Below are 72089 nucleotides of genomic sequence, written 5' to 3'. Positions count from 1 at the left end.
CAAACTTTCTCTACTTTAAGTTACTTTTACCTCTCTAAAAAAATCTTTCCTTATTTTTGTTCTAATATGCCTTTTATGCCATCTACTGTAATAAACGTAACTCTGGCTTCTACAATTAATTGGGCACCCATAATGCTCGCCCCATCTTCCTTCTCTGACCACATATAAAATATTCTGTTTGGGCCAAAAAATTTTCATTTCCACTCTCATTTCTGTGTTTTGACTTTTTCTCATGTTTTAGACTTATAAGAAGTAGTGCCTGACCCTAAATTCCAATAAACGACTTAACGCATTCCCTTTTATGTCTAGTATTTCTTTCCTGTCACCGTTTATCTATCCCTTTCACATAACTGTTATTTTAGGACCGGAAGGATTTGCCCCCCCCCCCTTAATGACCAGGCCATTTTTTGCGATACGGTGCTGCGCCTTTTTAACTGACAATTGCGCGGTCGTGCGACTCTGCACCCTTACAAAACTGACGTCCTTTTTTTTCCCCATAAATAGAGATTTTTTTTTTTTGTGGTATTTGATCACCTCTGCGGTTATTATTATTTGCGCTATACACAAAAAAAGAGTGACAATTGTTTAAAAGAACAAAACAAAACAAAAAAAAAACAATATTTTTTACTTTTTGCTATAATAAATATCCCCCCCAAAATTAAAAAATTCTTCCTCAGTTTAGGCTGATGCATACTAGCTCATTATGCCTTTGTCTTACAGGTTTTTATTTTTTTATTTTTATTTTTTTTGCAGGTATACAACCGCTTTAACAATTCACCATTTGCATGTGTACACATAAGCAGTTATTAATTTAAGCAATTACATGCTAAGCTAACTTCTCAGCTTCACAAAATATTTTAAACAAATAAAGACGTTATCTTAAGGAGTAACTCTATACACCTACAATTAAAACATTATTTTACACTTTATTCTCTTTATAATTTGCCATTGCAGTGTTCTTAAGATTTTAAATCTGTCTGATCAGGTTCCTCAGGAGAGGAATTTTGGTACCATTAAATACATGTACAGTAAAACCTCGGTTTGAGAGTAACTTGGTTTGAGAGCGTTTTGCAAGACAAGCAAAATATTTTAATACATTTTGACTTGCTATACAAGCGATGTCTATATAAGAGTAGCGTCATGTCAAAACTGGAGTATAAAAAAGAAGAGAGGAGCCTCTAAGTGTAGCAATATGGTTACATTTAATGAAGTTACAACATTTAGCAATTTATTGCTACACTTAGAGGCGCTTCTCTTCTCTTTTATACCCTGTAAAAAAAAAAATGCTTTGATATACAAGTTATTTGGATTACAAGCATGTTTCTGGAACGAATTATGCTCACAATCCAAGGTTTTACTGCAATTTATTAGTGACGTCACGTTTCTCACAGAGCATTCAAATTAAACAGTGGATTGGGATTGTGCACAATAATATGAACCCATCACATTGCATAAGCTTACCAATAGTTATTGGAAGCCGCAAAGTCTTAAAGCGGAGTTCCACCCTGAAAATTTTTTTTTTCATAATCAGACTCCTCTAAACCTATAAAAAAAACATTTGGAGGAAAAAATTTTTTTGTACTTATCAGAATCGCCCTGTTGCTATGTAGTCCTCTTTATCTGCCACTTCCTGGTCCGCGGAGCTCTTCGTCTCTTCCTCCCTCGCCTGTGCTCCTGGGAAATGATGTGTCTATGTTTATCTACATTGCCATAACAACAGGGGGTGGGACCTTCCTCCGTCGCCGCCCGTTGTTATGGCAACTTTAGCAAAAATCGGCGCTACGGGCCACCAGTGAACCGCGCATGCACGAGGTCGAGAGGTGCATGCTGGGTAATGGACCTCTCCTAAGCTTATCCCGGAAGAGTCATGGATCGGGCTTCACATTCCCACAATCATGAAGGCAACGGCCACACCAGGAGGGACAAACTTGTGAGTGTTAAAATTATATCTTATGGTGCGTACACATGACCGGTTTTCCCGTCGGAATAAACTCTGAAGGTTTTTCCGACGGAGTTCTGACGGAATTCCGCTCAAGCATTCTTGCCTACACACGGTCACACCAAATTCCGACCCGTAAAAAACGCGCTGACGTACAACACGTACTACGGGACTAGAGAACGGAAGTGCAATAGCGAGTAGCCAATAGCTTCTGTCACGTACTTGCTTCAGAGCATGCGTCGTTTTTGGTACGTCGGAACAGCATACAGACGAGCGGTTTTCCCAATAGGATTTGGATTCGTCGGAATAATTTAGAACATGTTCTCTTTCTAAGTCCGTCAGAATTTTCTACGTAAAAAGTCCGATGGGGTCTACACACGATCGGAATAGACGATGAAAAGCTCTCGTCTGACTTTTTCTGTCGGACATTCCGCTCGTGTGTACACGGCATTAGCAATATCCATTATTAACAATGTATAATCATTTTTTTATTTAACCGCTTCAACCCCGGGAAAATTTTACCCCCTTCCTGACCAGAGCATTTTTTGAGATTCGGCACTGCGTCGCTTTAGCTGACAATCGCACGGTCGCACGACGTTGTACCCAAACAAAATTGACACCCTTTTTTTTCCCCACAAATAGAGCTTTCTTCTGGTGGTATTTGATCACCTCTGCGGTTTTTATTTTTTTCTATAATAAATATCCCCCAAAAATATATAAAAAAACGAATTTTTTCCTCAGTTTAGGCCGATATGTATTGTTCTACATATTTTTGGTAACAAAAAAAATCGCAATAAGCGTATATTGATTGGTTTGCGCAAAAGTTATAGCGTCTACAAAATGGGGGAGAGATTTGTGGCATTTTTATCATTCATTTTTTTTTTATTAGTAATGGCGGCGATTAGCGAACACTTTTGACACTATTTTAGGACCATTGACATTTATACAGCGATCGGTGCTATAAAAATGCACTGCTTACTGTGTAAATGTCACTGGCAAGTAAAAAGAACAAATGTAGCCAAAGTTCAGTAACCGGAACGGATAGTCAGCCAAGCCAGAAGTCAGGGATCAATGTAGTGGAACAGCAAGCAGGATCTGGAGCCAGAAGGGATGTCAGCAAAGCAAGTCTTCAACAGGAACGCAGGAGATAGTTTCTGTGATGCTGATCAAGGCGAAGGCAGAGCTTCTCTGGACTGGACGGCTTAAGTAGGCAGGACTGATGAGCAGGATATCATCAACAGCTGAGTAACTGTGAAGAGATAGGAGCTGGCAGCTGAGCTGCCAGCTCAGAGAAGGAAGGGCTGAGCCCAGCCCTGACACATTGGGAGGAATTTTTGGTATCATTGGGAGGAATGGTGCTCCATTGTTGAGGTCAGTTGGCAGAATAGTGTCTCATATCAATGGGAGGAATATGCCCCAAGGGCCAGATAACAGCAAGAAAAGGGCCGCATCTGAGAGACCCTCCCTTTACCTAAGGAATCCTTCATCGTGGAAGGAAAAAGAAAGTAACACATTATGCGAGCAGGCTTATGTATTTCTGAGAGCGCAACTACTACTCGCTGGTTAGGGTGGTCAACCAGCCAGGCATCTCTCTCAGACTTATAGTTGTCACACTCAAAAATACGCTATACTGACTGTGTCAAGCTGCCCACTGTCATTTGCAAGACCACGGGCAGGTGAACCTTTACTGAGGAAGGCTGTGCGTCTTGACAGTCCCTAGAAACGTATCAATAAAACTACCTAACAATTACTAGTTGCATTAATAAAATAAGCCCTTATCATTTTAAGGTTATTCACAATCATACATAAACACCTCCCTCTCAATTGTCTGGGTGTGTGGAAGGGAGTTCCCTATCCTACTTATGTCTCTATGTGACATATTCTTATTTGCTGAGGTTTCCTTAATCTCCACAAGCTCCAACCTTCATGGTTCCTGCACGGGCTCCAACCTTCATGGTTCCTGCACGGGCTCCAAGATTTATGGTTACTGCATGGGCTCCAAGCTTCATGGTTCCTGCACGGGTTCCAAGCTTCATGGTTCCTGCACAGGCTCCAAGCTTCATGGTTCCTGCACGGGCTTCAACCTTCATGGTTCCTGGAAGGGGTTCAAGCTTCATGATTTCTGCACAGGCTCCAAGCTTCATGGTTCCTGCACGGGCTCCAAGCTTCATGGTTCCTGCATGGTGCCAAGCTTTATGGTTCCTGCATGGGCTCCAAGCTTCATGGTTCCTGCACGGGCTCCAAGCTTCATGGTTCCTGCACAGGCTTCAAGCTTCAAGGTTTCTTCACGGGCTCCAAACTTCATGGTTCCTGCACGGGCTCCAAGCTTCATGGTTCCTGCATGGGGCTCCAAGCTTCATGGTTCCTGCACAGGCTCCAAGCTTTATGGTTCCTGCACGGGGTCCAAGCTTTATGGTTCCTGCACGGGCTCCAAGCTTTATGGTTCCTGCACAGGCTCCAAGCTTTTTGGTTCCTGCACAGGCTTTGAGCTTCATGGTTCCTGCACGGGCTCCAAGCTTTATGGTTCCTGCACGGGCTCCAACCTTCATGGTTCCTGCACGGGCTTCAAGATTTATGGTTACTGCATGGGCTCCAAGCTTCATGGTTCCTGCACGGGCTCCAAGCTTCATGGTTCCTGCACAGGCACCAAGCTTTATGGTTCCTGCACGGGCTCCAAGCTTCATGGTTCCTGCACAGGCTTCAAGCTTCAAGGTTCCTTCACGGGCTCCAAACTTCATGGTTCCTGCACGGGCTCCAAGCTTCATGGTTCCTGCACAGGCTCCAAGCTTTATGGTTCCTGCACGGGGTCCAAGCTTTATGGTTCCTGCACGGGCTCCAAGCTATATGGTTCCTGCACAGGCTCCAAGTTTTTTGGTTCCTGCACAGGCTTTGAGCTTCATGGTTCCTGCACGGGCTCCAAGCTTTATGGTTCCTGCACGGGCTCCAACCTTCATGGTTCCTGTACGGGCTTCAAGATTTATGGTTACTGCATGGGCTCCAAGCTTCATGGTTCCTGCACGGGCTCCAAGATTTATGGTTCCTGCACGGGCTCCAAGCTTCATGGTTCCTGCACGGGCTCCAAGCTTCATGGTTCCTGCACAGACTCCAAGCTTCATGGTTCCTGCACGGGCTTCAACCTTCATGGTTCCTGGAAGGGGTTCAAGCTTCATGGTTTCTGCACGGGCTCCAAGCTTCATGGTTCCTGCACAGGCTCCAAGCTTCATGGTTCCTGCATGGCGCCAAGCTTTATGGTTCCTGCACGGGCTCCAAGCTTCATGGTTCCTGCACGGGCTCCAAGATTTATGGTTCCTGCACGGGCTCCAAGCTTCATCGTTCCTGCACGGGCTCCAAGCTTCATGGTTCCTGCACAGGCTCCAAGCTTCATGGTTCCTGCACGGGCTTCAACCTTCATGGTTCCTGGAAGGGGTTCAAGCTTCATGATTTCTGCACGGGCTCCAAGCTTCATGGTTCCTGCACAGGCTCCAAGTTTTTTGGTTCCTGCACAGGCTTTGAGCTTCATGGTTCCTGCACGGGCTCCAAGCTTTATGGTTCCTGCACGGGCTCCAACCTTCATGGTTCCTGTACGGGCTTCAAGATTTATGGTTACTGCATGGGCTCCAAGCTTCATGGTTCCTGCACGGGCTCCAAGATTTATGGTTCCTGCACGGGCTCCAAGCTTCATGGTTCCTGCACGGGCTCCAAGCTTCATGGTTCCTGCACAGACTCCAAGCTTCATGGTTCCTGCACGGGCTTCAACCTTCATGGTTCCTGGAAGGGGTTCAAGCTTCATGGTTTCTGCACGGGCTCCAAGCTTCATGGTTCCTGCACAGGCTCCAAGCTTCATGGTTCCTGCATGGCGCCAAGCTTTATGGTTCCTGCACGGGCTCCAAGCTTCATGGTTCCTGCACGGGCTCCAAGATTTATGGTTCCTGCACGGGCTCCAAGCTTCATCGTTCCTGCACGGGCTCCAAGCTTCATGGTTCCTGCACAGGCTCCAAGCTTCATGGTTCCTGCACGGGCTTCAACCTTCATGGTTCCTGGAAGGGGTTCAAGCTTCATGATTTCTGCACGGGCTCCAAGCTTCATGGTTCCTGCACAGGCTCCAAGCTTCATGGTTCCTGCATGGTGCCAAGCTTTATGGTTCCTGCACGGGCTCCAAGCTTCATGGTTCCTGCACGGGCTCCAAGCTTCATGGTTCCTGCACAGGCTTCAAGCTTCAAGGTTCCTTTACGGGCTCCAAACTTCATGGTTCCTGCACAGGCTCCAAGCTTAATGGTTCCTGCACGGGGCTCCAAGCTTCATGGTTCCTGCACAGGCTCCAAGCTTTATGGTTCCTGCACGGGGTCCAAGCTTTATGGTTCCTGCACGGGCTCCAAGCTTTATGGTTCCTGCACAGGCTCTAAGCTTTATGGTTCCTGCACGGGCTTTGAGCTTCATGGTTCCTGCACGGGCTCCAAGCTTTATGGTTCCTGCACGGGCTCCAACCTTCATGGTTCCTGCACGGGCTCCAAGATTTATGGTTACTGCATGGGCTCCAAGCTTCATGGTTCCTGCACGGGCTCCAAGCTTCATGGTTCCTGCACAGGCTCCAAGCTTCATGGTTCCTGCACGGGCTTCAACCTTCATGGTTCCTGGAAGGGGTTCAAGTTTCATGGTTTCTGCACGGGCTCCAAGCTTCATGGTTCCTGCACGGGCTCCAAGCTTCATGGTTCCTGCACGGCGCCAAGCTTTATGGTTCCTGCACGGGCTCCAAGCTTCATGGTTCCTGCACAGGCTCCAAGCTTCATGGTTCCTGCATGGTGCCAAGCTTTATGGTTCCTGCACGGGCTCCAAGCTTCATGGTTCCTGCACGGGCTCCAAGCTTCATGGTTCCTGCACAGGCTTCAAGCTTCAAGGTTCCTTTACGGGCTCCAAACTTCATGGTTCCTGCACAGGCTCCAAGCTTCATGGTTCCTGCACGGGGCTCCAAGCTTCATGGTTCCTGCACAGGCTCCAAGCTTTATGGTTCCTGCACGGGGTCCAAGCTTTATGGTTCCTGCACGGGCTCCAAGCTTTATGGTTCCTGCACAGGCTCCAAGCTTTATGGTTCCTGCATGGGCTTTGAGCTTCATGGTTCCTGCACGGGCTCCAAGCTTTATGGTTCCTGCACGGGCTCCAACCTTCATGGTTCCTGCACGGGCTCCAAGATTTATGGTTACTGCATGGGCTCCAAGCTTCATGGTTCCTGCACGGGCTCCAAGCTTCATGGTTCCTGCACAGGCTCCAAGCTTCATGGTTCCTGCACGGGCTTCAACCTTCATGGTTCCTGGAAGGGGTTCAAGTTTCATGGTTTCTGCACGGGCTCTAAGCTTCATGGTTCCTGCACGGGCTCTAAGCTTCATGGTTCCTGCACGGCGCCAAGCTTTATGGTTCCTGCACGGGCTCCAAGCTTCATGGTTCCTGCACGGGCTCCAAGCTTCATGGTTCCTGCACAGGCTTCAAGCTTCCTGCATGGGCTCCAAACTTCATGGTTCCTGCATGGGATCCATGCTTCATGGTTCCTGCACGGGGCTCCAAGCTTCATGGTTCCTGCACAGGCTCCAAGCTTTATGGTTCCTGCACGGGGTCCAAGCTTTATGGTTCCTGCACGGACTCCAAGCTTTATGGTTCCTGCACAGGCTCCAAGCTTTATGGTTCCTGCACGGGCTTTGAGCTTCATGGTTCCTGCACGGGCTCCAAGCTTTATGGTTCCTGCACGGGCTCCAAGCTTTATGGTTCCTGCATGGGCTCCAAGCTTTATGGTTCCTGCACAGGCTCCAAGCTTTATGGTTCCTGCACGGGCTCCAAGCTTCATGGTTCCTGCATGGGCTCCAAGCTTTATGGTTCCTGCACGGCTCCCTGCTTTATGGTTCCTGCACGGGCTCCAAGCTTCATGATTCCTGCACAGGCTCCAAGCTCCAGTGCTTCTCTCAGCACTACCACAGCGCTTGAGACTCTTGTCAGAGAAGGGAGGGCAATCAGGTGCGACAATATGCACTAAAACAGCTTATCGCATGGACCCCAAAATGGCCACGTCCAACCCCACAAAAATACTAAATACTAAAAACACTGCTAAAATTACGGACAATTTGCATTTAAGCAGATTGCCGTGTAGTTCTTCGGAGCAACCGGAGAGGACATATGAACTGAAACAGCTGCCATTCGGATCTCTGTAAACTCTTAACCTACTTTTGGTGGTCCTATACTAGTGATCCTATTGGAGGATCAAAGAGGAAGATTTGAAAGGGTCTTGTAAAGAACCCCACCTTAATTATGTACTTACTTTGTGCTTTACTGTGATTTAACTTGGAGTGAGTTTTTAACGATTGCTTTTAGTTGGCCAGTCTCACATGTGGCAACATTGTTATTATTATAGAAAAGGTGATACAAAACGTGAGAACTAGAAAATATTTGTAGACAGCTTGGCGATACGCCCAGACTTTGTACATAAATATCATCATAAATACTGATAAATATGTCTGGGAACTAACTTTAAGATTTGTACAATACTACACACGCATATATCCTTTAAGAAATGTGTATTACTTACTAACAGGTGTAATTAACCACTTACAGACCACAAGATTTGGCTGCTTAATAACCAGGCCATTTTTTGCGATTCGGCGCTGTGTCGCTTTAACTGACAATTGCTCAGTCGTGCGATGTTGCACCCAAACAAAATTGACGTCCTTTTTTTCCCACAAATAGAGCTTTCTTTTGGTGGTTTTTGATCACCTCTGCGGTTTTTATTTTTTGCTTTATAAACAAAAAGAGCGACAATTTAAAAAAATAAATATATATTTTTTACTGTTTTCTATAATAAATATCCCCAAAATGTTTTTAAAAAATGAGTTTCTTCCTTAGTTTAGGCCAATATATATTCTTCTACATATTTTTGGTAAAAAAAATTGCAATAAGCGTATATTGATTGGTTTGCGTCTACAAACTATTGGAAAGATTTATGATATTTTTTATGGTATTTTTATTCTTTTTAATTTTTTTTTTACTGTGATTTTTAGCAGTACTGCGACATTGCGGCGGACAGATCGGACACTTTTGACAAATTTTTGGGACCACTGACATTTTATACAGCGATCACTGCTCCAAAAATGCACTGATTACTGTGTAAATGTCACTGACAGGGAAGGGGTTAACACTAGGGGGGCAATCAAGGGGTTAAATGTGTGCTCCCTTGGTGTGTTTTAACTGTGAGGGGATGGGACTGACTGGTGGAAGGAGACATATCGTTGTTCCTACTTAGTAGGAACAAACAATATGTCTCCTCTCTCCTGACAGAACAGGGAGTTGTGTGTTTACACACACAACTCCCTGTTCCTGCTCTCATGCACGCGATCGCGAGTGGCCAGCGGCGATCCCACCCGCCGGGCCACACGCATCGTGATTCTGCCCCTCGTGGGCTGTCCCTGTCCACATTTGTGTAATCTTGTTCCTTATGGCCTGTCTCCACCCACCTTTTCTGTAATCTTGCCTATCATAGGCTGTTCCTACCCAACTTTGTGTGATCTTGGCCCTCATGGGCTGTCCCCACCCAACTTTGGATGTTTCTTTCCACCTTTGTCTGACCATGCCCCTTATTGGCTGCCCCCACCCATCTTTTTGTAGTCTTGCCCATTGTCATTGGCTGTCTCTGCCCACCTTTCTTTGTTTCCACCCACCTTTGTACATACCAGAGTCTCTTGTTATATTCTTCATAATATAACATGAATTAAAGTCCGGCAGGTATGGTGGCACCTCCTCATAATGGGTACAGCAGATGTGCAGACCTGGGAGTGAAGAGATCTTATCAACAGAGTCTCTATGAGACAGAAAAGACTATCAGGTGGTTTGATGGTTCAACATTCACTAAAACACTGAGATATCAGTTTTGGGTGGAGAGGCCCTTTAATTGGGGAGTTCCATGGATCTTTAGAACCAGCAGACAATGGGAGATATGAAGGACACACGATTCAGATCTCTAGTAAACGAGAATTATGGAAAATATTTGCTGGAGGGGTCGAAGCCAGCTGGATCCGGATCAACTACAAAGTCTGAGCTGTTTATAAAAACTTTATTGGCAATGGCATGTGAGACGTTATAAAACAGACAAAGCCCCGGGGGAGTTTCCTCTTTTATCACTGTAGATCCTACAAAGATTGGAGAGTTTTTATAGGATACTTAACCCTTCACAGGAGACTACGGCTTCAACTGGAAGGTCAGATGTCAGCATCACTGAGCTCCATATACGAGAAGAAATAACAGATTTCCGCCATTGGATTCTCTTTTATTAACACATTACACCAATCAGCCATAATGTTATGATCATCCACCATAACTTGTCGATGCATGGACTCCATTAGATCTCTGAAGGTATGCTGTGGTATCTGGCACCAAGCTGTCAGTAGAAGATCCTTGAATTCATCAGACCAGGTCACCTTCTTCCAATGTTCCGTGGCCCAGTTCTGAGGCTCACGTGCCCATTATAGGTGCTTTTGGCTGTGTACACAGATCAGCATGGGCAGCCTGACCGGTCTGCCAATACACAGCCCCATACGCCGCAAACTGCGATGCTCTGTGTGTTCTGACACCTTTCTATGAGAACCAGCATTTACTTTTTTATCCATTTAAACTCCAGTAGCCCTTCTATTGGATGGGACTACACGCACCAGCCCCCATCACCCCCGCACCTCCATCAATTTGCCTTCCCTCCCCACCTCCATCAATGAGCCTTCCCTCCCCACCTCCATCAATGAGCCTTCCCTCCCCACCTCCATCAATAAGCCTTCCCTCCCCAACTCCATCAATGATCCTTCCCTACCCACCACCATCAATGAGCCTTCCCTCCCCACCTCCATCAATGAGACTTCCCTCCCCACCTCAATAAATGAGCCTTCCCTCCCCACCTCCATCAATGAGCCTTCCCTCCCCTCCTCCATCAATGAGCCTTCCCTCCCCACCTCCATCAATAAGCCCCGCCACCTCCATCAATGAGCCTCATCTCCCCACCTCCATCAATGAGCCCCTCCCTCCCCATCTCCATCAATGAACGTTCTCTTCCCACCTCCATCAATGAGCCTCATCTCCCCCACCTCGATCAATGAGCCCCTCCCTCCCCCACCTCGATCAATGAGCCTTCCTTCCCCACCTCCATCAATGAGCCTTCCCTCCCCACCTCCATCAATGAGCCTTCCCTCCCCACCTCCATCAATGAGCCCCCCCACCTCCATCAATGAGCCTTCCCTCCCCACCTCCATCAATGAGCCTCATCTCCCCACCTCCATCAATGAGCCCCTCCCTCCCCACCTCCATCAATGAACATTCTCTTCCCACCTCCATCAATGAGCCTCATCTCCCCCTTCTCCATCAATGAGCCTCTCCCTCCCCCACCTCCATCAATGAGCCTTCCTTGCCCCACCACCATCAATGAGCCTTCCCTCCCCACCTCCATCAATGAGCCTTCCCTCCCCACCTCCATCAAAGAGCCTTCCCTCCCCACCTCCATCAATGAACGTTCCCTCCCCCACCTCCATCAATAAGCCTCATCTCCCCACCTCCATCAACGAGCCCCTCCCTCCCCACCTCCATCAATGAGCCCCCCCACCTCCATCAATGAGCCTTCCCCTCCCCACCTCCATCAAAGAGCCTTCCCCTCCCCACCCCATCAATGAGCCCCCCACCTATATCAATGAGCCTTTCCTCAGCACCTCCATCAATGAGCCTTCCCTCCCCACCTCCATCAATGAGCCTTCCCCTCCCCACCTCCATCAATGAGCCCACCCATCTCTATCAATGAGCCTTCCTTCCCCACCTCCATCAACGAGCCTTCCCTCCCCACCTCCATCAATGAGCCTTCCCTCCCCACCTCCATCAATGAGCCTTCCCTCCCCACCTCCATCAATGAGCCTTCCCTCCCCCACCTCCATCACTGAGCCTTCCTTCCCCACCTCCATCAATGAACTTTCCCTCCCACCTCCATCAATAAGCCTCATCTCCCCACCTCCATCAATGAGCCGCCCCTCCCTCCCCCATCTCCATCAATGAGCCTTCCCTTCCCACCTCCATCAATGAACGTTCCCTCCCACCTCCATCAATAAGCCTCATCTCCCCACCTCCATCAATGAGCCACCCCTCCCTCCCCCATCTCCATCAATGAGCCTTCCCTCCCCACCTCCATCAATCAGCCTTCCCTCCCCACCTCCATCAATGAGCCCCCCCACCTCCATCAATGAGCCTTCCCCTCCCCACCTCCATCAATGAACCCCCCCCCACCTATATCAATGATCCTTTCCTCAGCACCTCCATCAATGAGCCTTCCCTCCCCACCTCCATCAATGAGCCTTCCCTCCCCACCTTCATCAATGAGCCTTCCCTCCCCCACCTCCATCAATGAGCCTTCCCTCCCCACCTCCATCAATGAGATTTCCCCTCCTCACCTCCATCAATGAGCCTTCCCCTCCCCACCTCCATCAATGAGTCTTCCCCTCTCCACCTCCATCAATGAGCCTTCCCTCCCCACCTCCATCAATGAGTCTTCCCTCCCCACCTCAATAAATGAGCCTTCCCTCCCCACCTCCATCAATGAGCCTTCCCTCCCCACCTCCATCAATGAGCCTTCCCTCCCCTCCTCCATCAATGAGCCTTCCTTCCCCACCTCCATCAATAAGCCCCGCCACCTCCATCAATGAGCCTTTCCTCCCCACCTCCATCAATGAGCCTTTCCTCCCCACCTCCATCAATGAGCCTTCCCTTCCCACCTCCATCAATGAGCCTTTATTCCCCACCTCTATTAATGAGCCTTCCCTCCCCACCTGCATCAATGAACCTTCCCTTCCCACCTCCATCAATGAGCCTTCCCTCCCCCACCTCCATCAATGAACATTCCCTCACATCTTCATCAATGAGCGTTCCCTCCCCACCTCCATCAATGACCCTGTGGCCAGTTCTCTGGTTCTCCTTCCTTGGACCACCTTTGGTTGGTCCCGACCACTACAGACCGGGAACATCCCACAAGAGCTGCAGTTTTGGAGTTGCTCTCACCCAGTCGTCTGCACACTATAATTTGGTCCTTGTCAAAGTCCCTCCAGTCCTTACACTTGTCCATTTTTTTCTGCTTTCAACACATCATCTTTGTGTTCAGTTAAGGGAGGAGAGCGCCAAGCCATAGGGATCAGTCGAGATACTGCCTTAAATGACATCCAACACGTTTCAGGATTTAGACAAAGATCCCCCTTCATCAGGGCTGAAGATTTATATAGCAGTGATCTGCATCTATATATATATTCCATATAAATATGTCTATTGGAAATTATTATATGTAATAAAAAAATATGATTTTGATGACTAGAAACATGTTTATAGGAATATGTATGATCATATATAAGAGATATAATAATTTCAGTATGTACAAGAGATGGAATCTGAAGGCTTTTCATAGTGCTTTTAAAAAGCCCAGCAGCCTTTCTCTTCCCCTCACTCTCCAATGTGCAGGCGGGGCTGCAGTCCGTTTGGAGAGAAGGCAGGGCTGGGACCCGGGAACCCATTGGCTGCATTATCATTGGCTTATTTTCAGGACCATGGAGAAGCAGAGAATACTGGCAATGATTGGGCGTTATCCCGGGGTGGAGGATTATCGCTGGGATGGTAATCACTTGGAATGCTGGAAATTATTTACTATGACTAGAGTGTTCCTCCGATGGGCTGGATGAGCGTTCATACATGTCCTACAAATACAGGGGTCAGGATAATATTTATTATTAGTGGTGTGTTCCTCTAAGGGGCGGAGTCAGTCATCTTCCAGCCATACATACATTATCAGCTGTAAAGGACGATGACCGGGGACAGACAGGAATTCTGAAGGTTAAATTCTAGAATGCAAAACAGTTCTTCACCGGCAGGTCAGTCACCGGACGGCCTGACTGCTGACTTTGGGTTGTTATCTATTTTTACTCTACATCTTTATTATACCACAAAGGGCCACAGGGGCCACAGTATGGGCCTGAGCTGCATCTGTGACTCTGAGGACAGCCAGGAGTTCAGATGAAGCATTTATATAGAGAGAGACGGCGGCCCTATTTATCAACAGGTAGCACCCACAGACATCAATGAATTAAAGTGTACCTGTCATCAGAGATGATTTTATACTTTTTCTTCCCTAGGCCAGCCACATTGAGCAACCCCCTCTCCACCTTCTCCTAGCAAATATTTTGGATGTTGCTACCCCTACCCACCCTCAACATATGCACACACAGTACACATACACCGCTGCACATAAAAAATAAGAACTAACCGTAGACACAGCGGATTAGATAACTGCATTAGAAAATTGAATGTTAATGAGGAAATGTGTCTCCAGAAACACAGCCAATTCCATACTGACCCAATGAGGAACATGTCTATGAAAATGAATCACTACCATACCCACTGAACCAGGAACATGTCCACAGAGACACAATCACTACCATACTGACCCAACCAGAAACATGTCTACAGAGACACAATCACAACCATACTGACCCAACCAGAAACATATCCGCAGAGACACAATCACTACCATACTGTCCCAACCAGAAACATGTCCGCAGAGACACAATCACTACCATACTGACCAAGCCAGAAACATGTCCACAGAGATACTATTACTACCATACTGACCCAACCAGAAACATGTCTGCAGAGACACAACCACTACCATACTGACCCAACCAGAAACATGTCCACAGAGACACAATCACTACCATACTGATCCAACCAGAAACATGTCCGCAGAGACACAATCATTACCATACTGACCCAACCAGAAACATGTCCACAGAGACACAATCACTACCATACTGACCCAACCAAAAACATGTCCACAGAGACACAATCACTAACATACTGACCCAACCAGAAACATGTCCACAGAGACACAATCACTAACATACTGACCAAACCAGAAACATGTCCACAGAGACACAATCACTAACATACTGACCCAACCAGAAACATGTCCGCAGAGACACAATCACTACCATACTGATCCAACCAGAAACATGTCCGCAGAGACACAATCACTAACATACTGACCCAACCAGAAACATGTCCGCAGAGACACAATCACTACCATACTGACCAAGCCAGAAACATGTCCACAGAGATACAACCACTACCATACTGATCCAACCAGAAACATGTCCGCAGAGACATAATCATTACCATACTGACCTAACCAAAAACATGTCCACAGAGACACAATCACTAACATACTGACCCAACCAGAAACATGTCCGCAGAGACACGATCACTAACATACTGACCCAACCAGAAACATGTCCACAGAGAAACTATCACTACCATACTGACCAAACCATAAACATGTCCACAGAGACACAATCACTATCACACTGACCAAACCAGAAACATGTCTGCAGAGACTCAATCACTAACATACTGACCCAACCAGAAACATGTCCACAGAGAAACAATCACTACCATACTGACCCAACCAGAAACATGTCCACAGAGAAACAATCACTACCATACTGACCAAACCAGAAACATGTCCACAGAGACATAATCACTACCATACTGACCAAACCAGAAACATGTCCGCAGAGACACAATCACTACCATACTGACCCAACCAGAAACATGTCCTTGGAAACACAACCAGTACCATACTGACCCAACCAGAAACATGTCTACAGAGACACAATCACTACCATACTGACCCAACCAGAAACATATCCGCAGAGACACAATCACTACCATACTGTCCCAACCAGAAACATGTCCGCAGAGACACAATCACTACCATACTGACCAAGCCAGAAACATGTCCACAGAGATACTATTACTACCATACTGACCCAACCAGAAACATGTCTGCAGAGACACAACCACTACCATACTGACCCAACCAGAAACATGTCCACAGAGACACAATCACTACCATACTGATCCAACCAGAAACATGTCCGCAGAGACACAATCATTACCATACTGACCCAACCAGAAACATGTCCACAGAGACACAATCACTACCATACTGACCCAACCAAAAACATGTCCACAGAGACACAATCACTAACATACTGACCCAACCAGAAACATGTCCACAGAGACACAATCACTAACATACTGACCAAACCAGAAACATGTCCACAGAGACACAATCACTAACATACTGACCCAACCAGAAACATGTCCGCAGAGACACAATCACTACCATACTGACCCAACCAGAAACATGTCCGCAGAGACACAATCACTAACATACTGACCCAACCAGAAACATGTCCGCAGAGACACAATCACTACCATACTGACCAAGCCAGAAACATGTCCACAGAGATACAACCACTACCATACTGATCCAACCAGAAACATGTCCGCAGAGACATAATCATTACCATACTGACCTAACCAAAAACATGTCCACAGAGACACAATCACTAACATACTGACCCAACCAGAAACATGTCCGCAGAGACACGATCACTAACATACTGACCCAACCAGAAACATGTCCACAGAGAAACTATCACTACCATACTGACCAAACCATAAACATGTCCACAGAGACACAATCACTATCACACTGACCAAACCAGAAACATGTCTGCAGAGACTCAATCACTAACATACTGACCCAACCAGAAACATGTCCACAGAGAAACAATCACTACCATACTGACCCAACCAGAAACATGTCCACAGAGAAACAATCACTACCATACTGACCAAACCAGAAACATGTCCACAGAGACATAATCACTACCATACTGACCAAACCAGAAACATGTCCGCAGAGACACAATCACTACCATACTGACCCAACCAGAAACATGTCCTTGGAAACACAACCAGTACCATACTGACCCAAGCAGAAACATGTCCACAGAGACACAATCTGTACTATACTGACCCAACTAGAAACATGTCTGCAGATACAGGAACAGTACCATACTGATCCAACCATCAATGTATCTAGATAGACACAATCAGGTGGTCCTATCACTGCCCACTGCCTACACATGAATTGTATTATTCCTCTCCCCAGCAATCTGGGCAGGATTGAGCTCTGAGTAACTGGAGGTGCTCAAGCTGTAGGTGGGCCAGAGTCAAGTACAATTGCACCTGGGCATGAGCAGGAGAATGGAGAACTGCCTGATGGGTTCTTTAAGCCTATAAGTAGCAGAGACCAACATGAACCTAAAGTAGCCTAGGCAGTTATGTCCCCTATGTCCATTGTCTAGGACATTGTTGCAAGGTTCCACGGACCAGTCCCGTGAAAAGGGGTCCCGGGTCACCACACCTCCCTTTACATCCAGTGTAACTATAAAGAACCTCTCTGCATCAGTGAAGGTTGTCCACTGCTGGGGAAGAGGTAAAGATGACCCCACTTACTACTTGACCAACTTGGAGTCTAACTAACTACCTGGTACAGTCTCCAAAGCAAAAGGCCATGTAGAGTCTTTGAAGAAAATAAATTACCATGTATAGTCACTAAAGTATAGGAAGTGCACTACAGAGTTTCTGAAGAAGGGAAAACCACCATGTAGAGTCTCTGAAGACAAAGAAACTGCCATGTAGAGTCTCTGAGGGAAAGAAACTGCCATGTAGACTTTCTGAGATAAAGAAACCACCATGTAGAATCTCTTAAGACAAGGAAACTGCCATGTAGAGTCTCTGAAGGAAAGAATCTGCCATGTAGAGTCTCCGGAGGAAATAAACTGCCATGTAGAGTCTCTGAAGGAAAGAAACTGTCATGTAGAGTCTCTGAAGAAGTGAAAGAATTATAGAATCTCTAAAGAAAAATAAATGGGCATGTAGAGTCTCTTAAGAAAAAGAAGCTGCCATGTAGAGTCTTTGGGGAAGAAGGAACTGACATGTAGAGTCACTGAAGAAAAGAAACCGCCATGTAGAGTATCCGAAGAAGAAAAAGTGCCTTATAGAATCTCTGAAGGAACTGTGTTCATTAACGGGACCTTCATTTTGTATTGTCATTGTATGGCCAAAGTCATTGACCCATTGTGGCCATATTAGGTCACTGATGTCACAAGCATCCCTTCCCCTTTGTGTATGTTCAGCTGTGGGGTGGGAATGTCCTGATCACAGCTGATTGATCCAGTAGTGATAGATGCATTCTGGGGTCTTGCGAACCCAAAGTTGAACCCAACCCAAACTCCTCACAAATCTTCACCTCGCTGTTTGTTATAGCTAACTTTTTCTATGAGGATACCATGTCTGACTCTTTGCTTGTTGATCTGATTTGCTAGCAGAGTTCTTAGAATGGTGATGCTCTTGATGATGTCGTCTTCTCTCCCAATCACAGTGGGTCAATTTTCATATCACATCGGGTCAATTATGTTTTGGAGTTTTGAACTCTGCATCAGCACCAGAAAACACTGTCAACGGTGCCAACGGGGTCTTAACATATCAATCGGCATTTCATCAATGCCGGTGGCCTTGTTGGTACCAAAGCTTTGTATTGCTTTCATTATCTTATAATTTGTTATCCCCATAGCCTGGTTTTGTGGGACATCCTTTCCAGGTCTTTCATCCTGTCTGGGTCTTCATCCTTCCTGGGTCTTCTATCCTTCCTGGTCTTCCATCCTTTCCAAGTCTTTCATTCTTCACAGGTCTACCATCCTTCCTGGGTCTTCCATTCTCCCCGAGTCTTCCCTCCTTCCCGGATCTTCTATCTTTCTCGACTTTACCATTCTTTCCAGGTCTTCCATTCTTTCCAGATTTTCCATCCTTCCCAAGACTTCCATCCTTCCTGGGACTTCCATCTTTCCCAGGTCTTCCATCCTTCCTGGTCTTCCATCCTTTCCAGATCTTCCATTCTTCCCAGGTCTTTCTTCCTTTCCAGGTTTTCCATCCTTCCCAAGTCTTTTATGCTTCCTGGGACTTCCATCCTTCCCGGGTCTTCCATCCTTTCCAGATCTTCCATTCTTCCCAGGTCTTTCTTCCTTTCCAGGTTTTCCATCCTTCCCAAGTCCTTTATGCTTCCTGGGACTTCCATCCTTCCCGGGTCTTCCATCCTTTCCAGATCTTCCATTCTTCCCAGGTCTTTCTTCCTTTCCAGGTTTTCCATCCTTCCCAAGTCCTTTATGCTTCCTGGGTCTTCTATCCTTCTCGGTTCTTCCATCCTTCCCGAGTCTTCCATCCATCCTGGGTCTTCTACTTCTATACAGAGAAGTGCTTCCATGTATTCTCTCCATCTTGCTCCCTGTGATCGATACTTTTCCTTCTTCATCTCCATTTCCATTGTTACATTTTGATCTTCCTGTTAGTTTCTTTCCTTCCATCTCCATCTTCCTTTGTTTCGTTTCTCTCTTCTGTAGATTTCATCACATCGATTGTTTATTTCCTTGTTTCACTTGTTGGCACATTCTTCAGATAATTCCAAACATTTCTTTAATCTTATTTTGATCTCTTTCTCTCATCACAGGAAGGATTTCTTTGGTGATTCAGTTCTTACTTCTCTTTTGGTCGGGACGACGACGTCGGCGGAGTTTCCAAGGCAATTTCCTGCCACGTCTTGCACATAGTCCGTTCTTGCTGATTCACGGTTTCTTCACATGTTTGTTTCTATTCTCAACACTCTCCGTCCTTCTCATCGAGTCTCTGCAGTTTTTTTCTTGTTCTGGTGGTTCTTACCTTTAATTTTGTTGTTATTGTGTGATCTCATCGTTTATGGACTCTGGGCATCACTTCACATTTTGCAGTTTCAAAACACAGGCATGGTCCACGGTTGTCACCATTAGGGTACCCGACCTGAGAGACGCCGCGCAGCCATCACCAGAGTACATGTAGATGGGAAGTAGACGCAAAGAGGCCACAGGAGTTTAGCAGCACTGAGATGTAACAAAGGATAACAAAAATAGGTGAACAAAGGATTTTACCACTTGCCGACTGCCTAACTGGGAAAATACGGCTTGATTTTATGATGGTAAACTGGAGTTATGGCTGCACTTAGATGCCAAAATCCCCCAGGAATATACATTTTCCTCAGCCGCTGCTCTTTCTGATAAAAGCGATCCGAGTGGCTGATTTGCCGCTGGATCACTTTTAGAAGCGGCAGGAAGGGTCTCGTGGTTCTCGGGCTTACCTGGCTCATAGGGAAGCCTGGGAACCGATTCGGGGCTGGCGGCGGCTGGCCATAGAGATTAGCAGAGGAAAGATGGCCCCCGCTCAACTCTATGACCTAGGAGGACTGGAACAACGTCATGACATCACTTCCAGTTCACTCCCGATGTAAACAAGGCCATTTTTTTTTTTTGGAAAGCATTAGAACAATTTGCATATTTTTTTTTTTTTATCTGATGCTCTCCATTGTCTTATGGACCCCAGATCTTTCCATAAAGAGGACCTGTCATGCTTTATTGTTATCACAAGGGATTTTTTATAATTCTTTTTTTTTTTTTGTTTTTTTTTTATTTTATATATTACAACATTTATATACGTTTACCTTCACATCACCTTCACTTCCATCCTATACACAGAAAACAAACAAAACAAACAAACAAAAAAAAATATAATTCTTGTGATAGCAATAAAAGTGAAAAAAAAGGAATTAAAAGGGACAGTGTAACAATAAAAAAAAATCAATGTTTTTTTTTTTTTTTTTTTTTTTATCTGATGCTCTCCATTGTCTTATTGACTGCAGATCTTTCCATAAAAAGGACCTGTCAAAAATTTTTTTTAATTCTTGTGATAGCAATAAAAGTGAAAAAAAAAGAATTAAAAGGGACAGTGTAAAAATAAAAAAAATATCAATGTGTTTTTTTTATTTTTTTTTTTATCTGAAGCTCTCCATTGTCTTATGGACCCCAGATCTTTCCATAAAGAGGACCTGTCATGCTTTATAGTTATCACAAGGGATTTTTTATAATTCTTTTTTTTATATATATATATATATTTTATATATTACAACATTTATGTACGTTTTACCTTCACGTCCATCCTATACACAGATGTAATAAAAACAAACAAAACAAACAAAGAAAATCATTATAATTCTTGTGATAGCAATAAAAGTGATAAAAAAAAAGAACGAAAAGGGACAGTGTAAAAATAAAAAAAATATCAATGTGTTTTTTTTATTTATTTTTTTATCTGAAGCTCTCCATTGTCTTATGGACCCCAGATCTTTCCATAAAGAGGACTTGTCATGCTTTATTGCTATCACAAGGGATTCTTTATAATACTTTATATATATATATATATATATATATATATATATATATATATATATATATATTTTATATATTACAACATTTATATACGTTTTACCTTCACGTCCATCCTATACACAGATGTACAAAACAAACAAAACAAACAAAGAAAAACATTATAATTCTTGTGATAGCAATAAAAGTGATAAAAAAAAAGAATGAAAAGGGATAGTGTAAAAATAAAAAAAATATCAATGTGTTTTTTTTTTTGTTTTTTTTTTTTTTTATCTGATGCTCTCCATTGTCTTATGGACCCCAGATCTTTCCATAAAGAGGACCTGTCATGCTTTATTGCTATCACAAGGGATTCTTTATAATTCTTTTTTTTTTTTTATATATATATATATATATTTTATATATTACAATATTTATATACGTTTTACCTTCACGTCCATCCTATACACAGATGTAATAAAAACAAACAAAACAAACAAAGAAAAACATTATAATTCTTGTAATAGCAATAAAAGTGATACAAAAAAGAATTAAAAGGGACAGTGTAAAATTAAAAAAAATAGCAATGTTTTTTTTTTTTTTTTTTTTCTATCTGATGCTCTCCATTGTCTTATTGACTGCAGATCTTTCCATAAAAAGGACCTGTCACGCTTTATTGTTATCACAAGGGGTTTTTTATAATTCTTTTTAAATTTATATATATATTACAACATTTATACACGTTTTATCTTCACGTCCATCCTATACACAGATATAATAAAAACAAACAAAACAAACAAAAAAACCCCATAATTCTTGTGATAGCAATAAAAGTGATAAAAAAAAAGAATGAAAAGGGACAGTGTAAAAAATTAAAAAATAAAATAAATAATAACATTTATTTTTTTTAAAGTGCCCCTGTCCCCCAATGCTCATGCTCAGTGGTGAACGCATACGTAGGTCACACCCTCATATATACACAGTGTCCGCACTACACATGTGCGGTATCACCACAAACGTATTAGCGAGAGCAATCATTCTAGCGCTGGACCTCCTCCGTAACTCTAAACTGGAAACCTGTAAAAAAAATTGAAAGTGTCACCTATGGAGATTTTTAAGTACCGTAGTTTGGCACCATTCCACAAGCGTGCGCAATTTTAAAGCGCGACATGTTAGGTATCTATTTACTCGGCGCAACATCATCTTTTATATTTTACCCAAAAATTCTGTTATATATTGTGTATTTTTTTTTTTATTATTCATTAAAGTGTATTTATTAAAAAAAAAAAAAGAATAGTATTTGAAAAACCGCTGCGCAAATATCTTTTGACATAAAAATTGCGACAACCGCCGTTTTATTCTATAGGGTTTTTGCTAAATAAATATATATATATAATGTTTGGGGGGTTTAAGTTATTTTCTAAGAAAGAAAATACAGATTTTTACTTGTAAACAAAAAGTGTATGTCCCATTTGGAGTTATATAAGCTGTCTGTAGACTCCACCCTGGGAGAGAACAAAGGCTTGCAATCCATTCATTGTCCAATAAAAGGGAAGATCTCCATTATCGGCCATCACCTTATCTCCTCCAATCTCCTCTCCCCACCTCGGATTATTGGAAGTCAATAATGCAGCTTTTCTGTGATGGGAATTTGGATTGGTGGGGCCGGGAAGGGGAGGAGAAGGTCTGACTTATAGACAGGGGGGGGGGGGGGGGGGCCTCGGGAATCTCTGACTGACGCTGCACACATAATGGCTTGGCTGACAATTAATGTTTTTTTTTTTTTTTTCATTCAGCTAATGAAAAAATAAATAAAAACATAAAAAAATAAACAAATATTTATTTAATTCGAATAAAAAGATAAACAAATGTTTATTACCTCCCTCGATCTCGCTGTGGCTTAAAAAAAATAGCCGACATATATGCCACGGAAAAAGCCACCGCAATCATGCTGGGTAAAGTTCCTCCACCGCAAACTCGCTCATCCGTGTCTTTATGGACCTTGCTTTGTGCACTGGTCCAAACCATTTGGTGGAGGGGGGATTATGGTGTGGGGGGGGAGGGGGGATTATGGTGTGGGGTTATTTTTCAGGGGTTGGGTTTGGCCCCTTAGTTCCAGTGAAGGGAACTCTTAAGGCGTCAGCATACCAAGACATTTTGGACAATTTCATGGTCCCAATGTTGTGGGAAAAGTTTGGGGAAGGCCCCTTCCTGTTCCAACATGACTGCCCACCAGTGCACAAAGCAAGGTCCATAAAGACGTGGAGGAGCGAGTTTGGGGTGGAGGAACTTGACTGGCCCGCACAGAGTCCTGACCTCAACCCGATAGAACACCTTTGGGATGAATTAGAGTGCGGACTGTGAGCCAGGCCTTCTCATCCAACATCAGTGCCTGACCTCACAAATGCTCTTCTGGAAGAATGGTCAAACATTCCCATAGACACCCTCCTAAACCTTGTGGACGGCCTTCCCAGAAGAGGTGAAGCTGTTATAGCTGCAAAGGGCGGAGCCAACTCAATATTGAACCCTACGGACTATTGCCCCGTACACACGGTCAGATTTTCCGATGGAAAATGTGTGATAGGACCTTGTTGTCGGAAATTCCGACTGTGTGTGGGCTCCATCGGACATTTTCCATCGGATTTTCCGACACACAAAGTTTGAGAGCAGGATATAAAATTTTCCGACCACAAAATCCGCTGTTGGAAATTCCGATCGTGTGTACACAAATCCGACGGACAAAGTGCCACGCATGCTCAGAATAAATAAAGAGATGAAAGCTATTGGCCACTGCCCCGTTTATAGTCCCGACGTACGTGTTTTACGTCACCGCGTTCAGAACGATCGGATTTTCCGACAACTTTGTGTGACCGTGTGTATGCAAGACAAGTTTGAGCCAACATCCTTCGGAAAAAACCCTAGGATTTTGTTGTCGGAATGTCCGATCAATGTCCGACCGTGTGTACGGGGCATAAGGCTGGGATGTCATTAAAGTTCATGTGCGTGTAAAGGCAGGTGTCCCAATACTTTTGGTGATATAGTGTATACATGTAAAGCGCTGCGTAAATTGACGGCGCTATATAAGTACCTGAAATAAATAAAGTAAAATAAACAAAATAATTTTTTTTTCCCGGAAAAAATTTGTTGTTGCTATTTGTTCTTTGAAAAAAAAAATGTGATTTTTTTTTTTTTTTCCTTTGCTCCCCGGCTGTTTCCAGATTGTGGGCAGGCTGGTATTGTGTCCAGCGATGTGCGGAGAACAATATTTACTGTTCCTGCCCACAGTGTGAAGTGATGAAAGGCGGGTCAGTTGTCTGTCACACAGTACAGTGAGGAGCGGCCATACGCTGGAGGGCGAGGAGGTGACACCCCACAGCCAGGAAGAGTCATCACTTCTCTCCCTTCATAATCAGAGGAGAGAGAAGAGGAGAGGAGAGGAGAGGAGATCACTTCTACAGACCGCATAACATACAAAGCAACACCTAGAAATATACATAGTATAGACACAAACATATTATATACCTACACATATACACAAAGGATAGACAAACACACATAGTAAACCTATACATATAGTATAGACCTATACATAGTAACATATACACACTATAAACATATACATAGTAACATATACACACTATAAACATATACATAGTAACATATACATATAATATAGGCATACACATAGTATAGAAATATATGTAGTATAAATCCTGTATTATAATAATAATAATAATAATAATAATAGACACACACATAGTATAGATATAAACATACTAAATATTTACACATAGTATAGACAGTTGCACACACACAGTACAGATAAGACAGTTGCACACACATAGTACAGATAAGACAGTTGCACACACAGTACAGGTAAGACAGTTGCACACACACAGTACAGATAAGACAGTTGCACACGCACACAGTACAGATAAGACAGTTGCACACGCACATAGTACAGATAAGACAGTTGCACACACATAGTACAGATAAGACAGTTGCACACACACATAGTACAGATAAGACAGTTGCACACACAGTACAGATAAGACAGTTGCACACATATAGTACAGATAAGACAGTTGCACACACAGTACAGATAAGACAGTTGCACACACACAGTACAGATAAGACATTTGCACACACACAGTACAGATAAGACAGTTGCACACACACAGTACAGATAAGACAGTTGCACACACACAGTACAGATAAGACAGTTGCACACACACAGTACAGATAAGACAGTTGCACACACACAGTACAGATAAGACAGTTGCACACACACAGTATGGATAAGACAGTTGCACACACATAGTACAGATAAGACAGTTGCACACACACAGTACAGATAAGACAGTTGCACACACACAGTACGGATAAGACAGTTGCACACATACAGTACAGATAAGACAGTTGCACACGCACATAGTACAGATAAGACAGTTGCACACACACAGTACAGATAAGACAGTTGCACACATACAGTACAGATAAGACAGTTGCACACGCACATAGTACAGATAAGACAGTTGCACACACATAGTACAGATAAGACAGTTGCACACACATAGTACAGATAAGACAGTTGCACACACATAGTACAGATAAGACAGTTGCACACACACAGTACAGATAAGACAGTTGCACACACATAGTACAGATAAGACAGTTGCACACACATAGTACAGATAAGACAGTTGCACACACATAGTACAGATAAGACAGTTGCACACACACACAGGAGACACAACCATCAACAGGAAAAATGAACAACATTGAGTCCTGCCAAGGCGGCCACCTTCTGGCCAACCACAAAATCGGGAAGAGCGGCGCACAGTCATCTCTGGACGCCGAACTGATCCAGAAACTCATCGCCGAGTGTCAGGAAGCCAAAAACTTCGCTTATTGTCCCTACAGCAAGTTCCGGGTGGGGGCGGCACTGCTGGGCAAGAACGGGAAGATCTACCGGGGTGAGTAAAACTCGGCTCCGCTGGGGTGGGGGCGGCCAAATATAGACGGATTTTATTGGGGCGTGATGAGAATTTTGGAATTCTTTGATATAACAGTAAAACCTCGGATTGTGAGCGTAAATAGTTCCGGAAACATGTTCGTAATCCAAGACACTTGTATATCAAAGCGAATTTCCCCATAAGAAATAATAGAAACTCAGATGATTCGTTTGACGATCATTTATTTATAAATCCTTCAGTTTATAGTCCATATAAAGAGATTATAGCGATGTGATCGGTTGTGTGACCATAAGGCCCCTTTCACACTTATACGACGCCGACTTCAAAGTATTCCCTGCGCTACTTTGGTCCAACTTCCATACGATTTCTACTCCATAGACCTCAATGGTAAACCCTCAAGTAGCACGCAAATCGTACCTGAATAATAGAGACACAATTCCAGCACTACTTTGTAAGCACGAGCTGAGAAGGGTTAATGCCAAAGTTGTGGCAAAGTCGTACAAAGTAGTACTGCTCCCAAATCGTGGTAAAATCGCGGCAAAATAGTGGCCGCGAAATCACGGTAAAATCGCGCGACTTTGAAGTTGTATAAGTGTGAAAGGGGCCTTAAATGTCCTTCTACAAATGGAATCCTCCACAAGGGGATTAGAAGAAAAATCCAGCAGGAGGTCCGGAGTATAAAAGAGAAGAGAGACGAAGTGTAGCAATATGTTGCTAAATGTTGGACCTTCATTAAATGTAACAATATTGCTACACTTAGAGGAGGCGCCCTCTCTTCTCTTTTTTTACTCAGTTGTGACGCTACTTGTATATCAAGACAAGTGCAAGTAGGGATGTATTTTATTGGGATTTTATGTGATAGACCAACACAAAGTGTCACATAATTGTGAAGTGGAAGGAAAATGATAAATGATACAAATAAATATGTGAAAAGTGTGTGTGTGGGGGGGGGGGGCATTTGTATTCAGCCCCCTTTACTCTGATACCCCTAACTAAAATCTATTGGAACCAATTGCCCTCAGAAGTCACCTAATTAGTAAATAGAGTCCACCTGTGTGTCATTTAATCTCAGTATAAATACAGCTGTTCTGTGAAGCCCTCAGAGGTTTGTTAGAGAATCTTAGTGAACAAACAGCATCACGAAGGCCGAGGAACACACCAGACAGGTCAGGGATAAAGTTGTGGAGAAGTATAAAGCAGGGTTAGGTTATAAAAAAATCTCCCAAGCTTTGAACATCTCACGGAGCTCTGTTCAATCCATCATCGGAAAATGGAAAGAGTATGGCACAACTGCAAACCTACCAAGACATGGCCGTCCACCTAAACTGACCGGCCGGGCAAGGAGAGCATTCATCAGAGAAGAGCCAAGAGGTCCATGGTAACTCTGGAGGAGCTGCAGAGATCCACAGCTCAGGTGGGAGAATCTGTCCACAGGACAACTATTAGTCGTGTTCTCCACAAATCTGCCCTTTATGGAAGAGTGACAAGAAGAAAGACATTGGTGAAAGAAAGTCATAAGAAGTCCTGTTTGTAGTTTGTGAGAAGCCATGTGGAGGACACAGCAAACATGTGGAAGAAGGTGATCTGGTCAGATGAGACTAAAATTCAACTTTATGGCCTAAAAGTAAAACTCTATGTGTGGGGAAAACTAACACTGCACATCACCCTGAACACACCATCCCCACCGTGAAACATGGTGGTGGCAGCATCATGTGGTGGGGATGGTTTTCTTCAGCAGGGACAGGGAAGCTGGTCAGAGTTGATGGGAAGATGGATGGAGACAAATACAGGACAATCTTAGAAGAAAACCTGTTAGAGTCTACAAAAGACTTGAGACTGGGGCGGAGGTTCCCCTTCCAGCAGGACAACGACCCGAAACATCCAGCCAGAGCTACAATGGAATGGTTTAGATCAAAGCATATTCATGTGTTAGAATGACCCAGTCACAGTCCAGACCTAAATCACATTGAGAATCTGTGGAAAGACTTGAAAATTGCTGTTCACAGACGCTCTCCATCCAATCTGACAGAGCTTGAGATATTTTACAAAGAAGAATGGGCAGAAATGTCCTCTCTAGATGTGCAAAGCTGGTAGAGACATCCCCAAAAAGACTTGTAGAGAAAGGGGGTTCTACAAAGTATTGACTCCGGGGGGCGCCATACAAATGTCCCCCTCCCCCCACACACATTTCACATATTTATTTGTATCATTTATCATTTTCCTTCCACTTCACAATTATGTGACACTTTGTGTTGGTCTATCACATAAAATCCCAATAAAATACATTTATGTTTTTGGTTGTAACATGACAAAATGTGGGAAATTTCAAGGGGTATGAATACTTTTTCCAGGCGCTGTAGCTTTTGGTAGATCTAAGACAATTGTATGGCCAGCAGCCAAGCTTTCTAAGATTCAGCAGGCCTCTCGCAGTGCTCCCTGACACGTCTGTTTTTTTTGTACAGGTTGCAATGTAGAGAACGCCTGCTACACTCTGGGGATCTGTGCCGAGCGCAACGCCATCCAGAGAGCCGTGGCTGAAGGCTGCAAGGAATTCATCGCCATTGCCGTCACCAGGTAATCCGCCCCACATCTCTTCATCTGCATGGGAAGCTGATGTTTATTTTTATTTGGATGTAGCAGGGAGGAGACCACCTGTCTATGGACTTTGTCCTGGTGTCACCGGTACAGGAAGTGAGGGGGAATCTAACATTCGGAGTTGTCACCAGAACACCAACTTCCTGTTGTGTCTATGAGACAGGAAGTGAAGGAGAATCCCCACCAATAAGACCCAAAAATAAGACCCAAACGTTCCCTATCCGGCTCTAAAGACAGAACTATTCCTGATCTCCGGAGGATGGGATTGTCCGTATGGATCCCATTGTAGACGATCCGTCACCTTCCTCTATATTCTGGGGGAACAATGTAAGACGCGGAGTACAGGAACCGGATCGGGATCATAGAGAGATCCCCGGAATCTTCTCCGCAGGGATCCAATTCTATCCAAATTCACAACAAACAGTAACAATGTAACACGAGGATGCGGGAGATCTCCATGTGTGATATCTTGTATGAGTATCGATCGTATCTGTATAATATTCATAGGCTGACATGAGAAGTATTGATCGTATCTGTATAGTATTTATTGGCTGACATAGGGAGTATTGATCGTATCTGTATAGTATTTATTGGCTGACATAGGGAGTATTGATCGTATCTGTATAGTATTAATTGGCTGACATGGGAAGTATTGATCGTATCTGTATAGTATTAATTGGCTGACATGGGGAGTATTGATCGTATCTGTATAGTATTAATTGGCTGACATGGGGAGTATTGATCGTATCTGTATAATATTCATTGGCTGACATGAGAAGTATTGATCGTATCTGTAAAGCATTCATTGGCTGACATGGGGAGTATTGATCGTATCTTTATAGCATTTATTGGCTGACATGGGGAGTATTGATCGTATCTGTATAGTATTCATTGGCTGACATGGGGAGTATTGATCGTATCTGTATAGTATTAATTGGCTGATATGGGGAGTATTGATCTTCTCTGTAAAGCATTCATTGGTTGACATGGGGAGTATTGATCGTATCTGTATAGTATTAATTGGCTGATATGGGGAGTATTGATCTTATCTGTAAAGCATTCATTGGTTGACATGGGGAGTATTGATCGTATCTGTATAGTATTCATTGACTGACATGAGGAGTATTGATCGTATCTGTATAGTATTAATTGGCTAACATGGGGAGTATTGATCGTATCTGTATAATATTCAGTGGCTGACATGAGGAGTATTGATCGTATCTGTATAGTATTCATTGGCTGACATGAGAAGTATTGATCGTATCTGTATAGCATTCATTGGCTGACATGAGAAGTATTGATCGTATCTGTATAGTATTCATTGGCTGACATGAGAAGTATTGATCGTATCTGTATAGCATTCATTGGCTGACATGAGAAGTATTGATCGTATCTGTATAGCATTCATTGGCTGACATGAGAAGTATTGATCGTATCTGTATAGCATTCATTGGTTGACATGGGGAGTATTGATCGTATCTGTATAGTATTAATTGGCTGATATGGGGAGTATTGATCTTCTCTGTAAAGCATTCATTGGTTGACATGGGGAGTATTGATCGTATCTGTATAGTATTCATTGACTGACATGAGGAGTATTGATCGTATCTGTATAGTATTAATTGGTTAACATGGGGAGTATTGATCGTATCTGTATAATATTCAGTGGCTGACATGGGAAGTATTGATCGTATCTGTATAGTATTCATTGGCTGACATGAGAAGTATTGATCGTATCTGTATAGCATTCATTGGCTGACATGAGAAGTATTGATCGTATCTGTATAGTATTCATTGGCTGACATGAGAAGTATTGATCGTATCTGTATAGCATTCATTGGCTGACATGGGGAGTATTGATCGTATCTGTATAGTAATTATTGGCTGACATCAGGGGGTATTGATGATTATGGTGATGGACACTGCTGCACTGTCAGAGGACCTCCTGGCTCAAGAGGCAGTCAACGTATGAGAGCGACAAACACGAAAGTCTGGAGACAGGTTGCTTCAAATCATTTCCATTTTACTGTTCCAATTGGCATAAGGAACTGACGCATTTTGGGGTCCTAAATCCCCCCTCCGACCTCCCCTTTAGTCTTCCCCAGGTGTACCGGCTCCTCCCCTTGACTGCAAATACAGCCCACTTAGGAGCGCCCACTCCTCCAGGGTGACACCCACCCATTATTTCGATATTTGCATAACTCCTCCCAAGAGCCCGCCCACTGCTTGCATCGGGACTGAGTGCTGCGGAGAGAAGTACTGAGTCTTCAGAAGACGGATGGCTCAGGTCAGCGGGTGGCGCCCTCATCATTATCATTACCAGACTTCGGAGGAAGTGACTCAACCTGGAGGATTTCTCAGCAGACGTTAAGTAATGGCGTTGGCCGCGCCCCGTGTTCCCCGTACAAGACACTCTGTGTTTGTATGTCAGATCGCACGTACCGTGTTAATGCGTCACCAACCTGTAAAACGCTCCGTTGTGCAATTATTAAGTAACTTCCAGATGTGTGGTCACGCGCCGCGCTGACTGCTGGTGAGCGTTCTCCTTCATGGTTTAATTTAACGAGAACCTGTCACCATTTTTATGTTAATAAATTACTTGTTTCAACCTTTTTTCCTTATTTTGTTACATCTCAGTGCTGCTGATCTCCCGCAACCTCTTTGCAGCCACTTCCCAGCTACATGCACTCCAGTGATGGCTGCCCGGCATTTCTCAGGATGGGTTTCCTGATGGTGACAACAGTGGGCCGTATCTGTGTAATGTGTATTGAAACTGCTTAGTTTCCAACAGCAGCCCATGTGACAGGGTGACAACGCAGGAGCACGGTGGGGAGACATCAATGGAGTGTTGTCACCCTAAAACAGGAAACACCTAAATAGGGACCTTAATGGCAGGATCACCCGGGGAACAGGGGACCATTTCTGTGTATTGTGTGTTGAAAAGGCAGTCTGTAGTCTCCATCAGAAGCCCTTGTGACAGGGTGACAACACAGGAGCACAATTGGGAGACAGGGACAGAGCGTTGTCACTCAATAACAGGAAGTGCCTGAACAAGAATCGTCATGGCACGATCCCCGGGGACAACGGTGGACCATGTCTGTGTAATGTGTGTTGAAATGGCCCCTTGTAGCCTCCAACAACAGTCTGGGTGACAATGAAGGAGCACGGTAGGGAGACATTTGATGGAGTGTTGTCACCCTAAAACAGGAAACACCTAAATAAGGAATTTAATGGCAGGATCACCAGGGACAGCAGTGGATCATTTCTGTGTATTGTGTGTTGAAAAGGCAGTCTGCAGTCGCCATCAGAAGCCTGTGTGACAGGGTGACAACGCAGGAGCACGATTGGGAGGCAGGGGAGGAGCGTTGTCACCCTATAACAGGAAGTGCCTGAGCAAGGACCATCATGGCAGGATCACCGGGGACAGCAGGTGACCATTTCTGTGTATTGTGTGTTGAAAAGGCAGTCTGTAGTCTCCATCAGAAGCCCTTGTGACAGGGTGACAACACAGGAGCACAATTGGGAGACAGAGTGTTGTCACCCAATAACAGGAAGTGCCTGAACAAGAATCATCATGGCAGGATCCCCGGGGCCAACGGTGGACCATGTCTGTGTAATGTGTGTGGAAATGGCCCCTTTTAGCTTCCAACAATAACAGCCTGGGTGACAACGCAGGAGCGCAATTAGGAGACAGGGACAGAGTGTTGTCACCCTATAACAGGAAGTCCCCGAGCAAGGACCATCGTAGCGGGATCACCGGGATCAACAATGGATCATGTCTGTGTATTGTGTGTTGAAAAGGCAGCTTGCAGTCGCCATCAGAAGCCCGTGTGACAGGGTGACAACGCAGGAGCACAATTTGAAGGTGGGGCGGAGTGTTGTCACCCTATAACAGGAAGTGCCTGAGCAAGGACCATCGTGGCAGGATCACCGGGGACAACAGTGGCTCGTGCCTGTGTAATGTGCGTTGAACTGGTCGCCTCCACCAGAAGCCCGCGGGTCAACGCAGAAACAAAAGATCATTTTTGATTGGCTGCCACTGGTCACATGTCATTCAGTTTTTAGCCTTTACCTTTATATATTTTGGACTGCTGATGTGGGGGAAGGGGCAGGGGGGAGGGGGTCCACTCGTAGCAGGAGGTAGCGCAGTGGGTGGAGCCCGCAGAGGTGTGCGGTCGGAGGCACCCTTTAGCTTGTTTCTCGGTCACCTCCGTTCATCGGCTGTAAATCATTCCGTAAAAATTGTAAACTGAAAAAAGAAAAAAAAGCTGACAACATGCGATTAATGGTTACCGCGGACGGGGGGCCCGCCGACCGCACACAGCGCCCGAGTCACCGCGGTTATCCATTAACTGGCTGATCCTGATTTCAGAGGTTATATAACTGACAGTAGGAGCTCTGCCTATCCGGCGCACAAATCACCCAACCGGCACCGCGAACGCCAAATATTCACCTATAAGAGATTATACGCACCCAACCTGTGGCCCCAGGGCCAAATGCGGCCCTTGGTGTTTGCAGTCTGGCCCTCGGGCCCCAGCAGTCAGAGGGGGGGGGGGGTGATTTGTAGAGGGGTCTTCCATAGTGTCCTCCTGTAACCCATCCCCCGCTCTCTGACCATTTCCTCCTGTCAGTCAGCAGACTGTGTGTCCTGTACCATTACGTATAAAGAATATTATATGTGGCCCTTTGGTGAAGCCAGGGGCCACAAATCCAGCCCCCTATAGGTGAATGTATGGTAATCTGGCAACTAATAATCCCAGAGGAAGCAGCAACAGAATCCAGCTCCTCGTCAGATAAAGAAGGGCTTATCTGCAATATATTAGAGAACACAAGAGGGCGCCTCTGATGGCAGCAGCAGAAAATGTATTGATTAAAAAATAATATTTCCACTCACAAAAAAAAACAAAAAAAACATGTAAGTGAAAATGAAGAAAAAGAGGGTTTGGGACTTTAAATGAGGAAGATCTGGCATGGCTAAAAGATGAGTCAATGTAACAAGACGTGTTTTATTCATTAAAAAACATGACATAGTAATATGAATATATAATAAATAGGCAGAACAATCACATATTATTGACCAGATATTCATAAAAACAATCAGAGCAACTTGGAGATGACATATTGAGGTACAATTGAGGTCCATAATAAAGAATTACTTTAAAAGCAGCATTGTGGGGTAGCATTGGGAGTGGATAAAGTAAAACCATTAAAAAAGAAAATGGTGCATCACAAGCGAGCTACCACATCATCAGGGGCGAGCTACCACATCATCGGGGGAGAGCTACCACATCATCAGGGGGCGACCTACCACATCATCAGGGGCGAGCTACCACATCTTCAGGAGCGAGCTACCACATCTTCAGGAGCGAGCTACCACATCATCGGGGGAGAGCTACCACATCATCAGGGGCGAGCTACCACATCATCAGGGGGCGAGCTACCACATCATCAGGGGCGAGCTACCACATCTTCAGGAGCGAGCTACCACGTCATCAGGGGCGACCTACCACATCATCGGGGCGAGCTGCCACGTCATCAGGGGCAAGCTACCACATCATCAGGGGCGAGCTACCACATCATCAGGGGAGAGCTACCACATCATCAGGGGAGAGCTACCACATCATCAGGGGCGAGCTACCACATCTTCAGGAGCGAGCTACCACATCTTCAGGAGCGAGCTACCACATCATCGGGGGAGAGCTACCACATCATCAGGGGCGAGCTACCACATCATCAGGGGCGAGCTACCACATCTTCAGGAGCGAGCTACCACATCTTCAGGAGCGAGCTACCACATCATCGGGGGAGAGCTACCACATCATCAGGGGCGAGCTACCACATCATCAGGGGGCGAGCTACCACATCATCAGGGGCGAGCTACCACATCATCAGGGGAGAGCTACCACATCATCAGGGGCGAGCTACCACATCTTCAGGAGCGAGCTACCACGTCATCAGGGGCGACCTACCACATCATCGGGGCGAGCTGCCACGTCATCAGGGGCAAGCTACCACATCATCAGGGGCGAGCTACCACATCATCAGGGGCGAGCTACCACTTCATCAGGGGCGAGCTACCACTTCATCAGGGGCGAGCTACCACATCATCAGGGGAGAGCTACCACATCATCAGGGGAGAGCTACCACGTCATCAGGGGCGAGCTACCACTTCATCAGGGGCGAGCTACCACATCATCAGGGGAGAGCTACCACATCATCAGGGGAGAGCTACCACATCATCAGGGGAGAGCTACCACGTCATCAGGGGCGAGCTACCACTTCATCAGGGGCGAGCTACCACATCATCAGGGGCGAGCTACCACTTCATCAGGGGCGAGCTACCACTTCATCAGGGGCGAGCTACCACATCATCAGGGGAGAGCTACCACATCATCAGGGGCGAGCTACCACATCATCAGGGGGCGAGCTACCACATCATCAGGGGAGAGCTACCACATCATCGGGGCGAGCTACCACATCATCAGGGGGCGAGCTACCACATCATCAGGGGCGACCTACCACATCATCGGGGCGAGCTGCCACGTCATGAGGAGCGAGCTACCACGTCACCAGGGAAGAAGCTACCACGTCATCAGGGACAAGCTACCACGTCATCAGGGGCGAGCTACCACATCATCAGGGGCGAGCTACCACATCATCAGGGGCGAGCTACCACATCATCAGGGACGAGCTACCACGTCATCAGGGGGCGAGCTACCACTTCATCAGGGGCGAGCTACCACATCATCAGGGGAGAGCTACCACATCATCAGGGGTGAGCTACCACTTCATCAGGGGCGAGCTACCACATCATCGGGGCGAGCTGCCACGTCATGAGGAGCGAGCTACCACGTCACCAGGGAAGAAGCTACCACGTCATCAGGGACAAGCTACCACGTCATCAGGGGCGAGCTACCACATCATCAGGGGCGAGCTACCACATCATCAGGGGCGAGCTACCACTTCATCAGGGGCGAGCTACCACATCATCGGGGCGAGCTGCCACGTCATGAGGAGCGAGCTACCACGTCACCAGGGAAGAAGCTACCACGTCATCAGGGACAAGCTACCACGTCATCAGGGGCGAGCTACCACATCATCAGGGGCGAGCTACCACATCATCAGGGACGAGCTACCACGTCATCAGGGGAGAGCTACCACATCTTCAGGAGTGAGCTACCACGTCATCAGGGGCGACCTACCACATCATCAGGGCGAGCTGCCACGTCATGAGGAGCGAGCTACCACGTCACCAGGGACAAGCTACCACGTCATCAGGGACAAGCTACCACATCATCAGGGGCGAGTGCGCCAATGTCTGTAAGAAAACATAAATAAATGATATGGTCCAAAGTTACACCCAAACACGAGGGAGACTAAGTACTTACATGTCAATGAAGTCCAGACCATGTGAACATGAGAAGTGGTGCGTGCTTGAGATGTTCATTCCGGGAGCGGAGGAAGGGCACGCAGGAGAGCCGGACATCATGATCCCCGGAGAAAAGGAAACAAGAGATCAAAAAGAAAATAATTTGGGCTCCAATGCTGTAAAAGTGAATAAATCAGGGAGACGATGAATATATGAAGGTGTTTTATATCATTGAAAAGTATTGAACAGTAAATGGAGCCCAACACCAAGATAACAAATACATTGGATCCACTTTGTACAATTTTTGGCCGAGTTTCCTCAACTCATTCCGTGTGCAAAATCTTTCCAATGTATGAAGATGATTATAAAACCTTCTAAATGTGTGATCTGTAATTCTATACATTATACAGGGGGGGTCTACATCATCTCATTATATATACAGGGGGGGGTCTACATCATTGTGTTTTCTGTGTGTTCCGTGTTTTCTGTGTGTTCCGGTGACAGTAAATGTAATACAACATAACGCCTGCGTCTTGCACATGAAGTGCGCGGTCCGGTGTCGGGTCCTCCTGGACTGACCTGTTTGTGTCTTTTCAGTGACGTGGAAAAGGAGTTCATCAGCCCCTGTGGAGCCTGCCGACAAGTCATGAGAGAGGTACACCGACCATCCTCCCCGTCTGCTGAACTCCAACACTTAGAGGGGGAAAAACATAACAATGCATAAAATACACAAAAGCTATAAACAGAAATGGACATAATAATGGGGGAGATTTACTGCAACTGGTGCAGCTGTGCATGGCGGCCAATCAGCTTCTAACTTCAGCTTCTTCTATTAAACTTTGACAATAAAACCTGGAAGCCGATTGGTTTCTATGCAGAGCTGCACCAGATTTTGCACTCCACAGGTTTAGTAAATAACCCCCAAAGTAACATTGTTTATAAACATTGATCAGACGGGAGACAGAGAGATACAAAGTAATATTGTTTATAAACATTGATCAGACGGGAGATAGAGAGATACAAAGTAACATTGTTTATAAACGTTGATCAGACGGGAGATAGAGAGATACAAAGTAACATTGTTTATAAACGTTGATCAGACAGGAGATAGAGAGATACAAAGTAACATTGTTTATAAACATTGATCAGACGGGAGATAGAGAGATACAAAGTAACATTGTTTATAAACATTGATCAGACGGGAGACAGAGAGATACAAAGTAACATTGTTTATAAACGTTGATCAGACGGGAGATAGAGAGATACAAAGTAACATTGTTTATAAACATTGATCAGAGGGGAGATGGAGAGATACAAAGTAACATTGTTTATAAACATTGATCAGACGGTAGACAGAGAGACACAAAGTAACATTGTTTATAAACATTGATCAGATGGGAGATAGAGAGAAAAACAATTAAGCTTTGACAATATAACCTGGAAGCTGATTGGTTTCTATGGGGGGGGGGGGGGGAGCTGCTTTCACCTATACTGGATCTGGAAGACAAATACTGCACTAACCCTCAAATTGCTCCTAACCTTAGAGCCATCCATAGATGCAGTAATATTCTTTCCTGCACGCCATGGGTAACAGGGCAGAAAATTGCCAGAGTCCCCCATCAACACTGAATCCCTCCCGCACAGCCACTGTGTTCCGGCGGGCGAGGAAGCCGTCCCTGCCGGGAGAACACAGTCATTATTGCTAGCGACTATACCAGCTGCTAGCAATAACCGCATGTAAAATCCGGCAGGCTGGTTGTACCTAAGTTGATCGACCAGTCAATCGTTTCCTGATGAACCGGCCGAGATTTGAACCATCTATGGCTTGCTTAACACTAACCCTAACACTGATCCTAACCCCAACACTGATCCTAACCCCAACACTGATCCTAACCCCAACACTGATCCTAACCCTGACTCTGCGGCCTCGTGTTGCACATGCTCACCGCTCTCCTCCTTGTTCTTCCTCCAGTTCGGGACGGAGTTGGAAATCTTCCTCACCAAGCCGAGCGGCTCGTACCTGCTGACCTCCCTCCACCAGATGCTGCCGATGTCCTTCGGGCCGGAGAACCTGAAGAATTAGGACTTAGGAATAATAATCACCGTCATGTATATTGTGATTGTATATTCTCTTATTTATTGGACGCGATGATGTCACAGAAGGCGCGGGATGTCTTCCCATTGATTGCTCTGAAATACATTGTATCTTTCACAGACAAGATGAGATCAGATGGATTATTAACTAACCCAAATCAACCAATCAGAACTCAGGGTGTATTTAAAGTGTATCTAAACCCGCCTCAACCAACCAATCAAAACTCAGGATGTATTTAAAGTGTATTTAAACCAAAATCAACCAACCAATCAGAACTCAGGGTGTATTTAAAGTGTATTTAAACCAAAATCAACCAACCAACCAATCAGAACTCAGGGTGTATTTAAAGTGTATCTAAACCCGCCTCAACCAACCAATCAAAACTCAGGATGTATTTAAAGTGTATTTAAACCAAAATCAACCAACCAATCAGAACTCAGGGTGTATTTAAAGTGTTTCTAAACCCAAATCAATTAACCAATCAGAACTCAGGATGCATTTAAAGTGTTTCTAAACCCGGACACAGTGATGTCATATATTGCGGCGCACCGCTCCTCAGATGTGGTGGCTGCATTCATTTTCTTTTTTTAGATTTTTTACCCCCTTTATTTTCACCCGGCGATCCCGCCACTTCCTGTCCTGGGGTGACAACACTCACTGTACTGTATGGAGGAGCGGCGTTGTCACTGCAGGACAGGACTACAGAACACCTTCTCCTGTTCTCCATAATACGGAGGGGGAGGGGGGGTTCTGTAGTCCATAGAAATAGCTGGGAACAATGTAACTGATAAGCACAGGAAGTTATCAAGTCCCCCAGGTTTCTGGCAGGATCACCAGACACTTATCAGGCAGATATAACAAAATGCATGAAGAGCCAAAATATTTTTTTCTCCACTGTGGTGTTTTGCGAATCGCATGCTTCACCGCAGCGCACATTGATACGTGTTGTGATTCATTATTGAGGCACCCCCAATACACGGAGGCTGCACAGATCCAACGCACATGCGTGGCGGCAGCACGCCGTAACGGACTTCCATGCGTTGTGGTGTGCCGGGTTACCAAAAAATGGCGCATTTGGCGTTTCGCTGCCCATTCATCTAAATGGAACGCCTTAATGTAACACACACAAAGAATTGCGGGGGGGGCACAGCGTGCGGCTCAGCGATCAGGCACCTTTTTCATGGAGTCTGTCTTAAACAGTCAGCAGCACGTTTATATATATATATATATATATATATATATATATATATATATATATATATATATGTATGATAATCGCAGTGGGCGGGGTTAGAACCCGGGAACGCCCTGGCTGCATTTTCACTCCCTGAAGATTCCAGCCGATGCGGAGATCGTTCTGCAGGGCAGGAGTGACAGTTGCTCAGCAGAAGTTGTCTGAGGACCAGTTCAAACCGCATGCAGTCCAGTGCGTTTTTTTTTTTTTTCTGCATCCAAAACGCATGGAAAGTAGGTTATATGGTTTCCAATGGCAGAGTTCACACCCAGTGCGGTCAGTTCCCGTTCCAGAAAAAAAAAAAAAAGTAGAAAATGCTGCATTTTTCCTGCACTGGAACATGGTAAAAACGCATCAAAAATGCACCGGCATGGACTGGAACGCATCAAAAACACACCGGACCCCAGTACAGTGAAAAAAAAAAAAAAATAGGAAAAAGAAGAAAAAAAAAATCACCTGGAGGGCCGGTTCACACCACAAAAACGCACTTCAGATCTGTTCCGGATGCGTTTCTGCATGCGTGTTTTTTAAGCATTCTGGTGCGTTTTTGATGCGTTTCCGGATGCATTCCAGGTGCTTTTTTTTCTTTTTTCCTGTTTTTTCCCACTCTATTAGGTTCCAGTACGTTTTTGATGCATTTTTTGGTGCGTTTTTGATGCAGTCCGGTGCTTTTCCCTCCCCTCTTTTTTCTTAACCTTTAGGGCCAGTTCACACCACATGCAGTCCAGTGCATTTTTTTTCTGCATCAAAAGTGCATGGAAAGTAGGTTGTATGGTTTTCATTGGCAGAGTTCACACCAGTGCGCTCCAGTTCCAGAAAAAAAAAGTATTACATGCTGCATTTTTTTCTGCACTGGACTGTACTGGAACGCTGTAAAATGCATCAAAAACCGCACTGTAACGCACCGGAACGCACCTGAATGCACCAAAAAACGCACTGCAACACACTTGTCCTTATTTAAGGTTAAGAAAAAAGGGGGGAAAAAGCACTGGACTGCATCAAAAACGCACCAAAAACACATCAAAAACGCGCATGCGGAAAGCCAACCTGGACTGCGTTTCTATGGTGTGAACTGGCCCTAAATAGGGACATGTGTGTTCCAATGTGTTTTTGATGTGTTTCCAGATGCATTCCAAGTGCTTTTTTTTTCTTCTTTTTCTCTATTTTTTTTCCCACTATACTAGGGTCCAGTGCGTTTTTGATGCATTTTTGGTGCGTTTTTGATGCATTTTTGGTGCGTTTTTTATGCAGTCCTGTGCATCCCCCCCCCCTCCTCTTTTTTCTTATCCTTAAATGGGGATATGTGTGTTCCAGTGCCTTTAGGTGCATTCTGGTGCGTTTTTGATGCGTTTTACAGCGTTCCAGCGCAGTCCATTTCAGGAAAAATGCAGCACGTTCCGCTTTTTTTTTTCTGGAACGGACCGCACTGGTGTGAACTACGCCATTGGAAACCATATAACCTACTATCCATGCGTTTTTGATGCAGAACAAAAACGCACTGGACTGCATGTGGTGTGAACTGGCCTCGGAATGCATCCGGAAACGCATCAAAAACGCATCAGAATGCACCAAAAACATGTTAAAAACGCACTTGCAGAAACGCGTCGGGAATAGATTTGGAGTGCGTTTTTTGTGGCTGCGCAGGGGGTGCCGGATACAACTCCCGCCATTCTTCTGTCTGCAGGGATGCAAATTGGCATATTCGGCTTTCCATGTCATTCAGGTCCCACTATGGGTGCGGCGATTGTGGGGAGGACATTAGAGTGTGAGCTCTTCTGGCGAGAAAGGGTTCCGCAGAATCCATTGAATTTATATTAAAACAAATAAATAAATGAGATTAGGGAAAAAGGATTTTAAAGGAAAAGCACTTTCATGTGACCGAAGAGAACCACCAGGTGGCGCATGTGTTCACTTTTAAACTTTTACAGCATAACTTCAACACAGAGCAGGGATGGAGAATTGTGTGCTTACCTTTCCGGAACATTCCTTTCCCGGTGCGTCTTCATGGCGCCACACGATAGGGGCGGAGCTACAATGCCATGATGTGCCAGGAGAATTCACCTACGAAGAGTTACCTCCTATAGAATTTCCAGCTCTGTTCGGCCGGTCTTGGGATCTGCCAGGCCGGTGACACACCTACTTCCTGGCTCAGCAATGCAGCTTCCTGTGTCACCTCCCCGCCTCCATCCTGCTCAGCGTCATTGTCTCCGTCCAATCAGCAAGTTACATATAATAAAATGATAAAAATAAAATCTGTATTGCAGTCATCAGATATAAAATCCAAATGATAGACAATTGATTACGAACACCATGAAGGTGAGTCCGTGCGTTTTTTGTGGGGGGGGGGGGGTGTTGCACTGTTCCGTGTACGGTCCCTCGGATTGAGGAGTATTATGGTCACCGCACACACTAGGGAGCTGTGATTTAGATAAAGGTTATAAATGTAGTAATAATTATAAAAATAACAATATTGATGATGATAATAAGAATAAAAATAATATTAATTATATTATTAATAATAATAATAATAATAATAATAATAATAATACAAATATTATCATGAAATCGTAATAATACTAATAAAAATAATAATAATATTAATAATATAATAATAAAAAAAATACAATAATAATAATAATAATATTATTATTAATAATAATACTAATAAAAATAATAATACTAATATAATAATAAAATAATATTGTTATTAATAATAATAATAGTATAATAATAAAATAATAATAGTATAATACAAATAATAATATTAATAATATTAATATTAACCAAGAGGATATTTTATATTATGACAACATTATTATTATCATCATCAGCATTCAGACTTTATAAAGAATGCAATAAGAAATGTAAGGGTGCAATTAGGATGGCTAAGATAGAACATGAAAGACACATAGCGGAGGAGAGCCAAAAAAATCCCAAGAAATTCTTTAAGTATGTAAACAGTAAAAAAGGGAGGACAGACCATATTGGCCCCATAAAGAATGAGGAAGGACATCTGGTTACAAAGGATGGGGAGATGGCGAAGGTATTGAATTTATTCTTCTCCTCAGTCTTCACAAGGGAATCGGGGGGCTTCAGTAACCAAAACTGCAGTGTTTATCCTCATGACACATCACAGGAAGCACCTACATGGTAACAGAGGACAGAATTAGAATTAGACTTGGGAAACTTAACATTAATAAATCACCGGGACCAGATGGCTTGCATCCGAGGGTACTTAGGGAACTCAGTCAAGTGATTGCCAAACCATTGTTCATAATTTTTACTTACAGTCTACTGACTGGAATGGTATCAGTTAGCCTAACATCAATAGTATGTAAACTCTTGGAGGGGATGATAAGGGACTATATACAAGATTTTAGTAATAAGAATGATATCATTAGCAGTAATCAGCATGGATTCATGAAGAATCGTTCTTGCCAAACCAATCTATTAACCTTCTATGAGGAGATGAGTTGCCATCTAGATAAAGGAAGGCCCGTAGACGTGGTGTATCTGGATTCTACAAAAGCATTTGACACAGTTCCCCATAAATGTTTACTGTACAAAATAAGGTGCGTTGGCATGGACCATAGGGTGAGTACATGGATTGAAAACTGGCTACAAGGGCGAGTTCAGAGGGTGGTGATAAATGGGGAGTACTCAGAATGGTCAGGGGTGGGTAGTGGGGTTCCCCAGGGTTCTGTGCTGGGACCAATCCTATTTAATTTGTTCATAAACGACCTGGAGGATGGGATAAACAGTTCAATCTCTGTATTTGCAGACGATACTAAGCTAAGCAGGGCAATAACTTCTCCGCAGGATGTGGAAATCTTGCAAAAAGATCTGAACAAATGAATGGGGGAGGGGCAACTACATGGCAAATGAGGTTCAATGTAGAAAAATGTAAAATAATGCATTTGGGTGGCAAAAATCTGAATGCAATCTATAGACTGGGGGGAGAACCTCTGGGGGGATCTAGGATGGAGAAGGACCTGGGGGTCCTAGTAGATGATAGGCTCAGCAATGCCAAGCTGCTGCTAACAAAGCAAACAGAATATTGGCATTAAAAGGGGGATCAACTCCAGAGATAAAATGATAATTCTCCCGCTCTACAAAACTCTGGTCCGGCCGCACCTGGAGTATGCTGTCCAGTTCTGGGCACCAGTCCTCAGGAAGGATGTACTGGAAATGGAGCGAGTACAAAGAAGGGCAACAAAGCTAATAAAGGGTCTGGAGGATCTTAGTTATGAGGAAAGGTTGTGAGCTCTGAACTTATTCTCTCTGAATTACTGGAAAAATCTCCTTTAGTGTTGTGAGTGCTGCCTGTCTGCCGGCCGTCTCTTTCCACAACTTCCTGGGTTCACAGCATGCTGTGCAGCTTCTCCTCCATTTCTAAGGACTACATATCCCATGGTACCTTGCTGATTCCTGCCCTGACTCACTTCCTGCAACTCCTCCCCTGAGAAGGCGGGCTCTGTGAAATGTGTGACACAGCAGTGCCTCCTCATAGGACGTAGTGACTCCGTGTCCCAGAATTCCAGGAAGGAAATGTGTGGGGTCTTCATAAAGTGAGTTTACAAATTCAGAGTAATAGAAGGAAATCATTGGAATACAATGTGGAGATGAGGATCGGATTTTACATTGTGACCAGGGATAGGCTTTAAAATGAAGTCTAATTTGGTATATTGATATAGATGGGGGTCCCTGTGGATGTCGCGGGGTCCCTGTAAATGGGGTGGGGTCCCTACAAATGGATTGGGGTCCCTGTAGATGGATTGGAGTCCCTATGGATGAATCGAGGTCCTTGTGGATGGATCGAGGTCCCTGCAGATGGATCATGGATGGTTCGTGGTCCCTGTAGACAGAGCAGGGTCCTATAGATGGATTGGGGTCCTTGTGGATGGATCATGGTCTCTGTGGATAGATTGGGGTACCTGTGGATGGATTGGGGTCAATGCAGATGGATTGGGGTCCCTGTAGACAGACCTGGGAACCTATGGATGGATCAGGGTCCCTGTAGATGGATCAGGGTCCCTATGGATGGGTCGTGGTCCCTGTAGATAGATCAGGTTTCCTGCAGATGGATCGAAGATGGGGCGGGGTCCCTGTAGACAGAGAGGAGTCCTATAGACGGAGTGGGGACCCTGTGGATGGATCAGGGTCCTTGCAGATGGATTGGGGTCCCCGTAGATGGATCAGGGTCCCTGTAGATGGATCAGGGTCCCTGTGGATGGATTGGGGGGTCCCTGTGGATGGGGTGGGGTCTTTGTAGATAGATTGGGGCCCCTGCAGACAGATCTGGGTCCCTGCAGATGGATTGGGGTCCCTGTAGATGGATCGGGGTCCCTGCAGATGGATCGGGGTCCCTGTCGATAGATTGGGGTCCCTGTGGATTGAACGGGGTCCCTGTAGACAGATCGGGTTCCTGCAGATGGATCGGGGTCCCTGTAGACAAAGAGGGGCCCCATGGATAGATCAGGGTCCCTGTAGACAGAGCGGGCCCTGCAGGTGGATCAGGGTCCCTATGGATGGGTCGCGGTCCTTGTAGATAGATCTGGTTCCCTGCAAATGGATCATAGATGGGCCAGGGTCTCTGAAGATAGATTGGGGTCCCTTTAGATATATTGGGGTTCCTGCAGACGGATCTGGGTCCCTGCAGATGGATTGGGGTCCCTGTAGATGGATCGGGTTCCTGCAGATAAATCGGGGTCCCTGTAGACAGAGTAGAGCTCAGTGGATGGGGCGGGGTCCCTTTAGACAAATCGGAGTCCCTGCAGACAGATCTGGGTCCCTGCAGATGGATTGGGGTCCCTGTGGATGGATCGGGGTCCCTGTAGACAGAGCAGGGGACTGTGGATGGATCGGGGTCCCTTTAGATGGAACAGGGTCCCTATGGATGGGTTATGGTCCCTGTAAATAGATCAGGTTCCCTGCAGATGATTCGTAGATGGGGCGGGGTCCCTGTAGACAGAGAGGAGTCCTATAGACAGAGTGGGGACCCTGTGGATGGATCAGGGTCCCTGCAGATGGATTGGGGTCCCTGTAGATGGATCAGGGTCCCTGTGGATGGGGCGGGGTCCCTGCAGATGGATTGGGGTCCCTGTAGATGGATCAGGGTCCCTGTGGATGGGGCGGGGTCCCTGTAGATGGATCAGGGTCCCTGTGGATATATCAGGGTCCCTGTAGATGGATCGGGGTCCCGGGGAGATAGATCAGGGTCCCTGTGGATGGGGTGGGGTCCCTGTAGATGGGGCAGGCTCTCTGAAGATAGATTGGGGTCCCTTTAGATAGATTACGGTTCCTGCAGATGGATCTGGGTCCCTGCAGATGGATTGGGGTCCTTGTAGATGGATCAGGGTCCCTGTGGATAGATCGGGTTCCTGCAGATAAATCGGGGTCCCTGTAGACAGAGCGGGGCATTGTGGCTGGATCGGGGTCCCTGTAGACAGAGCAGAGCCCTGTGGATGGACCAGGGTCCCTGTAGACAGAGCAGAGCCCTCTGGATGGATCGGCATCCCTGTGGATGGATCGGGGTCCCTGGAGATAGATTGGGGTCCCTGGAGATGGATCGGGGTCCCTGTGGATGGATCAGGGTCCCTGTAGATGGATTGGGGTCCCTGGAGATAGATCAGGGTCCCTGGAGATAGATCAGGGTCCCTGGAGATGGATCAGGGTCCCTGTGGTGGGGCGGCGTCCCTGTGGATGGATCGGGGTCCCTGTAGATGGATCGGGGTCCCTGGAGATAGATCAGGGTCCCTGTAGATGGATCAGGGTCCCTGTAGTGGGGTGGCATCCCTGTGGATGGATCGGGGTCCCTGAAGATAGATCGGGGTCCCTGGAGATAGATTGGGGTCCCTGGAGATGGATCAGGGTCCCTGTGGATGGATCGGGGTCCCTGTAGATGGATCGGGGTCCCTGGAGATAGATCAGGGTCCCTGAAGATGGATCAGGGTCCCTGTGGTGGGGCGGCGTCCCTGTGGATGGATCGGGGTCCCTGTAGATGGATCAGGGTCCCTGTAGATGGATCAGGGTCCCTGTGGTGGGGTGGCGTCCCTGTGGATGGATCGGGGTCCCTGTAGATGGATCAGGGTCCCTGTGGTGGGGTGGCGTCCCTGTGGATGGATTGGGTCCCTGTAGATGGATCGGGGTCCCTGTAGATGGATTGGGGTCCCTGTGGTGGGGTGGCGTCCCTGTGGATGGATTGGGTCTCTGTAGATGGATCGGGGTCCCTGTGGATGGATCGGGGTCTCTGTAGATGGATCGGGGTCCCTGTGGTGGGGTGGCGTCCCTGTGGATGGATTGGGTCCCTGTAGATGGATCGGGGTCCCTGTAGATGGATCGGGGTCCCTGTAGTGGGGTGGCGTCCCTGTGGATGGATCAGGGTCCCTGTAGATGGATAAGGGTCCCTGTGGTGGGGTGGCGTCCCTGTGGATGGATCGGGGTCCCTGTAGATGGATCAGGGTCCCTGTGGTGGGGTGGCGTCCCTGTGGATGGATTGGGTCCCTGTAGATGGATCGGGGTCCCTGTAGATGGATAAGGGTCCCTGTGGATGGATCGGGGTCCCTGTAGATGGATAAGGGTCCCTGTGGATGGATCGGGGTCCTAGGGCTGCCACCTTTTCTTTAGGTCAGACCCAAACATTTTAGCCATCCAAAGCTATTTTTTTTATAGTATAAACTATACATATATTTTGCAATTAAATAACATTTTTAATCATATGAAGTTAATCACAAGAGTCCATCAGAGTGCACAGAGTTCCCTTTTTACATCTGAATCCACAAAGTTCATCTTTTACATCCGAACTTGCAGAGTTCCCCTACACTGTAAGGCGGGACTCTGCTGACTCTGATGTAAGGCGGGACTCTGCTGACTCTGATGTAAGGGAGAACTCTGGGGACTCTGAAATAAGGGATGCTCTGGGAACCCGGATTTAAGGGGGAACACTGAGAACTCTGATGTACGAAGAGGACTTTGATGTAAGGGGAACACTGTGGCCTCTGGTGTAAAGAGAAACTCTGATGTAAAGGGTGCTCTGAGAACCCTGATTTACCTTAGTGTACTCAGTCACAGACAGGGATGGATGGTGAGCTCATTCACCCCTTGGCAGTCAGCACCTCTCATCCAGATGTATCTGAGGCTGCTGGACTTCAAATTTCCGGCCCGTACTTTCCTTTTCTAAGGAGTGTGGGCAGACAAAGAGGGGTAGGGACAGGAGGAAGAGGAGCATATCGAGCCCACTCTCCCGTCTGTATGTGGGGGGATTGTTATTGCTAGCTTTGGGCAGCGTGAAAGAGAGTGTAACAGACTGTCTCGGTTTAGTCCCCTGCAGCCAACAACCCTGTTGGGAAGCCATGGTCCGGTCCGATTAATGTGTCTGGTTTTCAGACAGCCTGAAACCCCCGGACACATGATTCCAAACCCGAACTGTCCGGGTGAATCCCGGACAGGTGGCAACCCTGTGGGGTCCCTATAGACAGAATGGGGCCCTGCAGGTGGATCAGGGTCCCTGTAGACAAATCGGAGTCCCTGCAGACAGATCTGGTTCTCTGCATACGGATCTGGGTCCCTGTGGATGGAGCGGGGTCCCTGCAGACGGATCGTGGTCTCTGCAGACGGATCGGGGTCCCTGTAGACAGAGCGGGGCCCTGCAGGTGGATTGGGGTCCCTGTAGACAAATCGGAGTCCCTGCAGACAGATCGGGGTTCCTGTGGATGGGGCGGGTCCCTGTAGACAGAGCGGGGTCCCTGCAGATGCATAGGGGTCCCTGTGGATGGATCAGGGTCCCTGTAGATAGATCGGGGTCCCTATGGATGGATCGGGGTCCCTTTAGACAGATCGGGGTCCCTGTGGATGGATTGGGGTCCCTGTAGACAGATCGGGGTCCCTGTGGATGGATCGGGGTCCCTATGGATGGATAGGGGTCCCTGTAGACAGATTGGGGTCCCTGTGGATGGATCGGGGTCCCTGTAGACAGATCGGGGTCCCTGTGGATGGATCGGGGTCCCTGTAGACAGATCGGGGTCCCTGTAGACAGATCGGGGTCCCTGTGGATGGATCGGGGTCCCTGTAGACAGATCGGGGTCCCTGTAGACAGATCGGGGTCCCTGTGGATGGATCGGGGTCCCTGTGGATGGATCGGGGTCCCTGTAGACAGATCGGGGTCCCTGTGGATGGATCGGGGTCCCTGTAGACAGATCGGGGTCCCTGTGGATGGATCGGGGTCCCTGTAGACAGATCAGGGTCCCTGTGGATGGATCGGGGTCCCTGTAGACAGATCGGGGTCCCTGTGGATGGATCAGGGTCCCTGTGGATGGATCAGGGTCCCTGTGGATGGATCGGGGTCCCTGTGGATGGATCGGGGTCCCTGTAGACAGATCGGGGTCCCTGTGGATGGATCGGGGTCCCTGTAGACAGATCAGGGTCCCTGTGGATGGATCGGGGTCCCTGTAGACAGATCGGGGTCCCTGGGGATGGATTGGGGTCCCTGTAGATAGATCGGGGTCCCTGTGGATGGATTGGGGTCCCTGTAGATAGATCGGGGTCCCTGTGGATGGATTGGGGTCCCTGTAGATAGATCGTAGTCCCTGTAAGATCAGGAAGTTCAGGACTGTTGGAAGCCCTCCAGAAGATGTTCCAAAGTTATGTGAAGAGTTAAAAATACCGCCTCCTCCCCGGGGTGTCCTGTGTCTTTATTTAGGGAGACGGGAGGTGTGTTGGGGGTGGGGCCCCATGAGGTGACAAGGGCCCAAGCGAGGGAGGAGAATCGTACTTTGAGCCCAGGAGACACAGCAGAGCCGTCATGGCCAATCTCGGGAGAATCCTCAATCTCCTCTGTCCCAGCGTCCTCCGGACTGGCCCTCAGGGGCCCCTCTGTGGCCCTCTCTCACCATGGGGGCAGTCGGTGGCCCTGCGATGCTCCTCAGGTTTGTCTGTGGCGCGGCCCCTGCTCAGGTGGACGGAGCTCCGGGGACCCCCCTGGCGGTGCCTTTCGGACAAGAAGTTTAACGCTCCCCTGAGCGCGGAGTTTGTGGCCCGCCCCTCCGGGGTCTGCACTATGATGAAGCTGCCCTACCAGGAGTCGGCGGAGGGGCTGGACGCCGCGTTTATCGGGGTGCCACTGGACACCGGGACCTCCAACCGACCTGGAGCCAGGCGAGTACACCCCCGAAAATCCAGAGATTCCCAATCGATCAATGGAAGATACAGACCGATCAATATATATTTAGAAATCAATACCGAATCAGATCTCACAAAAGTAAGTACACCCCTCACATTTCACGGCCACAATGGAAACCTATTTAAATAGCGGTGGAGGGGGGAGGGGCGTAGTTCTCACATTGCGTCTCGCTGTTGCGGGGCGGATTTACAGTGTGCTGATGATCCAGTTTTGTCTGTGTCGCCGGGCGGGTTTGCTGCGTGAAAGGACGGGGTTGCAACACAGACAAAACCAGCTCTTCAACAAGCCGCCCTACATCAGCAGCGAAGAACAATCTGAGAACTGCGCTCTCCCCCGCTGTTTGTATAGGTTCAATTTGTGCCTGTGAAATGGTATCTCCCATCAAGTGATGCCTCCTACCATGTGTGCATGCGCAGTACATCCCGGGCACTTCTCCACAGAACACCGGCAGCACTCATGCAGCCCCCAGACCATGACACTCCCACCACCATGCTTGACTGTAGACAAGACACACTTGTCTTTGTCCTCCTCACCTGGTTGCCCCCACACACGCTTGTCACCATCTGAACCAAATACGTTTATCTTGGTCTCATCAGACCACAGGACATGGTTCCAGTAATCCATGTCCTTAGTCTGCTTGTCTTCAGCAAACTGTTTGTGGACTTTCTTGTACATCATCTTTAGAAGAGGCTTCCTTCTGGGATGACAGCCATGCAGACCAATTTGATGCAGTGTGCGGCGTATGGTCTGAGCACTGACAGGCTGACCCCCCACCCCTACAACCTCTGCAGCAATGCTGGCAGCACTCATACGTCTATTTCCCAAAGACAACCTCTGGATAGGACGCTGATCACGAGACCTCAACTTCTTTGGTGGACCATGGCGAGGCCTGTTCTGAGTGGAGCCTGTCCTGTTATACCGCTGTATGGTCTTGGCCACCGTGCTGCAGCTCAGTTTCAGGGTCTTGGTAATCTTCTTATAGCCTAGACCATCTTTATGTAGAGCAACTATTCTTTTTTTCAGATCCTCAGAGAGTTCTTTGCCATGAGGTGCCATGTTGAACTTCCAGTGACCAGTATGAGAGAGTGAGAGCGATAACACCAAATTTAACACACCTGCTCCCCATTCACACCTGAGACCTTGTAATACTAAGGAGTCACATGACACCGGGGAGGGAAAATGGCTAATTGGGCCCAATTTGGAGATTTTCACTTAGGGGTGTACTGACTTTTGTTGCCAGCGGTTTAGACATTAATGGCTGTGTGTTGAGTTATTTTGAGGGGACAGTAAATTTACACTGTTATACAAGCTGTGCACTCACTACTTTACATTGTAGACAAAGTGTCATTTCTTCAGTGTTGTCACATGAAAAGAGAGAAGAAAAGATGTACACACATGTCACTGAGGGGTGTACTTACTTTTGTCAGATACTGTAGATATACATTGCGATTGGAGGAGGCCGACCACACATACTACAACCTCTACAATCCCCTCTGTCATCACCATACACGTTACAATCTGATTGTACAAGCTCTCCCATGACAAAGTTCTATTAATTCTCAGGCCCCGAGCACACCTCGGCAGATCCAAATTGGTGGGGGAAAAAAAAACAAAAAAAAAACTATTATTCTCTATGGAGACGGTTTACATCTCCACTACGAGTCGCCTGAAGCTTAAAAAAGTTCTGGAGGGTTTTTTTTTGTAGCTCAAATTGGGCAGATTTGCGTGTTTTTGCCGCGTCTTTATTGCCATAGAAGTGAGTGTGCAACGTGATTTTCTGCTTAAATGAAAAAATGTAAAAAAAAAATAAAAATAAATGAATAAATAAATGTACAATAAATACACAAATGCCTAAAACTCAGTATAAATAATAAATAAATAAAATAAATTGACAATATGTAATGATGAATAAATAAATAATAATTACCCCCTATATTAAATAAATTATTACTATTTTTAATATTTATAATTATAATAAAAATAATAATAATAATATTAAGCACCCAACCCCCCCCAAAAAATATAAATAATAATAATAATAATTTATTATTATGAATATTATTATTAAGAATAATAATTTATGTATGTATTTTGTTTTTAGGTTATTTATTATTATTATTATTATTTTATTATTATTTTAAGGATCAGGGGTTAATTAATTATTTATTTATTATTACATAGTATTCATTTGTTGTATTTATTTATTATTTATGATTATTTTACATTTATTTACTAGTAGTAGTAGTAGTAGTAGTAGTAGTAGTAGTAGTAGTATGAATTAAAGTGATTGAAAGTGCATTCTGTTCATGAAGGTAAAAAACCCTCTGTGTGTAGCACCCCACCCCCAATACATACCTGAGCCCCATCTTCCTCTAGCGATGTCCACAAGAGCCTTGTCTCGCCAGGGACTCGCACTCCTGATTGGATTTTGGCAGCAGCGGAGCCCATTGGTTCCCGCTGCTGTCAATCACAGCCAGTGAGCCAACCAAGAGGGGGGTGGGGCCGAGCCACGGCTCTGTGTGTGAATGGACATGGAGAGCCGCAGGTCGGGAGCGCAATAGCTGCTTGCTATTGGGGGCACTCGGCAGGAGGGAGGGGCCAGGAGCGTCAGCAAGGGACCCCTAACCCTAATTCTAACCCCCAATCCTAACCCCAAACCCTAATCCTGACCCTAACCCCTAATCCTGACCCCTAATCCCAACTCCTAACCCTAATCCTAATTCTAACCCCCAATCCTGACCCCTAACCCCTAATCCTAACCCCTAATCCCTAATTCTAACCCCTAATCCCAACTCCTAACCCTAATTGTAACCCCCAATCCTAACCCCTAACCCCTAATCCTGACCCTAACCCCCAATCCTAACCCCTAATCCCAACCCTAATCCTAATTCTAACCCCCAATCCTAACCCCTTACCCTAATCCTGACCCTAACCCCCAATCCTAACCCCTAATCCCAACTCCTAACCCTATTCCTAATTCTAACCCCCAATCCTGACCCCTAACCCCTAATCCTAACCCCTAATCCCAACTCCTAACCCTAATTCTAACCCCCAATCCTAACCCCTAATTCCAACTCCTAATCCTAACCCTGACCCTAACCCCTAATCCTAACCCCTAATCCCAACTCCTAATCCTAATTGTAACCCCCAATCCTAACCCCTAACCCTAATCCTGACCTAACCCCCAATCCTAACCCCTAATCCCAACTCCTAATCCTAACTCTAACCCCTAATCCACACCACCAATCCTAATCCCAACTCCTAACCCCCAATCCTGATCCTAACCCTCAATCCTAACCCTAACCCCTAATCCTGACCCCCAATCCTAACTCCTAACCCTAATTCTAACCCCAACCCCTAATATTGACCCCTAATCCTGACCCTAACCCCTATTCCTAACCCCAATCCCTAGCCCCAACCCCTAATCTTGTCCTCTAATCCTGACCCTAACCCCTAATCCTAACCCCTAATCCTAACCCCTAATCCCAACTCCTAATCCTAATTGTAACCCCCAATCCTAACCCCTAACCCTAATCCTGACCTAACCCCCAATCCTAACCCCTAATCCCAACTCCTAATCCTAACTCTAACCCCTAATCCACACCACCAATCCTAATCCCAACTCCTAACCCCCAATCCTGATCCTAACCCTCAATCCTAACCCTAACCCCTAATCCTGACCCCCAATCCTAACTCCTAACCCTAATTCTAACCCCAACCCCTAATATTGACCCCTAATCCTGACCCTAACCCCTATTCCTAACCCCAATCCCTAGCCCCAACCCCTAATCTTGTCCTCTAATTCTGACACTAACCCCTAATCCTAACTTCTAACCCCTAATCCTGACCCCTAATCCTAACTTCTAACCCCTAATCCCAACCCCAAATCCTAACTCCCAACCCCTAATTTATACCCTACCCCCTAATCCTAACCCATACCACTAATTTATACCCTACCCCCTAATCCTAACCCCAACCCCTAATTTATACCCTACCCCCTAATCCTAACCTTCAAGTTATTGTAAACGATCACCTTGTATAAGATAGGAATGAAAGACAAAACATTTTTGTATAGATAGAAAAACATTCTAAATCCCTTTTTTCCTCTTTTTTATAAGTGATCAGATTCCCTCTGTTCTCAGCTGCGTAAGAGCCGGGGGAGGAGAAACAGCAGCACAATGATCTTCCCAGTGAATGGCTGTGTAGGGAGAAATGGGGGGGGGGTATCAGGACAAGTCTGATCATTGGAGGAGAGCAGGATGAGTTCCCAGCACAGCTAGAGAACTGACCGTGGTGTGCTCTCCTGCTTAGTGTGGTCAGTGTTTAATTGGAAAGCAGGGGGACTGGCAGGAACACCGGGGATTTCACATAAAAGTGATATTTTTGTTCCCCAGGTTCGGGCCGCGCCACATCCGGGCGGAGTCCTCCATGGTGAGAAAGTACAACATCACCACCCGATCGGCCCCCTACGAGTCTATCATGGTGGCGGACATCGGCGACGTTAATGTGAATCTGTACGACCTGAAGGACAGCTGCCGGCGGATCAGAGAGGCCTACCAGAAAATCATGGCGACGGGGTGTATACCGCTAACACTAGGTAGGGGGCGCTGTGTGCAACGTCTTTTTTTATTCCTGCTGGTAGGAGGAGCCAGAGCAAACCACGGGGGGGGGGGGGGGCACTGACCGGTGACAGCGAAGAGGACTATTTTTTTAACATTTTGCTTTTCTTTTTTCTTTTACTTTTTTTTTTTTACATTTAACACCTTTTATTTCACGTGCAAAGTAATGACTCCACCACGCTTATTGGGCCACACCCACTTTAGATAAGCCACGCCCTCTGTTCACCAGTTTGGTTTTCCATTGACTAAAAAGCTGACAATTCTAGAATGTCTACTTCACTTTACATTGGGACAAGCGTCTGTGTCAGCAAATAATTCTAATGAAAATAATAATTAAAAAAAAAAAAAAATAAGAAAAATTATGAATAAAAATAACAACAATAATATTAATAAAAAATAACAATAATAATAAAATAATAAAAACAATAATAAATAACATTAAATCTAATAATAAAAAAAAATTTTTTTTTACATTTTTTTTTTTTTTTATTCTGTTACTGTTTTTCTTTTTTTACATTTTTCTTTTTTCTTTCGCACTTTTCTTTTTTTCTTTGACTTTTTTTTACGTTTTTCTTTTACTTTTTATTTTTTGTTTACATTTTTCTATTTTCTTTTTTTTAACACCTTTTATTTCACGTGCAAAGTAATGACTCCACCACGCTCATTGGGCCACACCCACTTTAGATAAGCCACACCCTCTGTTCACCTGTTTGGTTTTCCATGGACTAAAAAGCTGACCATTCTAGAATGTCTACTTCACTTTACATTGGGACAAGGGTCTGTGTCAGCAAATAATGAAAATAATAATAATAAAAAAAAAACAATAAAAACAACAATAATATTAATAACAGCAACAACCAATAACAATAATAATAATAAAAACAACAATAATAATAATGAAATAATAAAAACAATAATAATGATAAATAATAACAACATTAACGCTTATAATACCTTTTTTTTTTTTTTTTTTACATTTTTCTTTTTTTTGTTCGTTTACTGGTTTCTTTTTTGTTTACTTTTTTTTTTATTTTTCTTTCACCTTTTTTTTTTTTTTTTTTTTTTTTTTACATTTTTCTTTTTTTTTGTTCTGTTACTGTTTTTCTTTTTTTAAATTTTTCTTTTTTTTCGCACTTTTCTTTTTTTTCTTTGACTTTTTTTTTACGTTTTTCTTTTACTTTTTATTTTTTGTATACATTTTTCTATTTTTTTTTTTTAACACCTTTTATTTCAGGTGCGAAGTAATGACTCCACCACGCTCATTGGGCCACACCCACTTTAGATAAGCCACACCCTCTGTTCACCTGTTTGGTTTTCCATGGACTAAAAAGCTGACCATTCTAGAATGTCTACTTCACTTTACATTGGGACAAGGGTCTGTGTCAGCAAATAATGAAAATAATAATAATTAAAAAAAAACCCAACAAAAACAACAATAATATTAATGAAATAATAAAAACAATAAAAATGATAAATAATAACAACATTAATGCTTATAATACCTTTTTTATTTTTTTTTTACATATTTCTTTTTTTTGTTCGTTTACTGGTTTCTTTTTTGTTTACTTTATTCTATTTATTTTTCTTTCACCTTTTTTTTTTTTTTTTTTTTTTTACATTTTTCTTTTTTTTCTTTTACTTTCTTTTTTTCATTTTTCTTTATATAATTACAATAATAGTAATAATAATAAAAACAATAATAGTATAAATAATAACATCAACGCCAATAAGTCTCAGTCTCTAGGACAGGAAGTGAAGGAAAATCTTCCCCAACGAGACACGGGGGTTCTGTGTTGGGGAAGATGAGCGATCGCAGGGTCTCGGAATGAATGTCAGCGGCAGGTGCTGCGGTTGCATCATCTGGAATGTTCTCCTGGGGCCGTTACATGTTACACTGCAAACTCCAGAGATGAATGGGAGGAGTATGAAAGACCTGCCATCCAGTGTGTGTGTGTGTGTGGGGGGTCCTAGGTGGACAAGACCTCCTTAATTAGAAAGGCTAGAGGGGAATAATAATAATAAAAATAACAATAATAATAAAAAAACAACAATAATAATAAAAAATAACACTAATAATAAAAAATAATAATAATGAAAAATAACAATAATAATAATAATAATAAAAAAATAACAATAATGATAATAATAACAGTAAAAATTATATTAATAATAGTAATAATAAGGGGGAATTAGATGGGGACTCTGGTATAAAGGGGCTCTGAAAGGGACTTTGGTGGGCTTATGTTTATTCTGAATTTGTTTGCTTTTATACTGAAGATTTTTTTTTTGTCTGTTGTACTAAATCATATACTGATTAAAAAAAAAAAAAAAAAAAAAAGTAAAACATATATTCATTCACATTGTTATATATATATATATATATATTTGTTTATACATATTTTTTTTTTTGGCCGTCGATCATTTATAAAAGTTTGGAGTCACCCCCACCCAACTGTATATGATAGGGTCACTGATGGTGAATGTAGATACACCCGCATACAGCAAACAGAACTCCGGGATCACCCGGCACAACATATCCTGAGATTATCTGTCCCTGTAGAACTAGAAGTCCCAGCATACAAGAAGTGGATCTGGAGTGATGACACGCCCCTCCTCTGATCCATTTCTCGCTTTCTCTGGGACTCTATTAATGATGATGTTATTTTTGTCTTCATAGGAGGAGATCACACCATCACTTACCCCATCCTTCAGGCCGTAGCAGAAAAGTAAGTCATGACTGTCACTGCTGATTACCAATAACAAAAAAAGAAAAGAGAATACAATATATCAGCCATAACTTTATGACCAAACACCTAATATTGGGTAGGTCCCCCCCTCTCCTGGCCCGTCCAGGTATGGACTCCAGTAGACCTCTCAAGGTAGATTGTGGTATCTGGCACCACGCTGTCAGTAGCATATCCTTTAAGTCCTGTAGGTTGGGAGGTGGGGCCTCCATGGATCGGACTTGCTTTTCCAGCACATTCCACAGGTGCTTGAGATAGTTGAGATCTGGAGAATATGGAGGCCAAGTCAACACCTCCAATTTGTTGTTGTGTTCCTCAAATCATTCTTGAATTCATCAGACCAGGCCACCTTCTTCCATTGCTCCAGTTCTGATGCTCAGGTGCCCATTGTAGGCACTTTTAGCTGTGGATACAGGTCAGCATGGACACCCTGACCGGTCTGCAACTACACATCCCCATACACAACAAACTGCTATGCTCTGTGTGTTCTGACACCTTTCTATCGCAACCAGCATTTCCTTCCTCTGCAATCTAAGCTCCGGTAGCTCTTCTATTGGATCAGACTACACAGGCCAGCCTTTCCTCCCCACCCCCATCAATGAGCCCCCCTCCCCCACCTCCATCAATGAGCCTTTTCCTCCCCACCTCCATCAATGAGCCTTCCCTCCACACCTCCTTCAAAGAGCCTTCCCTCCCCACCTCCATCAATGAGCCTTCCGTCCCCTCCTCCATCAATGAGCCTTCCCTCCCCACCTCCATCAATGAGCCTTCCCTCCCCACCTCCATAAATGAGCCTTCTCTCCCCACCTCCATCAATGAGCCTTCTCTCCCCACCTCCATCAATGAGCCTTCTCTCCCCACCTCCATCAATGAGCCTTCCCTTCCCCACCTCCCTCAATGAGCCCCCCCTCCCCACCTCCATCAATGAGCCTTCCCTCCCCACCTCCATCAATGAGCCTTCCCTCCCCCTCCTCCATCAATGAGCCTTCCCTCCCCACCTCCATCAATGAGCCTTCCCTCCCCACCTCCATCAATGAGCCTTCCCTCCCCACCTCCATCAATGACCCTTCCCTTCCCCACCTCCATCAATGAGCCCCCCTCCCCCACCTCCATCAATGAGCCTTCCCTCTCCCACCTCCATCAATGAGCCTCCTCACCTCCATCAATGATCCTTCCCTCCCCACCTCCATCAATGAGCCTTCCCTCCCCACCTCCATCAATGAGCCTTCTCCTTCCCACCTCCATAAATGAGCCTTCTCTCCCCACCTCCATCAATGAGCCTTCCCTCCCCACCTCCATCAATGAGCCTTCTCCTCCCCACCTCCATAAATGAGCCTTCTCTCCCCACCTCCATCAATGAGCCTTCCCTCCCCACCTCCATCAATGAGCCTTCCCTCCCCACCTCCATCAATGAGCCTTCTCCTCCCCACCTCCATCAATGAGCCTTCTCTCCCCACCTCCATCAATGAGCCTTCCCTCCCCACCTCCATCAATGAGCCTTCCCTCCCCACCTCCATCAATGAGCCTTCCCTCCCCACCTCCATCAATGAGCCTTCCCTCCCCACCTCCATCAATGAGCCTTCCCTCCCCACCTCCATCAATGAGCCTTCCCTCCCCACCTCCATCAATGAGCCTTCCCTTCCCCACCTCCATCAATGAGCCCCCCTCCCCCACCTCCATCAATGAGCCTTTTCCTCCCCACCTCCATCAATGAGCCTTCCTCACCCTCCTCCATCAATGAGCCTTCCCTCCTCCACCTCCATCAATGAGCCTTCCCTCCTCCACCTCCATCAATGAGCCTTCCCTCCCCACCTCCATCAATGAACCTTCCGTCCCCTCCTCCATCAATGAGCCTTCTCTCCCCACCTCCATCAATGAGCCTTCTCTCCCCAACTCCATCAATGAGCCTTCCCTCCCCTCCTCCATCAATGAGCCTTCCCTCCCCCACCTCCATCAATGAGCCTTTTCCTCCCCCCACCTCCATCAATGAGCTTTCCCCTCCCCACCTCCATCAATGAGCCTTCCCTCCCCCACCTCCATCAATGAGCCTTCCCTCCCACACCTCCATCAATGAGCCTTCCCTCCGCACCCCCATCAATGAGCCTTCCCTCCCCCACCTCCATCAATGAGCCTTCCCTCCCCATCTCCATCAATGAGCCTTCCCACCCTACCTCCATCAATGAGCCTTTTCCTCCCCCCACCTCCATCAATGAGCCTTCCCTCCTCCACCTCCATCAATGAGCCTTTTCCTCCCCCCACCTCCATCAATGAGCCTTCCCCACCCACCTCCATCAATGAGCCTTCCCTCCCCCAACTCCATCAATGAGACTTCCCCTCCCCACCTCCATCAATGAGCCTTCCCTCCCCACCTCCATCAATGAGCCTTCCCCTCCCCACCTCCATCAATGAGCTTTCCCTCCCCACCCCCATCAATGAGCTTTCCCTCCCCACCTCCATCAATGAGCCTTCCCCACCCACCTCCATCAATGAGCCTTCCCTCCCCCACCTCCATCAATGAGACTTCCCTCCCCCACCTCCATCAATGAGACTTCCCTCCCCCACCTCCATCAATGAGACTTCCCTCCCCACCTCCATCAATGAGCCTTCCCCTCCCCCACCTCCATCAATGAGCCTCCCCTCCCCACCTCCATCAATGAGACTTCCCTCCCCACCTCCATAAATGAGCCTTCCCTCCCCATCAATTAGCCTTCCCTCCCCACCTCCATCAATGAGCCTTCCCCTCCCCCACCTCCATCAATGAGCCTCCCCTCCCCACCTCCATCAATGAGACTTCCCTCCCCACCTCCATAAATGAGCCTTCCCTCCCCCCACCTCCATAAATGAGCCTTCCCTCCCCATCAATTAGCCTTCCCTCCCCACCTCCATCAATGAGCCTTCCCTCACCACCTCCATCAATGAGCCTTCCCTCCCCACCTCCATCAATGAGAATTCCCTCTCCACCTCCATCAACGGGCCTCCCCCACCTCTATCAATAAGCCTTGGCCGCATGACCCTGCCACCGGTTTCTCCTGTTCTCCTTCCTTGGAGCACTTTTGGTCGGTCCTGATAACTGCAGACTGTGAACATCTCAGTTTTGGAGTTGCTCTCACCCATTCGTCTACACATTATAATTTGGTCCTTGTCAAAGTCCCTCCAATCTTTCCACTTGTCCATTTTTCTCCTTTCAACACATCAACTGCTGCCCAATATATCCCACCCACTTCCAGATGTCATGGTAACCAGATAGTCAATGATATTCACTTTACCTGTCAGTGGTCAGAATGTTATGGCCGATCGGTGTACATTACTACAATAATATCTATTTTCTAGGACAGCAATACTAGTCTTGTGCCCTCCGCTGGATTTAACAAAAATGAATTGGGGTGACGAGGGGCTTGTGGTGGGGAGAGCACAGGGGGCTGTAAGGCATAATGGTGAAAGTGAGGGAGTGGCATGCACTGGCATTGTGGTGAGTGCAGGGGGGTGGCATACACTGGTGCTGTAGTGAGTGCAGGGGGGTGGCATGCACTGGCATTGTGGTAAGTGCAGGAGGGGTGGCATGCACTGGGGCTATGGTGAGTCCAGAGGAGGTGTCATGCACTGGCGCTGTGAGTGCAGGGGGTGGCATGCACTGGCGCTGTGAGTGCAGGGGGTGGCATGCACTGGCGCTGTGAGTGCAGGGGGGTGGCATGCACTGGCGCTGTGAGTGCAGGAGGGGTGGCATGCATGGGCGCTGTGAGTGCAGGGGGTGGCATGCACTGGCGCTGTAAGTGCAGGGGGTGACATGCACTGGCACTGTGTTGAGTGCAGGGGGTGGCATGCCCTGGCATTGTGGTGAGTGCAGGGGGGTGGCATGCACTGGCATTGTGTTGAGTGCAGGGGGGTGGCATGCACTGGCGCTGTGAGTGCAGAGGTGTGGCATGCACTGGTGCTGTGTTGAGTGCAGGGGGTGGCATGCGCTGGCATTGTGGTGAGTGCAGGGGGGTGGCATGCACTGGCGCTGTGAGTGCAGAGGGGTGGCATGCACTGGTGCTGTGGTGAGTGCAGGGGGTGGCATGCACTGGTGCTGTGGTGAGTGCAGGGTGGTGGCGTACACTGGTGCTGTAGTGAGTGCAGGGGGGTGGCGTGCACTGGCATTGTGGTAAGTGCAGGAGGGGTGACATGCACTGGGGCTATGGTGAGTCCAGAGGAGGTGTCATGCACTGGCGCTGTGAGTGCAGGGGGTGGCATGCACTGGCGCTGTGAGTGCAGGGGGGTGGCATGCACTGGCGCTGTAAGTGCAGGAGGTGGCATGCACTGGCGCTGTGTTGAGTGCAGGTGGTGGCATGCACTGGCGCTGTGTTGAGTGCAGGGGGTGGCATGCACTGGCATTGTGTTGAGTGCAGGGGGTGGCATGCACTGGCGCTGTGAGTGCAGAGGGGTGGCATGCACTGGTGCTGTGTTGAGTGCAGGGGGTGGCATGCACTGGCATTGTGGTGAGTGCAGGGGGATGGCATGCACTGGCGCTGAGTGCAGAGGGGTGGCATGCACTGGTGCTGTGGTGAGTGCAGGGGGGTGGCTTGCATTGGCATTGTGGTAAGTGCAGGGGGGTGGCATGCACTGGCGCTGTGAGTGCAGGGGGGTGGCATGCACTGGCACTGTGGTGAGTACCGGGGGTAGAGGTCAGGGGCAGCAGTATGGGGGTGAGAGCAGAGAGGGGAGGGGGGGTGCAAAATGTGGTAAAGGATGTTGTCTTTTCATTTTCACTGGGTAAAAGTAAAGCAAGAAAGTCACCCCGCCATGTGTCTGTGCCCGCTTCCACAATGGCATTCTGACTGAACACATTAGATGTAGTAAAGCACCAAAAACTGCATCATGTGAGCTGATTTTTTTTTTTCCTGGTTAAGGCCATCTCAGTATAGGAGGAGGGGGAGGGGACAAATCTTTTAACAGTAATTAAAAAATGGGCTCGTTGGCAATACAATTTAACATGACGGCCTTTGTCTGCGTTGCCCCGCTGCAGGCACGGTCCGGTGGGTTTGGTACACGTGGACGCGCACACCGACACGGGCGACATGGCGCTCGGCGAGAAGATCTACCATGGGACACCATTCAGACGTTGCGTGGATGATGGTCTCCTGGACTGCAAGAGGGTGGTCCAGATTGGAATCCGAGGCTCTTCCTACAGCGCCGACCCCTACAAATTCTGCAGAGACCAGGTATGTTGTCACCACCCACTTCAAGGGGAACCCCCCCCCCCCCATCCCCTAAATTTAGTCCGGCTTTTATTCTCTGGAAAAAAAAAAAACCATGGAGGCTTTGGAGAGAAAAAAAAAAAAAATGACCACAGAATGATGCCACCTCCAGGAAAACTTCTGAGGTTTGGATGGCACTGGTATGTGGGAGCCTTTTATTATACACAGGGTGTGGTGATGGCGGCCAGGAATGTGATCTATGAGGGGCCGCAGCCCACGTTGGCGATGTCGGAATCCACCCCGGTGAAGCTTGGAGTCTCACCGTCTCGTGTGTCTTTCAGGGATTCCGGGTCGTCTTCGCTGAGGATTGCTGGTTCAAGTCTTTGGTTCCTCTCATGTCGGAGATTCGCCAGCAGATGGGGGACAAACCCGTTTACATCACTTTTGACATTGACGGAATTGACCCATCGTTCGCCCCCGGCACTGGCACACCGGAGGTTGCCGGACTTACAACACACCAGGTAGGCAAAACCAGCCCATGGGCAGGTAGATGGAGGCTTCTCCTGATTGGAGGTGGCCAATGCAACCTGGGCCTAAGTTGGCCTTCCATGACAATTCAGAGTTATGGGGGGGGGCTTTTATCCTGTCCTAGAGGCACTGTTCCTTCCACTGACACCAATAATGGGGCGCTATTCCTTCCATTGACACCAATGATGGGGCGCTATTCCTCCCACTGACACCAATGATGGGGCCCTATTCCTCCCACTGACACCAATGATGGGGCACTATTCCTCCCACTGACACCAATGATGGGGCACTATTCCTCCCATTGACGCCAGTGAGGCGGGGACTATATTTGGTGGAGGGGGGGGGGGGGAGGGGGGTGACACCAATTTTTTCAGCACCGGGTGACACCAACCCTAGTGACGCCACTGATTCCTCCCACTGACGCCAATGATGGGGCACTATTCCTCCCACTGACACCAATGATAGGACACTATTCCTCCCACTGACACCAATGATGGGGCACTATTCCTACCACTGACACCAATGATGGGGCACATTCCTCCCAGTAGCGTTGCAAGGTGGGGGCGGGGGGGCCTTTCCGCACCCGGGTGACACCTGCCAGAGGGGCGACACCCATGTATAGCAGAACCGCAGCCGCTGACAACGCCCGCTGCCCTGTGCCTCTCGTCTCGCTCACTCTGTGTCCCCCGTGGAGCGGACTGAAGCTGCCTCCTCCTCTGTTTACATCCAGTGAGGAGGAGGAGCCTGAGTGACACACACCTCTGTGTGTATACGTCCGCGGCCACGCTGTACTGAGGTACTGTACACTCTAAGTAGATTAGTAGATGGACATGTGCAGGGGGGGCGCTATGGGAGGGGAGAGGGGTGCTTATACTGATGGGGGTCTGCACTAAGGGGTGATTCTATACTGATGGGGTCTGCACTAAGGGATGATTCTATACTGATGGGGGTCTGCACTAAGGGATGATTCTATACTGATGGGGGTCTGCACTAAGAGGGGCTGTCTATATTGATGGAGGTCTGCACTAAGGGGTGATTCTATACTGATGGGGGTCTGCACTAAGGGGAATTCTATACTGATGGGGGTCTGCACTAAGGGGAATTCTATACTGATGGGGGTCTGCACTAAGGGGAATTCTATACTGATGGGGGTCTGCACTAATGGGAATTCTATACTGATGGGGGTCTGCACTAAGGGGAATTCTATACTGATGGGGGTCTGCACTAAGGGGAATTCTATACTTATGGGGGTCTGCACTAAGGGGGATTCTATACTGATGGGGGGTCTGCACTAAGAGGGGGTGTCTATATTGATGGGGGGTCTGCACTAAGGGGTGATTCTATACTGATGGGGGGTCTGCATTAAGGGGAGGTTATATACTGATGGGGGTCTGCACTAAGGGGGGGATCTGCACTAAGAGGGTGGATTCTACCCTGATGGGGGGGTCTGCACTGAGGTTGGAGGTCTATACTGATTGGGGGAGGTCTGCACTGAGGGTGGAGGTCTGTTCTTAGTGAGGGTAATCTATACTGAGGGAGGGGGATCTATACTGCGGGATCTGTAGTTAGCGGAGGAGGGTCTGTACTGAGGGGGGACTATATTTGGTGGAGGGGGGTGACACCAATTTTTTCAGCACCGGGTGACACCAACCCTAGTGACGCCACTGATTCCTCCCACTGACGCCAATGATGGGGCACTATTCCTCCCACTGACACCAATGATAGGACACTATTCCTCCCACTGACACCAATGACGGGGCACTATTCCTCCCACGCCAATGATGGGGCACTAATCCTCCCACTGACGCCAATGATGGGGCACGATTCCTCCCACTGACGCCAATGATGGGGCACGATTCCTCCCACTGACGCCAATGATGGGGCACTATTCCTCCCACTGATTCCAATGATGGGGCACTATTCCTCCCACTGATTCCAAAGATGGGGCACGATTCATCCCACTGACTCCAATGATGGGACACTATTCCTCCCACTAAAGATGTGCCATTGTTCACTCCCACTGACATCAGAAAATGTTCTATTCCCACTGGCCACAGTCAGGCCCCTCTACAGTCACCAATGTGTGAATGGAATAGCGCCCCCCAATGCCTTGGATATACACGTCATACATCCCAGGGGGCAGTCTTACTGACAGGTGCATGCGCATCGCAAGACTCTGCCCGTGTGAAGATGTGCCGCAGGTCTTTGGGACCCAGCAGACTCCGCGGTACATTTGTACGCGCTCAGGATACTCAAAGATGGCGGCGTGGGAGAGAAGGGGCAAATGTATTCTAGGACTGAAGTTCCTCATTAAGCTAAAACTTTTCTGGTTTATCCCCCTCCAGGCTCTAGAGATAATCCGCGGCTGTCGGGGAATGAACATCGTAGGTTGTGACCTGGTAGAAGTTGCCCCAATCTACGACCTGTCAGGTGAGTGTCGGCGCCTCAGAGGATTTCGGGTCATTATGGCGCCTCCTCGGCTCTCTATTATGGGGAAGGATTGTAATTCAGGGACAATAAAATCTGTGCACAGGAAGTAACGGTGGGGTACTGGGAGCTTAGAAGTATAAATCGCCCATCTAACCCCTTAGATCAGGGGTGTCCAACTCAATTTCATCATGGGGCCGCATCAGCAGTATGGTTGTCCTCAAAGGGTTGATTGTATCTGGGGTGCACTACATACAGAGTACAGGGTTCAGGGGTGCATTTTGTACAGAGGGCAGGGTTTAGGGGTGCACTACCTACAGAATTTCAGAGGTGCGCTGTGTACAGAGTGCAGAGTTCAGAGGTGCGCTGTGTGCAGAGTTCAGGGGTGTGCTACATACAGAGTGCAGGGGTGTGCTACATACAGAGTGCAGAGTTCAAGGGTGCGCTGAGTGCAGAGTTTAGGGGTGTGCTACGTACCGAGTGCAGAGTTCAGGGGTGCGCTGAATGCAGAGTTCAGGGGTGCGCTGAGTGTAGGGGTTAGGGGTGCGCTGAGTGCAGGGGTTAGGGGGTGCTCTACACAGAATGATTCAGGGGTGCGCTACGCACAGAGTGAAGGATTCAGGGGTGCGCTACACACAGAGTGAAGGATTCAGGGGTGCGCTACGCACAGAGTGAAGGATTTAGGGGTGTGCTGAGTGCAGAGTTCAGGGGTGTGCTACGTACAGAGTGCAGAGTTCAGGGGTACGCTGAGTGCAGAGTTCAGGGGTGCGCTGAGTGCAGAGTGCAGGGGTGCGCTGAGTGCAGAGTGCAGGGGTGCGCTGAGTGCAGGGGTGCGCTGCGTGCAGAGTGCAGGGGTGCGCTGCGTGCAGAGGTGCGCTGCGTGCAGAGTGCAGGGGTGCGCTGCGTGCAGAGTGCAGGGGTGCGCTGCGTGCAGAGTGCAGGGGTTAGGGGTGTGCTACGTGCAGAGTTTAGGGGTGCTCTACACAGTGAAGGATTCAGGTGTGCGCTACGCCCAGAGTGAAGGGTTTAGGGGTGTGCTACGCACAGAGTTCAGGGATGCACTATGTACAGAGTTTAGAGGTGCGCTACGCACAGAGTGAGCGGTTCAGGGGTGCGCTATGTACAGAGTGCAGAGTTCAGGGGTGCGCTGAGTGCAGAGTTTAGGGGTGTGCTATGTACAGAGTGCAGAGTTTAGGGGTGCGCTGAGTGCAGAGTTTAGGGGTGCGCTATGTACAGAGTGCAGAGTTTAGGGGTGCGCTATGTACAGAGTGCAGAGTTTAGGGGTGCGCTGAGTGCAGAGTTTAGGGGTGCGCTATGTACAGAGTGCAGAGTTTAGGGGTGCGCTATGTACAGAGTGCAGAGTTTAGGGGTGCGCTATGTACAGAGTGAAGGGTGTACAACCCCTCTCCCCCCATCCCTGGGAGCCACTTAGCAAAGCTTTTCTTTGTAAACACAGCAGTGACAACGGGGAGTGGAGGGTGGGAGCCGCAGGTGGCAGAATGGAGTTCCGCCATGTTGGGGCTGTAAAACTGGGTGTGAGGGCCACATGACAAGGTCAGGAGGGCCGGATTCAGCCAGGCCTTGGGTCTTGTGTTTGACATTTATGGGTCTTAGGCCCCTTCCACACGAGGCGGATGCGTTTCTGCTCACTGAGCGGGGGAGGGGCCTGTCGAGCACCGCTGATTCCTATGGAGAGATTGGATCAGATCTAATCCGACCCACCAGGACGTCTGATTTTAGCGGATCGGATGTCATCGGACAGGTCACCGCTGACATCAGTCGCTACATAGACCTGCATGGACCTCCATAGACCTGCATGGAGCGTCCGTTCAGACCCACCTAAAAACTTGACAGGTGAACGGTCCACCCGTGTGAAAGGGGCCTTAGAGTCAGCTCAGTAGAGGAGCGTCCCCCAGTGGGGAATTCTACCATTCCTCTCAGGAGTACAAGTAGAAGGATTTCCCATTTCACAATCACTAATTGCAAATGTTGAATGTTGCAGGGAACACGGCTCTGACCGCAGCCAACCTCTTGTTCGAAATGCTGTGCGTTCTACCCAACGTGAAGACCTACTAAAGTCAGTTATGACCAGGACTGGACAGCAGGCGGCGCTCTGACAACCCCCAACAAGAAGAGCAGACCTGGAAAAAAAAAAAAAAAAACCCAAGATAGACGCTTTGCTGCAGGAATCCTAATCTTTACACATAGTGAACAAATCCCTGGATCTTGATACGAAAAATAAAAGCGGCCAATCAGATTTCGCTTTTGCTGCACAGAACGCCAACAGCCGGAATCGGGCTCTCGGGATCGCACACTGCTTTGCTGCTTTTGTGTTTTTCTTCTTTGAAATCTGCAGCTTAGATTAAAAAAAAAAAAAAAAAAATGAAGTTCTTGATAAGACACTTCCTGTTGTAGGGTGACAACACTGCCGCCTCCTCCCAGTTGAACTCCTGCGTGGTCAGCCTCTCTCACGCGCCCCCCTGGTGGAGACTACACAAGGCTGTGCTGACACACATCCCTCAGGCATGGCCGCCCGTTGTCAGCATCAGGAAGCCGGTCCAGAGCAATGAGAACGATGTGCTGAGGGCGGAGCGAGGGCCTGTAGACAGGAAGTGGGAGGAGGTAAAAAAAAGTAAAAAATAAAAATAAAAAGTCGCTTTGTATAAAAGTTGTTGGTTGGATTTGTGGTTAATGAAGATGGTGGGGGAAATATTTTCCATCATGGAACGGCGCTCTTGTCCCTTCATCCCTCAGGAACGCCAGCTGTCCCCTCTGAGCCTTCCTGTGCCCAACATAGCAACAAACACAGAAAAAACGTGCTGCATGGAAGATGAATATGAAACGTTTACACACGTGGGGGGTCTCTTACATACACTGTGAGTTTCCCACAATGTGCATTAGAAGCTGCAGCAAGTCAGCTAAAGCCCCGCCTCATTTCCTGGCTGGGGGGGGGGGCATCTAGCATCATCTTCTAGAACTTCCCTTCCCCAGTCTGATTGTACCTGGCCCCGCCCCCTTTCATTCATTAGCCTTCAGTTCTTCCAATCATTAAAGGTTTTATTGCACAGCCGCACCACACATGCGTCCACAGCGGAAGGTTGCCTGCTGAGGGCGCGGTCAGGGAGCTGCCTGGACCGGCTCCCGATCATGTGACCGCTCTGGGAGCCAATCACAGCGGTCACATGATGCAGACACCGCCCCCCCCCCATAGGCATTAAAAGTTTGAGAGATTTCCTGTTACCAATGACACCACGCCATACGTCACACGGTAAAATAGTTTATTTCAGAGTTCAATGCAGTAATCATATTAAACAACAAAAAATATATATACAAATGACCGTATAAGTTAAATTATATAAAAAAAAACTAAAATAAGTTATTTTCTAAAAATTCAAAAAAAAAAAAAAAAAAAAAAAAAAAAAGTGCAAAGTCTTCTGCCAGAAATAATTAATTATTCATCGATTTTCTAGTGTTTTTTTTTTCCACCTGTTAAGGGGGAACATTTCAGCACGGGGGAAGTTTAACCATTTCTATGCCAATGAAGGGGGGAGGGGTAAGAAAATGTGGTAGGCATCCTTTCTGTACTGGAGACCCCACAAGACGGGTGAACATGCAGGGAGGGCCAATCAAACCATGTATATTACTCAATGACAGCGATTTAAAGGAACGGAGCCCCAGTATGACTATTACAATTCCAGTTCATGTAAAAGTTGCATTGCTCATTATGGGGACAGCTTAAGTCTGCGCTGCTCCGCCCCGCGCGGCTTCGTCTGTAAGGCTTTGTGCACGCACACCAATTGTCGTACACAAAACTGTAAAGTGCCCAGCGCCCAGGTCACCCTACAGACTGGAGTGCTCGCCCCATAAATCAGGTGGGTCCAGGAAGCAAAAAAAAAAAAAAAAAAAAAAAAAAAAAAAAAAAAAAAAAGGAAGCTGGCTGCACTCCAGGAAAGTTCAAATTCTGACAACCTTATTGTTTCCTCCTCGCCAACTTTTTTTTCTTCCTACATCAACAAATAAAACGGCCACTCGGTAAACTCCTTGTCACTCTTTACTAGCTACATAACGATAACAAACTACATGAAATGCTAACATGTTTCGGCTATTACGCGAAACGTGTTTTAGACTGTAATAGCCGAAACATGTTCGAATTACAAGTCGTGTATTCACGTTAAACACGTGCAATTCGTTTAGTTACGAATTCGTTGAACTAATTTCGACAAATTCGGAAATATCCAAAATAATGAAAACCCGTTTAACGAATTTTTCCAAAATGTTCGTAAATTCGAAAATTCAAAAGAATAACTAATATTAACTAGCTAATAAATTATAGGTATTGGAATTTCCCGTCAAATTTGGCTGTTAGTGAATATAACGAAGACGAATTTATCCAAAGTTACGAATGCCGTAACAAATGGAATGTAACGAATTAATAAATAATCATAAGTATATTATTAATTTGTTACTTTCCATTCGTTTAGATGCGACATTTGTTATTTCGGATAAATTCGTATTCGTTACGTTCACTAACTGCCAAATTTGAAAGGAAATTCCAATACCTATAAATTAATAGTTATTATTATTTCGAAATTTTAATAGTAATTTGAAATAACTATTAAATTCGAAATAATAACTACATTTAATAGTTATAGTTAATTCGAAATAATAACCATTCAATTCGAAATAGTAATAGTTAAGTTATTATTAGTTATTAACTATTAAATTACAGGTATTGGAATTTCCTTTCAAATTTGGCTGTTAGTGAACGTAACAAATTTATCCGAAGTTACGAATTATCCGAAATAGCAAATGCCGCATCTAAACGAATGGAACGTAACAAATTAATGATAACAAACAATAATAATAATAAAAATGTTTTATTATTATTAATTCGTTTTGTTGCGGCATTCGTTTTTTTCGGATAATTCGTAACTTTGCATAAATTCATATTAATTACGTTTAACTACGTTCACTAACAGCCAAATTTGAAAGGAAATTCCAATACCTATAATTTAATAGTTAGTTATTATTATTTATTCTTTCAAATTTTTGGATTTTCAAATTGTTATCATAACGAATGACCAGAAAAAAAAACGAAAAAAAAAAAAAAAAAAAAAAAAGGACGAATGAAACGAAAACTAACGTATTTTTCGGCAGTGCACAGGTCTAATTCACCTTATGAAGCTAAAAGAGTGACGAGGATTTCACCAAGTTGCCGTTCGAGGATGGATGGATTGTATGGGGGGGGGATTGGACATCCCAGCCTGTGCGCCGGTCTCCAGCATCTACACTCGAGGAGGTCTAAGCAGTTAAGCTCCGGTATGCTTTTTAACAAAGAACATGGCGCATGAATACTCCCGGCACAGAGCAGCCACCAAATTCTGCGTATTTAATGCTCGTGTGCACAAAGCCTTCATGTCTGTGCTGGACGCCATAAATCAGAGGTCCCCAGTAGAACCAGATTGGTGCCACGTGATTGGCCAGCCAGACTTAAGCTGTCAAAAAAAAAAAAAAAGTCCAAAAAAAAGTTTTTCCCTGTGGCCAACGTGAGGTTCAACATGCCAGCCAGGTCTTCTCATCCAACCTTCACAGATGGGTACCGATTCCCACAGACACCCTCCACAATCTTTTCCAAAGAGTGCAGGAAGAGGAGAGGAGTTGATCGTTCGATCGAGCCTGCCAATACATGATTTGAATCTAGCCCGGTTCCTGCTGAGCCGGGAAAGCACCGAAATGCATAAAAATTTCCGTTAGTGACCTCTTGGCATGTGAAATAAAGATTTCCTGAACTTACACTAATTGTAGCGCTCTCACTCTCTCACTCTCCACACTTCATGAGAAGCACAAAAAGAAGATTAGATTGCCCCCCAAGAGTACAAACCGATGGACACACTCTATGACCACCATGTGTGGACACCAGACCATCGCACCTATAGGATTGTGTTGGGGCGTCTCATTCCAAAACCAGGAGACCAGAGTCCCGATGTCTCCAGTCAAGGGCCCTATTAACGCTACATCATATACTGTAGACCAGGGTTTCTCAACTCCAGTCCTCAAGGCGCCCCAACAGGTCATGTTTTCAAGCTTGCCATTAGTTTGCACAGGTGATTTGATCAGTTTCACTGCCTTAGTAATTACCACAGCGGTTTCATCTGAGGGAAATCCTGAAAACATGACCTGTTGGGGCGCCTTGAGAACTGGAGTTGAGAAACACTGCTGTAGACCATTGTGTTCTTCCAACCTTGTGGTAACACTTTGGTGAAGACCTTTTTCTTTTCCACCATGACTGTGACCCCCCCCCAGGTTAAAGACCTGGTGTGACCAGTTTGGAATGGAGGAACTGGTGTGGTCTTCACAGAAGCCTAACCTCAACCCTACTGAACACCTCCATAAAGACGTGGTTTGACCAGATTGGTGTGGGGAGTTTGAGTTCTGACCACATCCCTACTGAACACCCTCTAGCATGATTTCAAATGCCAATTTTGAAGGGTGTCTGTAGGAATTTGTGAGGTCAGGTACTGATGTTGGATGAAAACACTGTAACTCACATGTAGAGCCTCACATTGGGCACCAAGAAAAAAAAAAATTTTTGGTGCCCAACGTGAGGTTTAACATGTGAGCCAGGTCTTCTCATCCAACATCATTACCTTACCTCACACGTGGTCAGACATCCTCCAAAATTCTGTAGAAAGCCTTCCCAGAAAAGTGCAGGTTGTTAAAGCTGCAAAGGGGGGCCCAACTCCATATTTATGGCCACCGGGGAGAGGGCCCAACTCCATATTTATGGCCACCGGGGAGAGGGCCCAACTCCATATTTATGGCCACCGGGGAGAGGGCCCAACTCCATATTTATGGCCACCGGGGAGAGGGCCCAACTCCATATTTATGGCCACCGGGGAGAGGGCCCAACTCCATATTTATGGCCACCGGGGAGAGGGCCCAACTCCATATTTATGGCCACCGTCACTGGGAGAGGGGGGGCAACTTCATATTTATGGTTATGGAAGGGGGCATCGCCTTATAATGGCCATGGTTCTGTA

At 46.4% G+C, this 72089-nt stretch overlaps 2 protein-coding genes across 2 annotated transcripts; both read left to right on the top strand.

Moving 5' to 3' along the window:
* Nucleotides 1-24424: 24424 nt before the first annotated feature.
* Nucleotides 24425-41691, top strand: CDA (cytidine deaminase). The gene is made up of 4 exons (XM_073601537.1): nt 24425-26087; nt 28550-28661; nt 36649-36706; nt 38024-41691. The coding sequence occupies exons 1-4, from the start codon at nt 25883-25885 to the stop codon at nt 38132-38134; spliced, it is 486 nt and encodes a 161-aa protein (XP_073457638.1). The 5' UTR covers nt 24425-25882; the 3' UTR covers nt 38135-41691.
* Nucleotides 41692-49101: 7410 nt separating this feature from the next.
* AGMAT (agmatinase (putative)) lies at nt 49102-67347 on the top strand. The gene is made up of 7 exons (XM_073601536.1): nt 49102-49532; nt 53952-54154; nt 56854-56902; nt 61923-62118; nt 62436-62615; nt 64968-65052; nt 67052-67347. Exons 1-7 carry the CDS (start codon nt 49180-49182, stop codon nt 67123-67125), a joined length of 1140 nt encoding a protein of 379 aa, XP_073457637.1. The 5' UTR covers nt 49102-49179; the 3' UTR covers nt 67126-67347.
* Nucleotides 67348-72089: the final 4742 nt, after the last annotated feature.

This window comes from Aquarana catesbeiana, linkage group LG10, assembly GCF_042186555.1.
Source record: "Aquarana catesbeiana isolate 2022-GZ linkage group LG10, ASM4218655v1, whole genome shotgun sequence".
Taxonomy (NCBI): Eukaryota; Metazoa; Chordata; class Amphibia; order Anura; family Ranidae; genus Aquarana; species Aquarana catesbeiana.
Note: the sequence above shows the minus strand (reverse complement) of the source record. Positions and strands in the feature narration are given on the sequence as shown.

What these genes read in the sequence shown, in the direction of transcription:
- CDA (XM_073601537.1), top strand. Translation starts at nt 25,883, where the DNA reads ATGAACAACATTGAGTCCTGCCAAGGCGGCCACCTTCTGGCCAACCAC. An exon ending in GAACGGGAAGATCTACCGGG is followed by an intron (nt 26,088 to 28,549) that starts GTGAGTAAAACT and finishes TTTTTTGTACAG; the next exon opens with GTTGCAATGTAGAGAACGCC. An exon ending in ATCGCCATTGCCGTCACCAG is followed by an intron (nt 28,662 to 36,648) that starts GTAATCCGCCCC and finishes GTGTCTTTTCAG; the next exon opens with TGACGTGGAAAAGGAGTTCA.
- AGMAT (XM_073601536.1), top strand. Translation starts at nt 49,180, where the DNA reads ATGGCCAATCTCGGGAGAATCCTCAATCTCCTCTGTCCCAGCGTCCTC. An exon ending in CTTCAGGCCGTAGCAGAAAA is followed by an intron (nt 56,903 to 61,922) that starts GTAAGTCATGAC and finishes GCCCCGCTGCAG; the next exon opens with GCACGGTCCGGTGGGTTTGG. An exon ending in CCCAATCTACGACCTGTCAG is followed by an intron (nt 65,053 to 67,051) that starts GTGAGTGTCGGC and finishes TGAATGTTGCAG; the next exon opens with GGAACACGGCTCTGACCGCA.